Source organism: Physcomitrium patens, chromosome 19 (genome assembly GCF_059467195.1).
Source record: "Physcomitrium patens ecotype Gransden chromosome 19, ASM5946719v1, whole genome shotgun sequence".
Taxonomy (NCBI): Eukaryota; Viridiplantae; Streptophyta; class Bryopsida; order Funariales; family Funariaceae; genus Physcomitrium; species Physcomitrium patens.
Window position 1 is genome coordinate 6,880,959 of NC_143428.1, and position 72,089 is coordinate 6,953,047.

At 33.2% G+C, this 72,089-nt stretch overlaps 1 protein-coding gene and 1 long non-coding RNA gene across 8 annotated transcripts; one reads left to right on the forward strand and one right to left on the reverse strand.

Moving 5' to 3' along the window:
* Positions 1-38,025: 38,025 nt before the first annotated feature.
* Positions 38,026-40,886, reverse strand: LOC112295802 (aspartic proteinase nepenthesin-1). 4 transcript variants are annotated; one of them, XM_024547758.3, is made up of 6 exons: positions 40,830-40,886; positions 40,523-40,635; positions 40,146-40,313; positions 39,538-39,912; positions 38,904-39,428; positions 38,026-38,753 (listed from the first exon to the last, which is right to left on the reverse strand). In XM_024547758.3, exons 3-6 carry the CDS (start codon positions 40,251-40,253, stop codon positions 38,442-38,444), a joined length of 1,320 nt encoding a protein of 439 aa, XP_024403526.1. In that variant the 5' UTR covers positions 40,254-40,313; positions 40,523-40,635; positions 40,830-40,886; the 3' UTR covers positions 38,026-38,441. The 4 variants fall into 4 exon arrangements, with proteins under 4 accessions (XP_024403526.1, XP_024403524.1, XP_073384922.1 ...); XM_024547756.3 differs by lacking the exons at positions 40,523-40,635; positions 40,830-40,886 and having other exon boundaries at positions 40,146-40,502; XM_073528821.2 differs by lacking the exons at positions 40,146-40,313; positions 40,523-40,635; positions 40,830-40,886 and adding an exon at positions 40,425-40,457.
* A 2,462-nt stretch (positions 40,887-43,348) lies between these two features.
* Positions 43,349-45,383, forward strand: LOC112295935 (uncharacterized). Of its 4 annotated transcripts, none has more exons than XR_016498714.1 (3): positions 43,349-43,380; positions 43,792-44,150; positions 44,283-45,383. It is a non-coding gene; the product is annotated as an uncharacterized LOC112295935 (long non-coding RNA). The 4 variants fall into 4 exon arrangements; XR_012216059.2 differs by lacking the exon at positions 43,349-43,380 and having other exon boundaries at positions 43,387-44,150; positions 44,283-44,661; positions 44,934-45,383; XR_016498715.1 differs by lacking the exon at positions 43,349-43,380 and having other exon boundaries at positions 43,387-44,150; positions 44,283-44,638; positions 44,934-45,383.
* The last annotated feature ends 26,706 nt before the right edge of the window (positions 45,384-72,089 follow it).

A 72,089-nucleotide genomic window follows, 5' to 3' on the forward strand; every position in this document is an offset into this window, starting at 1 on the left:
TATTCCTCCCATCAAATTGATCAAATTTATTGACCACTGCTTGCAATGCTTTGGTTGCCAAAGCTTCCTTTCGATCATTGCTTTGTTGTTGCTGCATTGACAATGAGAAGGCTTGAAACAAACTAGCAATAGATGGATCCATGTGCATACCTTGTCCTTTAGAAGACTCCCCACCAGAAATTTCTCCCAAAAATCCTTCAAAATTTTTATTTTCGTTTTCCATAAAAAATAAAGATAAAATCAACCAAAATCCAATACCTTCTACCTCAAGCTTTCACGTCGGGTTCACCACTTATGTCGTATTACGTGCTTTCCTGCTCGAGAACGCGTCGGCGTCTGGCTGTAGAAGGTAGTATGGAGATTCGCCGATAGTCAAGCAGTCTATCAGTTTTTGACTGCTGGAATATAAACGACTGCAACAATGTACCGTAAATCTATACGGGTGCTCTTCGACTGCTTGTCGGAGTCCTTTTTGCCCCAGCCGGTGTCGTATTACGTGCTTTCCTGCTCGAGAACGCGCCGGGCGTCTGGTTGTAGAAGGTAGTATGGAGATTCGCCGATAGTCAAGCAGTCTATCAGTTTTTGACTGCTGGAATATAAACGACTGCAACAATGTACCGTAAATCTATACGGGTGCTCTTCGACTGCTTGTCGGAGTCCTTTTTGCCCCAGCCGGTAGGTCTCTAGACGTTACAGAAAACCCCGTACAACCCAAACTGTTAACCTTCAATACTCCTTTGTACTTACGATCTTGTATCCACTGACTGTCTTGTTAGATTAACCCAATAAATTTCATTCACTCCGCATACTCAATCCTATAGATACCCTTTTAATCCTTCAATCACAGACGTAACTCTATTTCACAAAACAGTCAAGAGTATTCAAACCCACTTCATTTAAAAATCCCGATTCACTAGTACAACACTGACTTCAGCAGCGATAGCCTCAGTCTTCCCCAAAACTCTACGAAGAAGAAAAATCCAAATCCTATGTCTTTCCTTCCCCGACCCGAAGCATGAAGCTCGTCTCTCTAATTCCCCTTGATCTTTAAAAACCTCCCATTCCCCCCAACCTTATCCTCTGAATTTCTTCAATCTTCCGTCTTAGATCCGGAATTGGCTCCCACCTCAAGCTTTCTCCTCCGTTTTTACCTTTAAGAAATCCATTTACCGAAAACAACGTTCCCTGAGACGGCACAGAGAATAGGACAGCCTGAAACAGAATCGAACCCCGTAATCGGGACTTCATTGAGTCGCCCGACCAATTCAGGTCCTATATTGGGAAAGATGCCCGTAATAACCTGGATGTTCCCGTAATTGGGTCAAATTGGTCCTCGCGTCAGATTGGCTAAGATCCGTAGTAAGACCTCGATTTCCCGTAACTAGACTGCATTGGGTTGCCCCACCAATACAGGTCTCATATTGGGTAAGAGGACCCGGATTGGATTATCGAAATTGGATCCAATTGGCTCCTCGAACCCGTCGTGTGAATTGGTCCTTCTCTTCCTACTGACTCCCGTTATTCGAATCGAACGGGGCATTCCAGTATGCCCCGGCTGACTGTAACGGAGTCACTGAACCTGACCACTCAGTACTTGTACTGGAGTTGGTCGATGCTCCCAATATTCGAGATAACTGAATATTAATAAAATCCCCCTTTCTTTTTATTTTCACTGTATACTCGTGTTACAACACGACACCGGTAGGTCTCTAGACGTTACAGAGAACCCCGTACAACCCAAACTGTTAACCTTCAATACTCCTTTGTACTTACGATCTTGTATCCACTGACTGTCTTGTTAGATTAACCCAATAAATTTCATTCACTCCGCATACTCAATCCTATAGACACCCTTTTAATCCTTCAATCACAGACATAACTCTATTTCACAAAACAGTCAAGAGTATTCAAACCCACTTCATTTAAAAATCCCGATTCACTAGTACAACACTGACTTCAGCAGCGATAGCCTCAGTCTTCCCCAAAACTCTACGAAGAAGAAAAATCCAAATCCTATGTCTTTCCTTCCCCGACCCGAAGCATGAAGCTCCCCTCTCTAATTCCCTTCTTGATCTCCAAAAACCTCCCATTCCCCCTAACCTTATCCTCTGAATTTCTTCAATCTTCCGTCTTAGATCCGGAATTGGCTCCCACCTCAAGCTTTCTCCTCCGTTTTTACCTTTAAGAAATCCATTTACCGAAAACAATGTTCCCTGAGACGGCACAGAGAACAGGACAGCCTGAAACAGAATCGAACCCCGTAATCGGGACTTCATTGAGTCGCCCGACCAATTCAGGTCCTATATTGGGAAAGATGCCCGTAATAACATGGATGTTCCCGTAATTGGGTCAAATTGGTCCTCGCGTCAGATTGGCTAAGATACGTAGTAAGACCTCGATTTCCCGTAACTAGACTGCATTGGGTTGCTCCACCAATACAGGTCTCATATTGGGTAAGAGGACCCGGATTGGATTATCGAAATTGGATCCAATTGGCTCCTCGAACCCGTCGTGTGAATTGGTCCTTCTCTTCCTACTGACTCCCGTTATTCGAATCGAACGGGGCATTCTAGTATGCCCCGGCTGACTGTAACGGAGTCACTGAACCTGACCACTCAGTATTTGTACTGGAGTTGGTCGATGCTCCCAATATTCGAGATAACTGAATATTAATAAAATCCCCCTTTCTTTTTATTTTCACTGTATACTTGTGTTACAACACGACACCGGTAGATGTAACCGATATGCAACTGGGTTGATCTGTTCAGAAACAGAAAAGGGGCCAAGCCTACGATAGTCCAATTTGTCACAAGGTCGAGTGGTCTTGATATTGCGACGAAGTAGCCATACCTTATCACCCACGTTGAGTTGTGGTTGCTCTTTACGATATACATCTGCATTTATCTTTTGTCGTTCTTGAGCTTTCTTCAACTGCGCCTTCATTATTGCATGTAACTCTGACAACCGATTTGCCATATCTTCTGCTGCAAGATTATCAACTTTTGAAAAATCAAAAGTATCAAGTCGTGGATGATAGCCATAATTGGCAAAGAAAGGTGTTTGTTGCGTGGAAGAATGTATTGTATTATTATAAGCAAACTCTGCCAATGGCAGAAGGATTGTCCAATCATCTTGTTGGTAGTTGATGGTACACCTTAAATACTGTTCCAAGACTTGGTTTACGCGCTCTGTTTGTCCATCAGTTTGAGGATGGAAAGCTGAAGATAGCTTTATGTCCACTTTTAAAATCTTGAAAAGAGTCCTCCAGAATCTCGACACAAATTGAGTTCCCCTATCCGATATGATATCTTTAGGTAATCCATGATAGCGATAGATATTATCAATGAAAAGCTTAGCTGTTTCTTCACCTGTGATAGATTTTGTACATGGCATAAAATGTGCCATCTTGGTGAAACGATCTACTATCACAAATATAGAATCATAAGATCTTGAGCTTGGAAGATCTGTGATGAAATCCATAGAAACAGAAGACCATGGTTGTTCTGGTATAGGTAATGGCTGAAGAAGTCCGTAAGGTCGATGTCGAGGAATTTTTGATCTTGAACAAATATCACATGATTGTACAAAGTCTTTGACTGACTTCCACATTTGTGGCCACCAAAAATCTCTTGATATGAGTTCCAGAGTCTTATTATATCCAAAGTGACCTGCTGCTGGAAAGTCATGACGTGCTTGAAGAACACGCAAACGTGCTTTTCCTTCTGGAACATATAGGCGTCCTTCAAAATATAATAGATTATTCTTGAACTCGAACTTAGAAGAATCATGAGAATTGGAAGAATTATTCTCGATATCATGAACAAGAGGGTCTGAGGACATACTGGACTGGATTTGCTTGAGAAAAGTTGAATCAACAGTCAGTGTTGATTTCACTGCTTTGAGATGAAATTGCTCCGGTTTCAAGAGGACCGTTCTTTGTTGCTCAAAAGCTGCATCTCCTTCTTTTGGTGCAAAATAAGAACGTCTAGACAGGGCATCAGACAAACCTTGTTGTTTTCCTGGCCGATAAGTGATAATGAAGTCGAATCTTGACAAAGACATACTCCAACGAGCTTGACGACGATTCAACACGCGTGCTGACATGAAATACTCGAGGTTCTTGTGATCTGTATACACAGTGACTGGACTAGAAGCACCTTCTAGATAATGATGCCATTCTTGAAAAGAATCCACGATTGCAAGAAGTTCTTTATCGTGGATCTCATAATTGATCTCGGCTGCTGAGAATTTTCTTGAATGAAAAGCTATCGGATGAAGTTTGTCATTTGTTCCCATTTGTGATAAAACTGCACCCAAGGCAAAATCCGATGCGTCTGTTTCCATAAAAAATACCTTGGAAAAGTCAACATGATATAAGACTGGTGCAGAGACAAACGATGTCTTCAAGGCTTCAAATGCTACTTCCGCTTCTTGATTCCATTGGAATTTATCTTTACTAGTCAAGCGTGTAAGTGGAGCTGCAACTCGTGAGAAGTCTTTGATGAAGATCCGATAGTAATTGGCAAATCCCAAGAAACATTGGACATCTCTTACAGTTTTTGGAATCTTCCAATCCATGATTCTTTGGACTTTCTTAGAATCCATCATAAGACCATCATTTGAAATGATGTATCCTAAAAAGTCAACTTGAGTAGTGTGAAATACACACTTTTCTATCTTGGCATACAATCCTGCATCTCTAAGTTTTTGTAATACTTGACGAACATGTATTTCATGTTCTTCAACATTCTTAGAATAAATCAGGATATTGTCTAGGTAGCAGACGACAAAATTGTCTAAGAATTCACGAAATACATCATTCATGAGATGTTGAAAAGCAGCTGGTGCATTCGTGAGTCCAAAAGGCATGACATTGTATTCAAAGTGTCCGTACTTGGTTCGAAACGCAGTCTTCCATTCATCTCTTTCTTTGATCCGTATTAGATTATATGCTCCTCTTAGATCTATTTTTGTATAGATCTTAGCTTGATTTAACTGGTCAAGGAGTCCTGATATCAAAGGTAATGGATACCTGTTCTTGATTGTGATCTTGTTGAGTCCTCGATAGTCAACACACATTCGTAAAGATCCATCTTTTTTCTTTACGAATAAAATTGGAGCTCCTGCTGGAGATTTTGAATGGCGTATGAAATTCTTCGCTAAATTCTCGTCAATATATGTCTTGAGTTCAGCCAACTCATCTTGCGATAAACTGTAAATTGGTCCAAATGGTGGCTGAGTTCCTTCCTTGAGATCGATTGAACAATCGTATGGGCGATGCTTAGGAAGAATATCTGCATTCTTTTTCTCAAAAACGTCTTGATAATCCTGATATTGACTTGGAATGCCACTTGAAGTCTTTACGCTTTCAGAAATAGGTGCAGCATAAATAGCAAAAGTTGATCCTTCTTTTGCTGCGTGTATAAATGCTTTTGCACCTATAAGTGCGGGTTTTACTATACTAGACTCATGGTTTTTTACTTGATTAATAGAACTGTTACTAATGCTCCGAGGAAAATCAAGTTTACGAGAAATCCAATCTATTCGAGGATTATAATTTTCTAACCATGATAAGCCTAAAATTACTGGATTAGAGGGAGATCTAATTATATTAAAAATTACACAACTACTATGACCATTTATTACTACATCTACAGGAAGTGTTTTGTGAGTTACATCTCCAGAAGACAACGGACGACCATCTATGACTTCTACGTGTACAGGTTTAGTTTTTTGTATTAATGATATTCTATGACATCTAGCAAATTCTTCATCTAAAAAACAAGCTGAGGCTCCTGAATCTATCAAGGCAGAGGCTTTGTAATTATTAGGTCCTAAACACACATCTATTATAAAACAAGGAGATGGTTCTGAGGAGAGGATAGGACCTTCATTAGAAGTTGTACAAGATTCCAGCCGCACGGTCCCTATTGTAGCTGGACGTACTCGTTTTCCGACATACTGTCTTCTTTGACAACCGTACTCCTCATTTTGTAGTTACGTCGCTTCTTTGGACAATGTTGAGCAGTGTGCTTAGGTTCTCCACAATATAAGCACAATCCTTCTTGTCGACGACGAGACTTTTCTTGCTCAGTAAGAGGTTTGAAACGTACCGCATCAATTTGCATATCCTCTACTTCTGAAGGTATGTGTTGAGGAGACGTCGGTGTTGCCATTGAATTGTAGTAACGTTGAGGCCTACTTGTGCGACTCTCGGATCGAAATTCAAAAAGTCGATTATCGCACTTCACAGCAAAGTCAATTGCTTGACTCAATGTTTGAGGATCAGGTAAATTAAGCATCAATTTCTTTACCTCATATTATAATCCGTAGAGAAATTGACTCACAAGTGCGGCATCATCCCACTTGATATCAGTTGCAAGTTGTCGAAATTGCGAAGCATATAATGTTACTGATCGATTGCCTTGTCGCAAAATACGGATCTTGTTGGTTGCAACACGAATTGCATCATGTTCTCCAAACATGGATCGAAACTCCACCAAAAAAGCCTCCAGATTATCCAATATTGGATCTCGTCGTTCAAGAAAAGATGAAAACCATGACAATGCTGAACCTGAAAGAAGTGTACCAATGAATCTAACTTGTGACCCTGGAGTTGGATAGCTCTGGGGTTGAAGTTCAATCACTAATTGGACCTGATTGATGAATCCTCGAAACTTGGATCTGGTACCATCAAACTTCTCGGGTAAGGCCACTCTCGGTTCTCTAACATTCGAAGGGTGTTCCATTTTGGGAGAAGGGACATGGTTTGGTGCAGATGTTGAAGGAGCCCCAATCATCTCTATATCTTCACTTCCTACCATTCTTGTTGCTCCTTGTGGTGGTAAATTGAGTTGATGCATCGCAAGCATTAACTCCCTCAATTGTTCTTGCATCTGTGCCATTGCACTCTTCATTTCAACAAGCTCTGCCATAGTAGCACTTAGAAAAGAGAAGATGTCTAATAACGCTCAAAACAAATAGAAGAGAGGAATTGATAACAAAGAAAATACTAAGAACAATATCAGTTTAAAAGAGGGTAATCCGCAACTTCTAATGCGCTTATGTCTTATCAAGAAAAAGGGGTAATCCACTCTTAATCAAGAAAAGACAAAGCTCTCATATTGTAAGTGGACTCTTGTCAATCTGTCAAGGACAAGAACTCGATGAAAGCTAAAGAGTAAGTGAGACTTTTCTCAAAGAAATAGGACAAAATAGAAATATGTATATTAAGAAAGAAATTAGAATGGCTATTGCCAAAATACAAGAAAACTAGAGACCCTTGAAACTAGACTAGAAGCAAGAAAGGAGTTGACAAGAGTGAAGAGGGCTTCACTCTTGCCTCTATATATACTATCTAACTAGAAGCCACGTGGCGATGTTCTATAAGACCTCCAATATATGTTGACTTTCTAGGCCACATGCCTTTGCTTGCAAGGCAAGTTTTCTATGGATGGACCACGTAGTTAGCTTGTTCTTTAAGCTTCCAACATGTGTGGTACTTGGCTAACTTGTTGACCAAGTTTCTAACCTAAAAGTCAACTATAGACTCCTATAAAGTCAAAGCAGCGTCTATGAAGCTTCTAAGAAGCTTCTCTAGAAGATATTACACAATTAACCTACTTTTATCTACTTTTACATACTTTTATCTATTCATGTAGGTAATTATATGTATGTCCGTGACAAAGGCTTGTCAATAACAGCAAGTTGGTTTGCAAGTGCTTTTACCTTATTCACATGAGCCATGAGATCTTCACCTTCTTCCATCTTCACGGTAAAGAATTTTTGCCTTGACCATAGTACATTGGAGAGATTTCTACTCTCATAGACGTTGCAAAGAGTCTTCCATGCCTCTGCTGCCCCTTTGCAAGAAATGACATGAGCAAAGTTGCTCTCATCTAAATTGGTGGCAATTATGCCAAAAGCCTTCTTTTCTCGTCTTTTGAACTCCTTATGCTCCTTGATGCTTGCCTCTACCCCAGGTGCCTCTTCCTCCTCACATACAATCTCCCAAAGATCCAATGACGCCAAAAGTAGCTCCATTTTGGCCTTCCAGTGGTGAAAGTTGTCACCTTTGAACTTTTCAACCATTCTCAAGCTATCACCCTCAAAAGATGCCATCTCAAGCTACACGTAGGTCCAAACAACTCTTGATTTGGAGTTGTAATGGAGAAGATATCACTACTCAAAGATCGCTAAACCACAAACCCAGAATTCGATGTTTTGCAACTTTTTGTAAATTATGAGTCCAAATCACGTCTAAATGGTGGGGAATGAATTGTAAAGTAATTCTATGGCTCTCATAAGTCTCCCTTACGTCACTTTACTCAAAATGACTCACTATCTCATGAAACTTTCAAACACTAGTGTTACTTCAGCAAAGACACTATCAAGGTCTTCCACAAAACTCATATACTCACAAATCCAGGAGCAATGACTTCAACAACACACTAGCAACACTCTACCATAAGATCCCAACCACCGAAGTAAGCAACAAAGAAAATAATGCAAGAACAACTTACTTGGTAAGAGAGTGTGGGCCCATAACCTATTGAAACATAAAAAGCAAACTCCACACAAGCAAGTTAGGACCAGCAAGGTTGCACTTCACAAATAGAATGTGGTATGAGATAATTCTTCCCATGCCAACCCTTTTCTTATATACTAGTACCAAGGTACCATGTGTTACAACCCATATGGGATATCTCTTAGGACCAGCCCTCTCCTTGTATTCTAAGGCACTATAGACCAGCAACTAATCTTGTAGGATATCCCTCATTACTCATATACTCTATTGACCATTAGCAACAACTAAATGAGTTCTTTCCTTCAACATAAACTACTTTAGGATTTAGTCTAAGGTTAAAGAGTTGATTAGGATTTAATTTTGGATTTAAGATTTGATTAGGATTTAATTTTGGATTTAAGATTTGATTAGGATTTAAGATTTGGTTAGGATTTGATTTAAAATTTAAGATTTTTTTAGGGCTTGATTTAGGATTTAGAGTTTGTATAGGATTTAATTTAGAATTTAGATTTTGATTAAGATTTAGTTTAGGATTTAGGATTTGATTAGGATTTGATTAAGAATTTAAGATTTGATTAAGATTTGATTTAGAATTTGGTTTAGAATTTAGGATTTATGAAGGATTTAATTTAGAGTTAAAGATTTAGTTAGGATTTGGTTAGGATTTGGAATTTGTGTAGAATTTTGTTAGGATTTGGTTTAGGGTTTAGAATTTATCTAGGATTTGATTTAAGATTTAGGATTTGATTAGGATTAGATTTAGAATTTAAGATTCGTCTAGGATTTAATTTAGGGTTTAAAATTTGTTTAAGATTTGATTTATGATTTAAAATTTGTCTAAGATTTGATTGAAGTCCATTAAGGTTTCAATTAGGATTAAATTAGAATTAAATTAAAATTTATTTAATATATATTGTGATTATTTTATTATTTTTTAGGACTTCTTAAGTATTTTTTTAAGGTTTATTGTGGATTATTTTTCAACTCTTTTAAGATTTCTTATTGTTTCTTTTGTAATTTCTTTAAGGTTTCTTTTGAATTTGATTAAATCTTATTTAGTATTTTTAAGATTTAATTAGAATTTATATAGCATTTTGTTAGAATTAAGATTTTTTTTATTACAATTTCTATTTTACCTTCCATAGTAAGGTACTTAATGTATTCTCAAGCAACACTTTTATAATACGACACCGCTTGGGTGTTGGCTAGGCTCCTACTCCAATCTAAATATTGAACTTGCAGTACCAATATTTCCTTTTTAAATTATTTAATTATTTTCAAATTTCACATGTATGTAGCAAATTAAGTATTTTATCTTCATACATAAATTTTACTCCAATCCAACTAACGGATTGCTAAAGATCTTAGAAACCCTAATAACCTCTCAAAGTCTAGTTTCCACAACCTCAAGCTACTTAAAATTCAATAATCTTTAATTCAAATGTTTGATTAAGCTCAAACTTAAAGCATACACTTCAAATAACTATTCTTATAAGTTTACAAAATTTAAACCATAGATCTACAACCAAATTTATGAAATTCTCTAAAATATAATATCCTTTTTATTTCACAAATTCTAAAGTCTTTTAAAAAAACTATGACTTTTCAAAGCTTTTGTAAAGTTATTATATATTCAAATAATTAAAAATTAATACTTAAAAAAATATTTTCAAGTCTGCTCTCTAATTCCATTCTTTGATCTATAAAAGAACCTCCAAGTTGTGGTAGATGCCTTATTTTGTACCTTGGGATTTGATTTTGACCTAGGTTGATAACCGATCCTCTCTAAGTATCAAATTTTATCCCTTTGAGTTAATTTTTACTAAAATCAACTCCTAACTTTCTTTTACATATGCTTATATCCTTTGTTTTTCTAATCTACTTTATTTTGCCTTATTTATGGCCTTATAAAATAAGTAGAAGCCTACTTTGTAAAATAGTAGCATTTATACCTTTAGTTTTACTTTCTTTTGGATTATTGTCTATTTTCTAAGATGAATTATTATAATATTTGAAGTAAAATCTTCTATAATATAATAATTTCTTCACCTTTTTCACCTATTAGTTGTATTATATCACAAGAGTGGATTTTAGGATTTTTCTTCTACTTGATAAGTGCGATTATCTTCAAATTTTTTGCACTATTTTTTAACTAAGAGATTGAAAAGTGTGTAAATTATTAAGTAAGACCAGCAATTTAATTAATAGATATTAGGATTCTTATTTGTCTTAGGATTTGCTTTAGGTTTAGGATTTAGGATTTAGTTAGGTTTTGGTTTAAGGTTAAAGATTTGTCTAAGGTTTAATTTAGGATTTAGGATTTTTTTAGGTTTTGATTTAGAATTTAAAATACGTCTAGGATTTGATTTAGAATCTATAATATTTTTAGGATTTGGTTTAAGATTTAGGATTTTTTTAGGATTTGATTTAGAATTTAAAATTTTTTTAGGATTTGATTTAGGATTTAAGATTTATTTAGAATTTGATTTAAGATTAAAGATTTATTTAGGATTTAAAATTTGGCTTAAAGTTTGATTGAAGTCTCTTAGATTTTAATTAGGATTAAATTAGGAATTAATTTAGATTTATTTAAGATATATTTTTAACAATTTTAATATTGTATTAAAATTTTTATGTATTCTTTTAAGATTTATTATAGATTTCTTTGAATTCTTTTAAGATTTTTTAATATTTCTTTTGTAATTTCTTTAATATTTCTTTTGAATTTGATTAGATCTTGTTTAGCATTATTAAAGATTTAATTAGGATAATATATATTCTATCGGAATTAGGATTTTGTTGTTGTAATTTCCATTCTATCTTGTACAATCAAGTATCCAATGCATTCTCAAGCAAGACTTTACGTTATACAATAACAGTACTCCTCATTTTGTACTTGTATCACTTCTTTGGATGATGTTGAATAATATATTTAGATTTTTCACAATATAAGTGCAATCCTTTCTCACAACAACAAGTCTTTTCTTATTTAGTAAGAGATTTGAAACGTACTGCATCAATTTGCATATCCTCTACTTTCAAATGTAAGTATTGACAAAAAATTGGCATTATCATTGAATTATAGTAACATTAAAGTGTACTTGTGCAACTCTTAAATCTAAATTCAAAAAGTCAATTGTCATACCTCATAGCAAAGTAAATTGCTAAACTCAATGTTTGAAGATCAAGTAAGTTGAGCATCAATGTTTTTACCTCATATTGTATTTTTTTGTTATATTTTAATATAATTATATAGTGATAATATAATAAAAATTGAATTTCTAATTAAATATCTAAATATTTTAATTTAATAATAATTCAAGATATTTAAACAAAGCTTTTATAAGAGCCTCTTAGTTTATTTTCTTATCTTAACAGTAGTAGATTAAAGGTTAATTAGTAATTTTGCCTTTTAGGATTAAGACTCTTTTATTACTTTAGAAAGACCATAAATTGATAAAATCAGATTAAAAGACGTAAATAATTAGCATAATTGATACAAAGGTTAAATTGAGGGTAGGATTGAGCTAAAAATACCTAAGATAGATTACATTGATATCCAAGGATTGACTATATGTGAGACAAGGTCAAAAATCAGACCTCCAATCACTAAAATAATAACCTAGGACAAAGTAGGGTTTCATTTGAAGATCAAAGATTAGAATTCAAAAGTTAGCTTGAAGCTTATTCCAAAGATGTAAGTGTTGCTTTTGTAGGATTTGATTGGAATTGGCAATTATTGTTCAAAATTAGGATTTGTATTGATAACTTAGGATTTATGCAATACAATAAGAGCTAGCACTCTCAACTAGTTCGTCAAATTGGTATCACATCTACAACTTAGATTTTGATAGTCCTTGGTTAATTGGGTGTGCTAACTGTATGTAAAATTTTGTGATAATTCAACTATGTAATTGAGAGAATATCTAGGTTTTGGTACAAAAAGATACTAGAAGTTGGCAGTTTGGAGTTGGATAGGATTTCTATGATATCTAAAGATCTACTAATTAGATCAAGGTAAAATTTGGCATGGTATTAGAAGACTTAAAGATCAAGCTATATACCAATTTTGAGTTGAAGTTAATATTTGGAGAATGAGAAATCACTATTGGAACATTTGTATCAACTTTTAAGTTGGTAGCTAAGTGACATTAGTATGGTTTTTGGATATTTTCTCAGGATTTGTATATTAGATTGGAGTGAATTCTTTTCAAGCACATAAAAGACTTCTAGTGGAATTTATATCTAATATTTTATTCTAAATGGATGATTAAATTAGTAGCTATAATTCTCTAAAGCTTACTAATTAGAATTAAGGTTTGCAAAGAAAATTTAAATTCCCTAATTATGAAAGTAATAGGTAAATAGAATTTATGTATAGTTGAGATTATTAAAAATAGTTTTTTTAAGCACTTTGTATTAGATTCAAGTACTTTTGAATGAAAGTTCAAATTTCATTTTTCTTATAAGAGTCATACATATTAAGATTCTTGGATACTTATAAAACACAATTCCACCTTCTACAAGTAGATGCTTGGTGCATTTCCAAACAAAACAACACATAATACAGTACCATAGAAAAATTGGCTAAGAAGTGCAACATCATCTCAATCGATATCAATTCTAAATTGTCAAAACTATGAAGCATATTACATTATCAATTAATTGTCTTGTTACAAAATATGAATCTTATTGGTTGTAATACAAATTGCATCATGTTCTTCATGTATGGATTAAAACTTTACCAAAAAATTCTCTAAATTATTGAATATTGGACCTCATTGTTCAAAAAAAGATAAATTTTTTGATAATACTAAACTTAAAAGGAATGTATCAATGAATCTAACTTACAATCCTAAAAATGAATAGCTTTGGAATTAAAGTTCAATCAAAAGTTATATTTAATTGATAAATCTTCAAAATTTGAATCTTGTACTATCAAACTTCTTGGATACTGCAATCCTTAGTTCTCTACTACAAGAAGAGTGTTCCACTATAGAAGAAAGGACATGATTTGGTGCAGATATTGAAGTAGCTCTAATCATCTTTATATCTTTGCTCCATATTATTCTTGTTGCTTCTTGTCGTAGTAAACTGAGTTCATACATTGCAAGTATTAACTCTCTTAATTATTTTTATATTTGTGCCATTACTTTCTTCATTTCAAGAAACTCTGCGATGATAACACTTTAAAAAAGAAAGATATCTAATATTATTGAAGAAAAATAGAAGTTAAGACTAAAAACAAAGAAAAAAATACTAAAACCAATATTAATTTAGAAGATGATAATTTGTAACTTCTAATATACTTAAGTCTTATTAATAGAAAGGGATAAAATATTCTTAATTAAAAAAAAATAAATATAACATGGCATGGATAAGATATTGGTATTATTCATACATAGAGATATATAATTGAAGTTGTTTTTGAGAAGTTTCTAAAATTGAGGTTAAGGTAGTGGTTTATATGGGATCTATCATAAAACCTTCTAGAAAAGCTTAAGATAGTTATTATGGTAGGATCTATTTCTAGAGTCTTTTAGAAAGGTGGTTATCTTGATGGGATCTACCATCAAAGACATTCTATAAAATTTTAGAGATAATTAAACAAAGTATAATTAAAATTGGCTAAGGCCATTTGGAGTATTTTATCAAGAATTTTTTTAGATTCTTTTTTTAATAAAATTTGGATTTCTTATTCTGTTCTATTTGATTTTATTTGATTCTATTTTCTTTTACTTAATCCTATCTTTCAGGTTTTATTCTATTTAATTAATTTTATTTTTAATCTTTTGTATTTGGTCTTATATTCTATTGAAATCTTTATTATTATGGATTTAGTTAGATTTTAGACCTTAGAGTATCTGATCATGTTTCATTGGTATTAGAAAAAATATTAGTTTATTCTTTGGTTATATATTAATAGCCAATATTTAATTAGAAGTCGATTGTAGAAATTATATTAGATACTATTTTGATGCTACAATGATTTATTTTAAGAAATCAACTTGAAGAGGAGAAGGCATTATAATAGCAAAGATTAGCAAAGAAATTTTAACATGGAAGATATTGCAAAGCAATCTCTGATAGAGACTAAGATACAACACCTTTTAGGCCACATAGCTACTTTGCAAGGCCAAATAAAAGCTTCTCATATAAGATACTTGATATCTATTAGGTTAAAATTGAGTAAGGCTATGTCACAGACATATATATTTACTTCAATAATTACTTATATGATTAGGTAGAAGTAGGTAAATTTAGATTAATTTCATAAAATCTATTAGTGAAGCTTCTTAGAAGCTTTATAGATATAGCTTTGACTTTAGATGTGTTTGTAGGTCATAAACTTGGCCAATAAGTTAATCACGTATTGGTAGCTTTTGGGACAAGTTAACACCATATATTAGCTTGTAGAATAAGCTAACCATGTGGCGCATACATAGATAACTTGCCTTGCAAGTTAAGACATGTGGCTAACAAAGTCAATATATTTTGGAGGTCCTATAGGACATTGACACATAGCTCCTAGTTAAAAGTATATATGGAGGCAAGAGTAAAGCCTTCTTCACTCTTGTCAATGCCGTTCTAGTCCTTAGTCTTGTTTCAAGTCTTTCTAGTGTTCTTGTTTTTGGCAATAGCCATTTTAGTTAATATTACATTATCTTTTGGATGACTTTCTAATTCTCTTTAGTAACACAAGAATATATTGAGGATTCTCTTTTTTTGAGATTCATATCTTTGATAGTTTGATAAGAGTACTAACATACTATTTTTGTCTCGTTTAAGAAGTGAATAGATTACTCCAAATCTATTGTTGTGTTTTGAAGGTTGCAAACTATTCACCTTTTAAACAAATAAATCTTATTTTATAATATTGATCTTTCCTTAAAGAGAGTGGATTATCCTTCTTTGTGGAAATTTTTATTGGAAGTTAGGGATTACTTTCTTCTAATTTAACTTTTTGGATTTGTTTGAGTTGCCTATAGAAGAAAAGATTATAGATGCTACATCTAATAGAAGTGAGAATAGATTTGCAACTATTGTAGATCTTTATGATCTTGTGAATACTCTTAGAATAAAAATTTTATATATTTCTAATGTGAATTATGGAGGTACTATGCCTACATCTATGGAAGAAGTTTAGAGTCTATGGCAAGAAATTGTGCAATTGAAGGAAGCAAGTAGATTGACCTCAGAACCAAATCAATGGAGTTTTGCTTCTATAAGTATGATGGGAACAAGAATTAGTATGCCTGAGAAGTTTGATGGAAGAAGATCAAAATTTTAAGGATTTTTGCAACAAGTCAAGCTCTATCTAAGGTTGCACCTTTTCAATATCCTGATGGATTTATTCAAGTTAAATTCATATATGCACTTCTATCAAGAAGTGATCTTTTTTTATTTGTACCTTTAATAGAAAAAGATTCGTGACTCTTTTATGATTTGAATTCATTTTTAAAAATATTTATGATAACATTTAGAGAAAGTGATTGAGAACGAGTAACAAAGATCAAACTCTTATCTTTACGTCAAGAGTCACAATGAGCCACCACATATGCTGCTGAATTCTAAAACCTTACTCACAATGTAGATTGAAATGACAAAGCACTAATCAATCAATTTCAATATAGATTAAAGAATAGTGTCAAAGATTTGTTATTAAGAATGCTAAAAATAAAATCTTTAGAAAAATTTATTACTCAAGCCATTACATGCAATAATTGATTATTTGAAAGATGTCAAGAATAAAGACTTGGCTGAAAAGAAACAAGTCAAGTAATGGTGGCAGCTTCTATGTTTTTTGAAACATATTCATTAAGACTGGAACCAATGTAAAGTGAAATGATATATTTTAAAACTCTCATAGAGCATAAAAAGACTCAACATTGTGAAGAAGGTTTGTATTTATATTATGGAGAAGCTAAGGACACTACTCAATATTGTCCAAAGAAAAAAAAAATTATAAAATGAGGAGCACAATTACCAAAGAAGATAATGTGTCAAAAAACGAGTTTCTTTAGCTACAATAGGGACCATTTTTATATTGTAATTACTTATAGTATGTAAAAATTAGTTAGAACATGTAATATGTTCATAAGTCTTGGTGTATGTTAGAATGGTTAATAAATTAATTTAAAGACAATGGATTTAAGAAAATTTATTTTGAATTTTATCTTTTTTAATTATAACATTTCAAAAAAATTATAGGACCTAAATGTTTAGTATAAAGCCTTGAGAGGAGATTAGAGCATAAAGAAAAAATTCTTAACTAGTAAGAGGCTTATTGGAAGGGATGAAATCAAGGCATGGTTGGATGAAGGCAAGGAATGGGGATCTTCATTCTTATTGGTCGAAGGCCATGTCCAATGTGCTTCAAGGAGGCTGCCCGAGGTCTTATTAGGAATTAGGGTTTTTTTTTCAAAGTAATTTAAGCTTTCAAGGCTAGAATCATCAAGTTTAGATTTTTGGATATGCATTGGATGTAAATTTTGTGTAATTTGGAGTTCTTATGAAGAAGTTATTGGTGCTCAAAGTTAAGGTGTCAATTTTGAACCTATTCTTTTTCTTTGGGGCATAACATGCATTTATATAGAGCAAAAAAGGATTGGAAATTGGAGTTGGAGTGAACACTTCTTTGACTATATTTTTCATATATTGTTTGATGAATGTAGAATTCAGAGGAAGAAGTTATAGAGGGTTGAAGTTAGCACATCCAAATCAAAGGCCATAAGTAAGTTATTTTATTCATAGTAATGGTTTGAGCCATATCTTAAGTTTTTGGATAAATTTTTAGTTAAAACCTTTTAGAGAAGGTAGATTATTATGTTAAAAAGTCATATATATAAATTTTGTGGCATTTAAGTACTTAGTTTGTGAGATATGAAGAAATTTGCATGTAGATGTATAAATACTAGGATTTGAAGCTACTATTAGGATTTTGGTGATATCTTAAGTTCTGCAACAAATTTGTAATTAAAATTTGTTGTAGTAGTTGTTAAAAGTACATCAATACTTCATCTAAAATTTGAGTGTGTTTGAATAGTCCAATTGAAAGATGTAAATTTTTGAAGTTCAAGAATAATACCCTATAAGGATATATAAGGATTTAGAAGTTTTATCATATTTTGGATGTTCTTGGCGACTTAAGACTTATATATTTGGTGTAATAGCACCTAAAAGTATTATATACATATATAAAAACTTGATCTTTCTTATCTCAAGACTTAATTGAGCAATTAGTCACAGCCAAGAGCTCAGTACTTTCTTGAGGCAAACTCTCTCTACTTTGAAACCTTGTGGCTAGAATCATGTGCAACATCTAATAAAGGTCCTATTTTCTTCTTAGATCTCTCACCTTATTTTATAATAGATGTCCATTTAGGACCTAAAAATTACAAAGTCCTTATCTTATTAGATTTAAGAGCGTTAACTTGTTTTATAAATAAAAATTTTGTCAAAAATAAAAAAATACCTTTAGTTAAAAAAACTAAATCCGTACATGTAGAAGTCATAGGTGGTCATTTGTTGTCTTTTAGAAATATTATCTATGAAACTATTCCTTTAGATGTAATAATTAAAGATCATAAAAGCGTAGTAGTATTTAATGTAATAATATCTCTCTCAAATTCAATTATTTTAGAATTATTATAGCTAGAAAAATATAACAGTCAAATAGATTCGAGTTCTCGTAACCTTAACTTTTTTGGTAGTATAATCTAAGATGAAGTTAGCAAAGTAGAAGTACAAAAGCCTAGTACTTCCAAAGCTTTACTAATAGGTGTGAGAACTTTCATGCATGCTACAAAAGAAGGATCATCTTTTAATATATATGTTATGCCCATTTCTAATGGTGAAAAAATGTCAAGTGATATTCCTAGCCAATATGAAAAATTCCAAGATGTTTTTGAAAAGAAAAATGTAGATATTCTTCCAAAGCATCAACCTTATGATTGTTCAATTGATTTTTTAAGAAAAAACCCAACCACCATTCAAACTAATCTATAGCTTATCGCAGAATGAGTTGGCTGCATTAAAGGAGTATATTGATGAGAACTTCGCAAAGAACTTCATATGCCATTCTGAATCTCTGGAGCTCCTTCTTATTTGTGAAGAAGAAAGATAGATCTCTATAGATGTGTGTGGATTATCGAGGACTCAATAAGATTACCATCAAGAATAGGTATCCTTTATCTTTGATTTCAAGACTTCTTGACTAATTCAATCAAGCAAAGATCTATATCAAAATAGATATACAAAGAGTATATAACTTAGTTTGCATGAAAAAAGGAGATGAATAGAAGACTGATTTTCAAACTAGCTATGGATATTTTGAATATAGTGTCATGCTTTTTGGACTCACAAATATACTGGCTATTTTTCAACATCTTATGAATGATATTTTTTTTATGAGTTTGTAGATGATTTTTTCATTTACTATTTAGACGACATTCTAATCTATTCCAAGAACACAAAAGAACATGAAATTCATGTTCGTCATATGTTATAGAAACTTAGAGATGCAGGATTATATGCCAAGTTGAAAAAGCGTGTATTCCACATTACTCAAGTTGATTTTTTAGGATACATTATTTCCAATGAAGGCTTTATGATAGATCCCAAGAAGGTCCAAACTATCATAGATTGAAAGATTTCAAAAATAATATAAGATATACAATACTTTTTAGGCTTTGCTAATTACTACTGAATCTTTATCAAGAATCTTTTTCAAGTTGCAGCTCCACTTACTTTTTGACTTGTAAAGACAAATTTGAGTGGAATAAAGAAAAAAAAGCATCATTTGATGCTTAAAGAAGGAATTTTCTTCTGCACCAATCTTGTATCGCTTTGACTTTTCTAAGGCATTTTTTATGAAAACATACATGTAAGACTTTGTTATAAGTGTCGTGTTGTCGCAAATGGGAATAAATGATAAATTCCACCCAATAGCTTTTCATTCTAAGAAATTTTTAGCAACCAAAATTAATTATGAGATCCATGACAAAGAGCTCTTTGCAATCATAGATTCATTTCAAGAATGGCATCATTATCTAAAAGGCACTTCAAATCTAGTTACCATGTATACGGATCATAAGAACCTCGAGTACTTTATGTTAGCACATGTTTTGAATTGTCGTCAAGTTTGTTGGAGCATATCTTTACCCAGATTCAATTTTAAGATCACTTATCAAACCAAAAAATAACAAAGTTTATCAAATGCCTTTTTTAGATGTTCTCATCTTACACCAAAAGAAAGAGTTGTATCTTTTGATCAACAAAGAATGATTTTCTTGAAGCTCGAGTATTTTCAACTTCAAGCAATAAAATCAACATTGACTATTGATTCAACCTTTATCAAGTAAATCCAATTAAATATGTTCTCTGATCCTCTTGTTCATGATATTAAGAATCTTTCTTCTAAGTCTCATGATATTTCAAAGTTTGAATTTAAGAACAACATTCTCTATTTCAAATGATGCCTATATATTTCAGAAGGAGAAACACGTTTATGTGTTCTTCAAGTATATTATGACTTTTTAGCAGCAGAATATTTTAGATACAACAAAACTTTAGAGCTTATATTTAGAGATTTTTGGTCACTGTAAATGTGAAAGGCGATAAAAGACTTTGTACAATCATATAATATTTGTTCAAGATCCAAAACTCTTCGCCATAGACCTTATGGACTACTTCAGCTGTTACCTATTCCAAAACAACTATAGTCTTTTGTTTCTATGGATTTTATCACAGATCTTTCAATCTTAAATTGACATGATTCCATATTTTTAATTATAGATCGCTTCACCAAAATGATATATTTTATACCATGTACAAAATTTATTTCAGGTGAAGAAATAGTTAAGTTTTTTATTGACAATATCTATCTCTATTATGGATTGCCAAAGGATATTATATCAAATAAGAAGAATCAATTTGTATTAAGATTTTGAAGAATCCTATTCAAGATTTTAAAAGTAGATATAAAGCTTTATTCGGCTTTTCATCTTCAAATTGATGGGCAAACGAAAAGGATGAATCAAATTTTGGAATAGTATTTGAGGTATATTATCAACTATCATCAAGATGATTGGACAACTCTTTTGTCATTAGCAGAGTTTGCATACAATAATTCAGTACATTCTTCTACTCAACAAACACCTTGCTTTGCTAATTATGATTATTATCCATGACTTGATACTTTTGACTTTTTAAAAGTTGATAATCCTACGACGAATAATTTAGCAAATCATTTGTCAGAGCTATATGCAACAATGAAGATACAATTAAAAGAAGCTTAAGAATGGCAAAAGACCAACACGGATGCCTATCACAAGGAAGAATCACAATTCAATATAGATGATAAGGTATGGTTACTTGATTGCAATATCATGACTACTTGTCCTTGTTATAAGTTGGACTATTAAAAGCTGGGACTTTTATCAATTTGTAAACAAATCGATCTTGTTGCTTATCGATTACATCTACTGGAGTCTATGAAGATCCAACTTATATTCCATGTATCCTTTTTTGAGCTGTATAAGACAGTAAATATTTTAAAAAGAAGACAAATTTTACATCCTCCTATAAAAATAGATAGTAATCAAGAGTTTGAGGTGGAGGAAGTCTTAGACTTAAGGTGGCACCAAAATAAGTTGGAATATCTTGTTCATTTGCATGGATATGATATTAATAAATGCACATAGAAGCCATCAAAGAATCTTACAAATACATCAAAGAAAGTTGAAGCTTTTCATCAACGAAATCTATCACAATCAAGATGAAGAATAGAAAATCTTTGCTATAAAAGAAACAAAATCAAAGAAAGATAACATTCTATCTTCTATCTTTCTTTGTAGCTTGTGTATATTTGTGATGCTAAGGAGATGGAAAACCAACAACTAGCAAATTGAACTCAAGAGCTTTCATTTGTGAATTTATCAAATGAGACATTGCGATTGCCACAACTTTCAAGATGATGGAATAGAGATGAAGATCCTCAAGAATAACATGACCTTCCTCGAATAGATGGTGAGATATAACATGTTTGATATTACAACCTTGGAAGAGACTCTCGTTGTTTGATGATTATATTAGAAGTAAGAACAATTCTTAATGGTGTTCCAAATATTTTATTTGAAAGAAGTTACAAAGGCCTCAACAATGACCAAATAACAAGGTGGTCTTCTTACGTTGGTATGGAACACTATCAATGGCTGAGAGGACCTATCAACCATCTTCTAAGAGAGCAAAGATCGGAGTATGTGGCAAATACAATTTGTCGCATCTTGGACTTCTTCAATATATAAAGATTGCTCTTTGTTGTTGTGTTGTAATATGACTATATGGTGAAAGATGATAATATGGATCTTATTATAGAAGAGCCAAGTCAAAAGATAAAGTAAAAAAATATGAATAAAAGATAGGAAGGCAGTAAAATTTTTAGTAGTAGTACTACCTTTTTACAAAAGTGACTTCTATTTATTTTATAGGGCCATAAATAAGATAAAATAAGATAGATTAAAAAAATAAATAATATAAGTATCTCTAGGAAGAAGTTAAAAATAAATTCTAGTAAAAATTACTTAGAAAAACTAGATATTAATACTCGAGTAGGGCTAGTTAGCAACCTGGGTTGAAATCAGACCTTGAGGTACAAAATCGAGCACCTATAGCAACTCGGAGGTTCTTTTGCAGTTCAGAGAGTGGGATTTCATAGCAAACTAGATAGAGTTTCTATAAGCATTAGTTTTGGATGATTTGAATTTGCTATGATCTTGTAAGAGCTTTACAAAATCAAGATTGTTTTCAAATGACTTAGGTTTTGTGAAATAAAATAGGGTTGACGTTTCTAGTGATTTCAAGAGTTTTGTAATAGATCTATGAGTGAAATTTTTTGGATTTATGATCATAGTTGTGCTTAATACGTGTTTTAAATCTTAGCTCAATCTAATGGTTGAATTAAGGATTATTAAGGTTTAAGAAGGTCAAGATCTCAGAAAGTAGAATTTTAGGTTTAGTGAGGATTTTAAAGATTTCTTACAATCTAATAATTGAATTAGAGTGAAATTTGTATGTAAGGATATGAAACTTGTTTTTCAATGTGTATAAAAATTTTGAAATCAATCAAATGGTAAAAAGAAGAGATATTGGCTATAGAAGATTGGCATCTAGGTCAGAGAAGGAGGTCGGCCAATATCCAAGCACATTTTTGAGGCTATCGTATATTTGATAATTCTAATCTTTTTTAAAAATATTTTTATTTGTTTTCAACTTAATTGTTAAAAAGTATGCAAATTTTGAATTAAGATCAACGGTTCAATCATTAGTAATTGAGGTTTAAATCTATTGTAGGATTAGGATTTGGTTAGAGTTTGATTTAGGATTAGGGTTGGTTTATGATTCAATTTAGAGTTAGGATTTGGTTAGGATTTGACTTAGGATTAAAATTTGATTAGGATTTTATTTGGAGTTGATTAGGATTTGATTTAAATTTTAGAATTTTATTTGAGTTTGTTTAAGATTTAAGATTTAATTAGTTTTTGGCCTAAAGTTTGAATGAAGTTTAATAGGATTTCAACTAGGATTAAATTAAGATTGAATTGAGATGTATTTGAGATATGTTTGTAATTATTTTAATATTTCTTTAAGATTTCTTATTATTTCTTTGTAATTCTTTTGAGGTTTTTGTAAATTTGATAAGAGCTTGTTTAGCATTGTCAGTGTTCTATTAGAATTAGTATTTTATTATAGTAATTTCCATTCTACCTTCCACAGCTAGGTATAGAGAGTATTCTTAAGCAAGACTTCATGTATTATGACATATTTGGTGAATCCAACGTGAAAAGCTTGAGGTAGAAGGTATTTGAATATCTTGGATTATTTGAACTATAGAAAAAAAAGTTAAAAAAGTAGAAAGAAGAACTTTGGATGATGCATGAATTGGAGCTTTTGAATTCTTAGAGCTTTAGAGACTATCTTAAAATACAATGGCAATATTTTAATTATCATGGAGTAGTATAAGGCTTTATAGATATATTGGAGAATTTTGAAGTATCATAAGGTCTTTATTAGAGTATTTTAAGGAATATTTTTTATTATTGTAGAATAAAATGGAAGATGTATCATCAAGGTCTTTGGATAGGTCGAATATTTTAGATGGGTCAAATATAAGTGATCTTTTTAAGGCTTTCTGTATATTCATGGAGGAGCAACAAAGAATGCAAGCAATTGAAAAAGATATCACAAGGGCATTGTAAGGAGTCATCAAAAAATTTAAGAGATTTGAAGGATGCAACATCACTAAGTTTTTACAAGTTTATACATGTGAAATGGAGACATGCCAAATCCTTGAGGCATAGATGATCTGAAGCTTACATTTGACTATTGAACCTAGATTTCATAAAATAATAAAGAGATTGCATGGAGGGGCTATAGAAACATGGTCAAAATTTGAAGAACTTTTGAAGGAAGAATTTATTGATAGAGATGAGGATAAGATTATTTAGCAAAAGTTTCTAGATTAGATAGAGTTGCAACCAAGCAAGCATATGGATCTTTATGAATTCTTGGAAGAATTTGATAGGAGATTTTATCAACTCTCATCCTCAGAGAAACGATCATTGGGTGCTTTAAAGGTAGAGTTTTTTTTTAAATGGTCTTGATGATGCCTTAGGAGACAAGTTTTCATGCTTCTTATAGATGAGTCTATGGAGAGTGATTGCACCAATAATTGGAAGAAGTTGAAGGAAGTAGTGGTTGTTTTAGCAAGGCAAGAAGAAGTAGAAGCTAAAGGAGTTGCAATATGGCCTAAAAAATCTTCTACTTTGGCTTCTATATCATCTTTATCAATGCAAGGAGCTAATCTTTAAAAAAGAGAAATAAAAGAGCAAGTAAAAAACTTCAATAGAGGAGCTAATTCTTTACAAATTAAAGAAATTGGATCTTATACCGAAGGTGGTGAAAGAAAGAATAAAGACTCTTTTCAAACTATTACTATAAAAAGTCAAGGTACCTAAAAATTTGAAGATAATATGAAGATTAAGGATTTGGAAATTAATGATAATGTGGTTGGAAGCTATAGCTACTCTATATTGACTAAGTTTATGGAAGTTAGTAATGGCAATTTGGATGGAATATCTCTTGGTAATTAAAGAGTATTTTCTATATTTAAAGGAGGTGAAGATTTTTTATTCAATACTTTGGATTATATTGAAGAGTTTAAAATTGAGCCTTCAAAAGAGATGGATTATAAATCTACTCAAGGTTATAATTATAGAGATTATATAAATTCACAATATTATGATGTAAGAAGTGGTGGAATTATATATAGGAATGATAATGAAAGTCAAATTGCATACGGTTATGAAACCACATACGGGTTGGATTAAAGAAGTTATGAGTTTTCACATGATCATTATAGAGAGGGTTATGAGATTTCATGAGGTTATGATGCTAAATGAGGTTTTGAAACCACAAAAGATTATTGTGAAAGTGATGAGACTTTTTAAGAGCATGATATTTTAAAAGGGCATGAGATTTTTCAATATTTTGAGATCATACAATGCTTTGAAACAACAAAAGGTTAAAATGTTTCACAAGGATGCATTCAAGAAGATATGAAGGATTTTATATAAGATTATATAGCAAATAAAGATTATGGAATAAAAGATATGGGTGCCAAGTCATTGGCTATGATTAAGTTAATTGTGATCACCTCTCTTTTAGACCAAGGTCAAGGTTACATAGGTAATGTACATGTAATGGAGACACAATTAGATTTTGACAAAGATAAGGTCATCATCAAGTATAAAATTCAAGGATTGAAAATCTAAAAATCTTCAAATATAAAGATATAAACAATGGATTTAAAGTTTACATGGATATCTTAAATGGGACTTAGAATCAAAGAAATAAGAAAAAAGATACAAACAAGATATATATGGCTATGTAGAAGAGGTTTTGATTCAGTCTTTTTATTTCAAATTTTGTACCTCACCAATGGTTTGGTCATGTATAGAAGAGAATATTTTCAAACTACTTGCACATGTAGAGTAAATAGAAACATTGGCATTGAAAAAAAAAAAAAAAAAAAAAAAAAAAAATTGAAAAGTATCATTATAAAGCAAGACCAAGGAGGTATAAAAAGAGAGGTATTCTTATAAGATATAGGTGCCTTTGATTCTAATTTTAGTGGCATTCAAAAAAAATAAAAAATAAAAAATAAAAAATTAATTGAGAAAGAATTATGTGAGTTAGGAATATTAGAAGATGATGAAAGATTTTTGGTATTTGTCAAGAAAATAGATTGGAAGATTTTTGAAAAAAATTGCATCTATTGAGTTAAAGGATAATGGTAAGGTTATGTAAATTCATTCAAAGAAAATTACTTTATGCTTGAAATTATTTTCAAGCATCAAAGGTCATTATGAAGACAAATTATAAAATAATAGATAATAAAAGAACTTATAGCTATTCAAAATTAAAAATTAAAGCAAAGATCATAAAAAAAAAAAAAAAAAAAATGATTACAAAATAAGATTCAATTTGATAAATAACATCAATTAAGTTTAAGGTAATTGATGAGGGTTTTGGTCTATGATAGTAGCTTGAACAATCAACATAGAACTTTGAAAAAGTATTTTAAACAATGGTTTGGATTATTTTTGATAACAACTATTTATGATAATGTGACCTATTCATTACAAAAGCTAAATGGGACAAGATTAAAAATACGGATTGTAGGAAAACAAGTAAAGATATTCAAATAAAAAAAAATATAAATAAATATAGAAGACTTTGTCAAAGACATAAATCTTTGAAGATAAGAAGATGATTTAGATTTGAATAGAAAACATGAAGAAAAATTAGATGAAGTCATTGGAAATATAATATGAATCAAATAAAGTTGGATTATGGTGCATACCAAAAGATGCACACGTTTAGAGGAGGTAGATGTCATATTGTAATATGACTATATGGTGAGAGATAATAATGTGGATCTTATTATAGAAGAGCCAAGTTAAAAGATAAAGTAGAAAAATATAGATAAAAGATAGGAAGGTTGTAAAACTTTTAGTAGTACCTTTTTATAAAAGTGACTTTTATTTACTTTGTAGGACCATAAATAAAGAAAAATAAGGTAGATTAAAAAAATAAAAAATATAAGCATATGTAGGAAGAAGTTAGGAGTTGATTTTAGCAAAAATTATCTAAAAAAACTAGATATTGATATCCAGAGAGGGCCAGTTATGAACTTGGATTGAAAACAAATTTTGAGACATAAAATCAAGTCTCGACAATGATTTGGGAGTTCTTTGATTGATTGAAGAATGAGATTGGAAATCAAACTTCATAGAATTTCTATAGACATTGATTTTGAATGTTTTGGATACATAATATCTTTATAAGAGCTTTGCAAAGTTGATGTTGTTTTTAGTGACTCTAATTTTTAGAAAATAAAATAACGTTGACTTTTTGAACAATTGTAAGAGTTTGATAATAGATCTATGGCTGAAATTTTTTAGGTTTGTGGATGTAGTTGTGCATAATGTGTGCTATGAATTTGGATTTGATCAAATAGTTAGATTAAAAAGAATAAAGGTTTTTGTGGGTTATGGTCTTAGAATTCAGGGTTTTAAAGACTAGTAAGGTTTTCTTAGATATCTTTCAATTTGCTCGTTAGATTGGAGCAATTTTTTTGACAAAGATAGTCAGCTTGATTTCTAACAAGTATGTAAAGTTTGGAAGCAAAGTAAGGATTCAATTAAGAGTAATTGATTCTAGGAGATTGGCATCAAGGTCAAAAAAAGAGACCAGGCAATATCCCAACATATTTTTAAGATTATCGTTTATTTGATAATTTCAAACCTTTTCAAAAAAAAATTATACTTATTTTTAACTTAATTACTGAAGAATGTGTAAAATTTGAGTTGAAATCAATGGTTTATACATTAGTTATTGAATTTCAAAATCTTTTATAAGGTTGTTAGAAATTTGTTTGAGATTTAAAAAATTGATTAGGATTTGATTAAGATTAGGATTTGGTTAGAATTTAGGTTTTGATTAGGATTAGGATTTAACTAGAATTAAGATTTGGTTTGGATTTCTTTAGGATTTTTTTAGGATTCTTTAGGATTCTTTTAAGATTTTTTGAAGGTTCTTTTGAATTTCTTGAGGATTTCTTTAGGACTCTTTAAATTTCTTTAGTATTTTCTTATGTTTATTTATGATTTATTTCAAAAATAAAAAATAAAATATAATATAATAATAATAATTGGACTTAATTTATACTTGATTATATTTATTAAGCTTCTATAGTAATTTATACACGATTTTATTAGAATTCTTAGGACTTGTTGTTCTAAATTCTTTTTATCTTCCACAATCAAGTGTTCAGTGTATTTTCAAGCAAGACTTTATGTAATACTATATCTTATTGTTAGCTTTTTAATAAGCCTTAGTATACAAAGAAATGAGTTGTGACAAGGAAGATCCAAGCTAATTTGTAGTCAAGGATTTTGAGGACAGTGTCAAAGACATAAATTAAAAAAAGATATATAAATCTAAGAAATATGTATCAAAAAAAAAGTAAAAAAATAAAATTAAAGTAATATGTATATTAGAAAGAAATTAGAATGGCTATTACTAAAGACAAAGAAATTAGAGACTCTTGAATCTAGACTAGAAGCAAGAAAGAAATTGACAAGAAAGAAGAGGGTTTTACTCTTACTTCTATATATACTATCTAATTAAGAGCTACGTGGCAATGTTCTATAGGACCTCTAATATATGTTGACTTTGCAAAATATATGCTTTAGCTTAGAAGACAAGTTTTCTATATTTTTATTGCATAGTTAGCTTATCTTTCAAGCTACCAATATGTGTGGCAAATAGTTAACTTATTGACGACGTTTTTAACCTAAAAAGTCAATTATAGACACCTATAAAATTAAAGCAGTATCTATGAAGCTTCTATAAAAGATATCATGGAATTAATCTACTTTTACTTACTTCCATCTAATCATATAGGTAATTATTGGTTTACATATATATGTCCATGACATTACCTCCCTTTCTAAGGATAATTTCCATGAGGAGCGGTCATTATATGTTGAAAAAATCTAAGATGCGACAAATTTTATTTGCCACATACTCTAAACTTTGTTCTCTTTGAAAATGGTTGATAGAGCATTTCAACCATCCATAGTGTTCCATACTAAAGTGGAAAGACTATCCAATTATTTGATTTTTGTTGAGGCCTTCATAACTTCCTTTAAATAAAATATTTGGAACACTATCAAGAGTTGTTCTTACTCTAGTAAAATTACCAATTATGAAGAATTCTTTCTAAGGTTGTGATATCAAATGTATTGTATCTTGCTATCTATTCAAGGAAGAATATGTCATTCTTGAGGATCTTCATCTTGATTACATCATCTTGAAAGTTGTGACAATTAGAATATTTCATCCGATAAGTCAGTAAAAGAAGGTTCTTAATTGGAATCCATTCATTGTTGGTTTTTTATTTTCTTAATATCACAAATATATAGAAACTACAAATAAAGATAGAAAGTAGAATGTAATTTTTTTTGGACCTTGTTTCTTTTATAACAAAGATTTATTATATTTTATCTTCATCTTGATAGATGTTGTCAATGAAAAGCATCCACCACCTTTGTTGCATTTATAAGATTCTTTATTGGTTCCTATGTATATTCACTATTGTCATATCTATGCCAATAGATAAGAAATTTTAACTTATTTTGGCGCCGCCTTGAGTTTAAAATTTCTTCCATTTTAAATTCTTCATAATTTTCCACTTTTATAGGAAGAGGTGAGATTTATCTTCTTTTTGATATATTCACAATCTTATATGGTTCAAAAAGAGACATGTGGAATATGGGATGGATCTTCATTGATTTTGGTAGATATAATTGATAAGCAACTAGATTGATTTGTGCACAAATAGGAAAAGGTCCAAGTTTGTGATAGTCCAACTTATCACAAGGACAAGCAATTATGATATTACAAAAAATAACCATATCATGTCATCTACATTGAATTATGGGTGTTCCTTTTGATAGGGATCTACATTGATTTTTTTTTGTTCTTAAGCTTCTTTTAATTTCACCTTTATTATTGCATATAGCTCTGACAAATAATTTGCCAAATCTTCTACCACAGGATTATCAACTTTTGAAAAGTCAAAAGTATCAAATTATAGATATTAATTATAATTGGCAAAAAAGATATTTATTGTATAGTAGAATATATCATATTACTATAAATAAACTCTACTACTAATAAGAAGGTTGTCCAAATATCTTGTTAATAATTGATGGTACACCTTAAGTATTGCTCTAAATCTTAGTTTATGTGTAGTGTCTGTCCATCAATTTGAAGATAAAAGGCCAAAGAAAGTTTTATGTCCACCTTTAGAATCTTAAAAAGGCTTCTCCAAAATCTTGATATAAATTGAATTCTTCTATTTAATATAATATCTTTCGGCAATCCATCATATTGATAAATATTATCAAAGAAAAGCTTGACAGTTTCTTTACTTGTGATAGATTTTGTATATGATACAAAATGTGCCATTTTCATAAAAAAAAAAAATCTACTATCACAAATACACAATTGAATAAATTTAAAATTAGAATATCTATAAAAAAATCCATAAAAATAAAAGACTATGATTGTTCTGAAATAGGTAATGATTGGAGAAGTCCATAAGAACAATGATAAAGAGTTTTTGACCTTGAATAAATGTTACATGATTGAACAAAGTCTTTTACAACCTTCCATATTTTTAGCCACTAAAAATCTTTGGATATTTATTCCAAAATCTTGTTGTATTCAAAATGTCATGCTGCTAGAAAATTGTGACATGCTTGAAGAATACATAAACATGCTTCTCCTTCTAGAACATATAAATATTTTTCAAAATAAAGTAGGTTGTTCTTAAACTCAAACTTGAAAGTATCATGAGACTTAGAAGAAGTGTTTTTAGTATCATGAATAAGAGGATTAGAGGACATAATTAATTAAATTTGCTTGAGAAAAAATTGAATCAATAGTCAATTTTGATTTCATTTCTTGAAGATGAAATTATTTTAGCTTCAATAAAATTATTCTTTGTTAATTAAAAGCTGCATCTTCTTATTTAAGTATAAGTTAAGAATTATTAGAAAAGGCATCAGATAAACATTGTTGTTTTTCTAGCCAATAAGTGATATTGAACTCAAATCTTGATAAAGACATGCTCCAACAAGCCTATCAACAATTCAAAACACATGTTGATATAAAATATTCAAGATTCTTATGATCTATATATATTGTGATTGGACTAGAAGCTCCTTCTGATAATGATACTATTCTTGAAAAGAATCCATGATTGCAAGAAGTTCTTTGTTGTCGATCTTATAGTTAATTTTGGCTATTGAAAATTTCTAAGAATAAAAAGCTACTAGGTGAAGTTTATTATTTGTTCTCATTTGTCATAATACATCACCAAAAATAAAGTCTCATGCATCTGTTTCTATAAATAATGCCTTGGAAAAGTAAACGTAATATAAGATTGGTGCAGAAACAAAAGTTGTCTCTAAAGCTTCAAATACTACTTCTTTTTTTTGATTCCACTCAAGTTTGTCTTTACAAGTTAAATATGTAAGTAGATTTGTAACTTGAGAGAAGTCCTTAATGAAGATTTGATAGTAGTTGGCAAATTCTAAAAAACATTTAATATCTTATATCATTTTTGAGATCTTTCAATCTATAATAATTTAAATATTTTTAAAATCTATTATAAGTCCATCATTTGAAATGATGTAATCTAAGAAGTCAACTTAAATAGTATAGAATACGTACTTTTTTATCTTGGCATAGAGTCCTATATCTCTTATTTTTTTTAACAGACAACAAACATGAAGTTTATGTTTTTTTGTATTCTTAGAATAGATTAAAATGTTATTTAGATAATGGACAACAAAATTGTCTAAAAACTCTTGAAAAATATTTTTCATAAGATGTTGAAAAGATGCTCGTGCATTTATAAATCCAAAAGCTTTGACATTATATTCAAAATATCCATACTTGGTTTGAAATATTGTCTTTCATTCATCTCCTTCTTTGATATGTACTAGATTCTATACTCCTAGTAGATCTATTTTTGTATAGAACTTAGCTTGATTCAACTAATCAAGAAGTCTAGATATTAAAGATAATAGATATCTATTCTTGATAGTGATCTTATTGAGTCCTTGATAATCAACATACATCCGCAATGATCCATCTTTTTTCTTCACAAGTAGAATTGGAGCTCTTGCTAGAAATTTGGAATGGCATATAAAGTTCTTAGCTAGATTTTCTTTAATATTTTCCTTAAGTTCAACCAATTTATTTTGTGATAAATTGTAGATTGGTCCAAATGGCAATTGTATTCGTTCTTGAAGGTCAATTGAGCAATCATAGGGATGATGTTTTGAAAGAGTATCTAAATTCTTTTTTTCAAATATATCTTGAAATTCTTGATATTGGCTTCAAATGCTACTTGAAGTCTTTGCACTATTAGAAATGGATGTGGCATAAATGACACAAGTTGATCCTTCTTTTGCAACATGCAAGAAAGCTCTTGCACCTACAAATATAGGTTTAATTATATTAGATTTGTGATTTACTACTTAATTAATTATACTCTTAGTTATACTTTTAGAAAAATTAAGAGTATAAAAAATTCAATCTATTCAAGGGTTATATTTTTTAACCACACTAAGCTTAAACTAATTAGATTAAAAAAGAGTTTTAATGATATTTAATATCACAAAGCTACTATGACCATTGATTATTACTTCTATAGGAAAGATTTTGTGACTAACATCTCTTGACGATAATAGACAACCATTTATGACTTTTACATAAACTGGTTTAGTTTATTTACTAAAGATATGCTAAGTTTTTTAGAAAATTCTTTATCTAAAAAACATGCTGAGGCTCATGAATCTAACAAGGCAAAGGCTTTGTAATGTTTAGGTCCTAAAATAATATTTAATATAAAACATAGAGAGGATTTTGAGGAGAGAATAGGACCTTCATTAGATATTGTACAAGGTTCCAACTACGCAATCCCTATTATAGCTAGACAAACTTATTTTCTAATATATTATCTTCTTTGATGTTTGTACTACTCGTTTTATAATTGTGTCATTTCTTTGGATAGTGTTGAGCACTGTACTTAAGTTCTCTATAATATAAGCACAATCTTTCTTAACAGCAACAAATCTTTTTTTATTTAGTAAGAGGTTTGAAATGTATTACATCAATTAGCATATCTTTTACTTTTGAATGTATGTATTGAAGAGACATTGGTCTTGCCATTGAATTATAGTAACATTGAGGCCCACTTATCTAACTCTTAGATCAAAATTCAAAAAGTCAATTGTTATACTTCACAGCACAGTCAATCGCTTGATTCAATGTTTGAGGATCAGATAAGTTGAGCATCAATTTCTTTACATCATATTGTAATCCATACAAAAATTAGTTAATAAGTACACCATCATTCTAGTTGATATTAATTGCAAGTTGTTAAAATTGTAAAGCATATAATATTACAAATCAATTATTTTGTTGTAAAATATGGATCTTGTTGGTTGCAATATAGATTGTATCATGTTCTCTATACATAGATCAAAAATTTGCCAAAAAGGCCTCCAAATTATCTAGTATATTGGATCTTGTTGTTTAAGAAAACATAAAAACTACAATTATGCTGAACTTCAAAGAAGTGTATCAATGAATCTAATTTGTGATCTTGGAATTAGATAGCTTTGAGATTGAAGTTCAATGACAAGTTATACTTGATTGATAAATTCTTAAAACTTCGAACTTAAGCCATCAAACTTCTCAAGTATGGCAATTCTTACTTCTCTAGTACCAAAAGGATATTCCATCATAGAAAAAGGGATGTAATTTGGTGTAGATATTGAAGTATCTATATCTTCACTTCTTCCTATTTTTATTGCTCTAGATGGCAATAAACTAAGTTAATACATCACAAGCATCAACTCCGTCAATTGCTCTTACATTTGTGTCATTGCACTTTTAATTTCAAAAAGCTCTGCCATAATAATACTTAGAGAAAAAAAATCTAATATCGCACAAGACAAGCAAAAGGGAGGACTTGAAAATAAAGAAGATACTAAGAACAATATTAGTTTACAAGAGGGTAATCTGCAACTTCTAATAGGCTTATGTCTTATTAAAAGAAATGGATAATCCACTCTTAATCAAGAAAAGACAAAGCTCTAATATTGTAAGTGCATTCTTATCAATCTATCAAAGACATGAAATGAAAAAAGATGCATAAATTTAGGAAATCTATGTCAAAAGAAAAGTAAAAAAATAAAAATAAAGTAATATGTATATTAAAAAGGAACTAGAATAGCTATTGCTAAAAGACAAGGAAATTAGAGACTCTTGAATCTAGACTAGAAACAAGAAAGGAGTTGGCAAGAAAATCTTGTTGAAAATTTAAAATAAAAATTTAAATATGGTTTGTTTAATAAGATATTTAAATAAGTCAACCATAAACAAAACTAAACTATCAAAGAATGGATCTACTTTCAATTATCTAAAAAGAAAATCCAACTATTTTCAATAATAAACTCTTATGTTATATAAAAATGAATCTAGATTTTTATATTTTCTTATTCCATTAAATTCATGTTTTTTTTTTAAAAAATCTCGTATTATATTCTTTAATTAATAAATCAAAGTAGATGTGAAATTAAATAATTAACATTAATTTGATATAATATTTCAAATTATTGTTTAAACAAATCCTTATTTTTTGTTGACAACTTTGGTCGCCAGAATCGTGTCGCCTTAGCTAGAGTTATTGTACTTCGTATTATTTTTATGGCAGTTTTTTTCTTTTTGTTTTTTTTTCCTTCCCTTTGAAGAGTATTGGGCTGCTTGTTTTCTGCTAACCCCTGCCTCTGCTCGTTGCCATCTCTTCTTCATCAAGACCACAAACAGTCTTCGTCCCAGCCTCTTCAATTATCATGTCTGTTGCCAAATCTAGGGTGAATTTGCACGAGGTTGCATCCAGCATTTCCTTCACCTCTTAACGTTCTGTGGAACATCTTTGATGTAGATTGTACCCTTGAAAGTAAATTTACTTTGGTCTTCAGCACGAGCCTTTGTATGGAACACGCTCTAAAAGCGCACAGATACGCCAACATTGATCACACCATTTAGTTTCGGTCGAATGAGTAAAATATCCGATCTGCGAACGAACTCTTCCTGTTATTGTCCCCGAACAACGCCAATTTGAACTCCTCCTTGTGTGTAATGCCATCGTCGATAACAGAGTTGCTGAAGAGCTCACAAGGCGCTTCCACCTCGCTGACACTTTAGGCCGATTCCTTGATGAGAATTGAGCGATATTCATGGTCAGGATGGGGAGGGCTCTTCCAGCCACTTATTGCTGGTGGCCAAGTAAACACTCCACTTATGTCATCCCCATGCTCCGCCTCGGAATTCTCTTCCTCGTGAATTGTATACGTGAATTCGGCACTAGTACAATATCGTGAATATCGTGAATTGCTACGTGAGCTTGCTGCCTTCTGAGTCCTAGATGTGAACGCCGGTAGTTGTTCTCCAGAGCTTCGACAAGATTTTGCACTGGTGCTCAATATAGTCAGAATACAGCATCGATTGTGAGTAGGTTCATTGCTGGAGGACCTCCGATCTCCTTCAATCAGTCCCTAAGATTGGTGAAATTTTGATGAGAAATTCCTTGCACAACTTGCATCAGGATGTTGGTTTTTCGACAAGCCTAGAATCATTGAAATAGGAGACGAGACGAGTTTTGGAAAATTCAAGTAAACTGGTCTACTGTTGCATTTGCAGTTAGGGTCACCTAAGTTTCGTGGAGCAATTTTCAGATCTGAACCATTGGATTGGCATAAACTTTGGCCTTTGCTTAAGCATTTTGGATTTTTGGTTCTTACAAGCTAGACATCATTGAGATTGGAGTATTGAGGAAATTAGAGTTACTATTGGAATCCAAGGAAGTCCTCAAGTTACAGATTCTAGTATGTAGATTTAAGGTGGAATATTAAGTATATGGTTAAATGTAACAAAAAAAAAAAGAAGAAGAGAAATAATAAAATTTTAAATCTTTTGTATGTGAGTTGGTAAAATAATGTAGCTTGTAATTTTAATTATTTTTGTTTGTTTGTTTGTTTGTTTGTTTGTTTGTTTTTTTTTTTCTTCTTTATTTAATTAATTAAATTTATTCTAAGGAATTTATTAGGATTATAATTAGAATTTTGGATGCTCTAAATTTTAAGGTTTTCTTAAATTTTAGAATTTAGAGTTGTTGCTTTTAGGATTTTTATAATTTTAATGTTTCAATTTTTTTGCATTAAAGGTGTTAGAATTTTTTTAAAATTAAGATTTAGAAATTGTTGGCCTAAGGATTGGTAAGATGGTCTATATACTTATAAGACATGGTGCTAGTCCATAACTTTTAAATCTTTTGATTAATTGAAATTGAGAAGCATCACTTAGTTGATTTTATACATTAAAAAATCTATTTAAAAAACTTTTAAAAAATTAAGATAGAATGCCTAATTTTTCTATATAGCATAAATAATGTTATTTTATTAAAACAAATTGGATCTTTTTCAAGATGTGGTTTTTAAAAGACATTTTGTATATACTATACTACAATGGCAATTAAAAATTTAAGAGATGCATTGCTAAGCCAAAGACTTATATAATTCTATTCAATTTGCATTTCAAGTTAGTCTTCAATTTACTAGATGTACAATCAAACACTTTATTTTCTTCTATTTAACAATGACATAAAGTACAACCCCATATCAACATCAAAATTTAGTAGCCTCCTATTGTATTAGAATTAAATGCTTATCTAATATACTCAAAAGAATTGGATATTCTACTATGAAGTCTTTGCCAACATATCAAATGCACTCTTTTAGATCATCTATAAATGCTTTTTCAGCCCCTAATCTAACTTTTATATAAAAGACTTTTTAAATTGACCTATTCATTATTTATTTTTTTTCTTTTATTTTCTTTTTTTTTCTCATGCACCCTCTTTTCACTTTTGTAAAAAACTTTGGACATCAATTCATATGCCATGTTTTATTTAAATCTATACACTAAAAAACTTCTAAGAAAGACTTTAAATTGACAACCTCAAGTCATTGAATTACATTTCTTTCTTAACTCTACCACTATTATGTGTTGCAAATTCTTTGTTTTATAGCCACCATAGCATTTTTGCCAAAATAGAATACATTGTAACCCTTTTATATTATATTCCAACAAATTGAGCTAATATAACTAATTGAAGCTATCATTGTATCTAAGCCCATGGAAGATACATTGTACATGTACAATGGAATCAACCATATTCACCAATGATTATAATTTTAAGCTTGTATTTGCACACTGATACAATATGGTTTTCTAACTCAACAATCCATAATTTTTGAGTTAGGGTTTAAAAGTACATTGAATTTTACTCAACATCAAAATTAAGTAGAAATTTATAAAACTATTTATTGTACTAAAATAAAATTAAGATTTGTGAAATTTGAGTTTAAGTTTGAATTAGATAAAAAAAATTTAATGCCAAAATTTATATTTTATTAAAAAGATTCAATTTTTTTATAATCTAAAAAAAATATTTGTATCAATTACAAGTTAAAACTTTTGATATTGTAAAGATTATAAAATCTATAATTACTTAAGACGTCTAGGAGTTTCTAAAAGTTATCAAATATAATTAAAAACTACCTCTTATTTATTTCTTATTGTAATATAGAACTAAAGTTTTTTTAATATTTATTTTAATAGTATAAAAAATAGGTAAAATATTTTTGAATTATTTTATAATTTAAAAAACTATTAAGTTAAAAAAATGATAAGTTTTCTTATGTTTGAATTAGTTTTACTTTAAACTAAATATATTATTTATTTTCAAAGTTAATATTTTAAATCTATTAAAATATTTATAAATAAATAATTTTTTTACATATTAAAAATACAAATAAAACCTTAAATCTAATATTATTTGTTTAAAAAAATCTAATTATAATTTTATATATTATATATATTTATTTAGTAAAATTAATATTTACTTAAAAGCATGGCATTTTAAAAATATATTAACTAAATGAGTGAGGAATTTGTTTGAGAATTTATTTTAAATTCATTAAAAGCATAATTTATTTTATTAGATATTTCATTTGTATTTTTAATTTTCAATAAAAATTATGATAATATTTCAATAAATTAAAATGATGTATTATAATACATATAGGAAAATGATAAAGCAACCCAAATTTTTAGTAAATTGACCTACATGTTTAAACCATCATTGTATTCTTGCCTCCATCTTTAGCAATGGTTGGGAATAAGGAACAACTATGAATAAGGATGGGGTTGCAAGGGAGCAATGATGGTGAAGATAGAGTGGGTTGCTTTAATAAAAATTTGGGTCAATTTAGTTAATTCTAGAGATGCACATTAAATACTACTTCATAGTAATTGAAGTCATTCTGTTGGTTAAGTATGCAGGCTATGTACACAATCGGAGTCCATGTAAAGAGAATCCTGTTCAACATCTGCCATGCTACTTCTAGGGGTTTTTTTTTTCTTTTTGATCCTTTGGTAGTGAAGGATGTAGAAGCAGCTGCACCTACTTCTTCGTCTCCTTGCAGCAGGATACGCTTGGATGCATGATTTGTTGATGATTTCTACAAAGATTGTGCAAGGTATTCTACTAATGTTGCACAACGTCGACGAGGTTGAAGAATTTGATCAAGTTGCGGGAGTGAAATCTGTGGCAGCACTTGTCCTTCACCGAACGTTTGCAATATCAAATCGTCTCGCAGTTTGCTTCTTTGAAGCCGACACGTTGGTTCACTAGGTCGTGCACAATTAAGTGATTTTGCTGCTGGATGTTGCCCATAATACTGAAGCCCGTGCTTGCTGCCATGGCCAAGCAAATGCTGCCCCCCGTGTCCAAAGCAACGAAGACATTCTCTGGAGGAAGTTCGTAATCTGCACCCTTGAAATGAAACGTCATGGTAGGGTAGGTTGGATTGGCCACTCCTGCTGTGGAGAAGCAATAATCCAATCCGTAGAGGGACCCATCAGCTTCTGGAAATGGAACTTCTGCCTTCAAAGCCTGGTGACACAAGTCCCATGCAAATTAGAATAGAATGCATTTTGACGGGTTCCGTGTGAATTTGGTTTGCAAGAGTGGGTACAAACATTCGACAAGCAGCCTGACGAGCGATTTGAATCACGAAGGAGGTTTAGATGGTTTGGGGTTTACCGCAACGAGAGCATTAAACGCGCCAGTCTCGAGGTAAGTAAGAGTCGTTCCCGAATCTAGAATGAACCCTCCCTGTCCGGAAGCATCGATACTGAAGGTTCCTACAGGATAAGTCACGGCTTTTCCTGAGACAGAAATCCCTGTGAGATCAGCATAATAAAAGGTAGGATTAGCGGTGTTGGTTAGCAAGGCCGTGTATGCGACACCTCCCGCAGCAGCCGAATCACCGATGAGCATGGGACTAGTTTTGGTGCTCCCCAACGGCACCAAACAGTAGGAGAATTTTTTGCTGGTGATGGAGCTTGCTTGGGATATGAGAGACAATGGCCCTTGACCGAGCCCCACTATTCCTGCTGCCCCGGCAAAGGATCCCAAATTGGTGTGGCCGCAGCCGAAAGCGACATTTGGGATGGTGCCTGTGCCGACGGTTACCGTTTCAGTGGACAAAGCACCGCTGGTTGAGGAGCCGTCTCCATACATGTAATCGTACTTGCAACTTGTGGTGCATGATTGGAACGGCAAACTCTGGAACAAGACAGAGCATCAGTTATTGCAAGTGAAGCCACAATCGCTAGTGAAATTCTTCATTTCTAGAAACAAAAACTGTGAAGGGTATCGGAGGATTGTAAATTACCGAGCAGAAGTTGCTGGCGCAGCTCACGGTATCATAGGTAGATGATTTGACAGGGTCGAAGATCACGCTGGCCGCGGCGTTACAGGTTTCGCAAGGCAAGCACTGGGTCCATATCAAGTCGCTTCCAGTGTCCACTATGACAGAGGCTTTTTGTGGAGGGCTACCGAATGATATATCAATCAAATATTCTCCATTACCAGAAGCAACTGGAGTTGAGAAGAGTCTCCCCTCGGCGAGAATATGTTTGGAGAGCTGCGCCCTGCGTTCGGCACCCCTCTTCACTGCGGCGAGGAAGATTTCGGTCGTGGTTTTCGAAGTGTTTGATCTTAACGGCGAAGATGGATGCTCTCTGTGAATCAACTCCGTTCTAAGGACCTGAAACGAAAAATCATAGAATGAATTAATTGCTTGGAATTGGTTCATGCTGCAAAATCGTACAAGCTTCAGCGTTCTGAAGTATGCAAGAAGATCCTCCCGTATCGCTTTGATGTTGACGGATGCCTTAAATGGGGGAGGGAACGACAAGACACCGTGAGGACGTTTCTGCATCACGACAAATCAAGAATTGCATGCAAAAAATAAGTAAGGGACTGCAGAGATGGAATTGCCTTATCATTGATTGTAGAATCTCGAGCAGCCAGAGTCTGCGTGATAGGAACGGCAATCAAGAAGACAATCGCCGTCAGAACCAAGGCTTGGCACCCCATGAATGCCATTTTCAGTACCCTAATCCCCCCCCCCCCCTCCCCCTCTCGAACTGTTGCTCTCTGTGGCTCCTGTACAAGGAAGGCAACCTAGAAGTATTATTGGAAAGTCCACACAATTCATCAACAACTTATGACACCCACGAGTTCACCAATGCGGTGACGCACTGGAGGCAGACGGACCAGAGCAGAACACAACATTGGCAGAAGCAACCAGCGCGTTAAGGTGGAAGGGGTGCAGACCAACTGAATTATCTAGACAAGGGGAAGGAATTTTGTACCACTCGATCTGGGTACTTTGTAACTTTGCATGGCGACGAGTGCTCGTTTCGTCAATCATCCGCCACAAGGTTTCCTACCCGCAGATTCCCCGATTTCAGCTGTTGGTCCGATTCTGAAAAAATAATATTAATATTATTATGTGAAAAGAATCATGCTCACTACGCCACCGCGTCTGAACCCATCATGAAATCGATTTTTGTTCAGGAGACAAAAATTGATGGATTACGCTAAAATCCTGGCGAGGGTTTTCATTAGTGCACTTAAATCCAACTCTCTTTCTCGCTTCTAGGAGTTGCCGAAACTTACCCTGCTCTCTGTCGCAAAACTTACCGGGTGATCTATGGAGACTTACTTTCGTGGAAAAACTTGTCGTGATGTAACTACCAGTTTTTCTCTACATACTCTGTGTTGCTAGACAGCCAGGCACTTCGAATGATCGACCAGCTAGAGCTTCCCAACCCTCCTGTAGGTTTCTGTGTCTTTGTACTACAACATTCTCTTATTGGCCTGTCGGTTTGCAAAGTATGTGTGACGACTTTTTCATGATTCACTAGGTTTCGCCAAATAATTTCATGGCCCACAGACCATAATGTACAAATCATTTCTGTAATAACTGGTTCAAGGTCCAGAGCCATCGGTCAACTACTGCGTCGCCATCAGCTTCTGCTCAACAGTCGAGTTCTATGTACTTCTGGGTGATAGCTTACATGCATGACTGACGATCAATAGCCAGTACCCGCGTAGTGTCCACCCAATCAAGCTTATCAATGCATATCGAAGCTTTAGCCTCTCATTAATTGTATTACGCTCCTGTCGATCCGGTGAAATCAGTCTCAGGTGGATAGAATTCTTCTTAAAAAGAGCCCTTTCTGCGATCGATTCTGCCCCGAGCAATCATCGGCTTGACTCTCAATCACACGGGTGAATGGATGGTACGTCAGAAGGGGGCTTGGGCTTGGAAAGATACTGTACGCAGAGAGATGCTCGTCACCACCCGCCAATGATCTGGAAGGAAGCCTAGCAATCACACTCGGCGTCAGAGAAGGAGCCCCCTTCCAGCCTCGTCTGAACCCTGAATCAAATCCTCGTCTCCATCATGAACATTTAGCGCTCCCACTTCAACCACCTGACAGCACATACGCCAACCCGGCTGGCACATGATTCTGGTGCCTTGCGGAAGCCAACTGACATTCACAGTTGAAACGAAGCATGTTTCAAAGTAATCTAAGCGTAAAGGATCCTTCGCGGATGAGTCAAATGTCAAGATCCTCGTAACGTACGGAGACAACCTAGACGAGAGTCTAAGTTGTCTTGGTTCCTGATTCGGTTCATGCCCTTGGCGCGTTCAACTCTTGGGAAGCAACCATTACAAGTTGGTCAGCTTCCGGAACCACTAATCGAAATATTGGTGCACCGCATAGCCGATGTGTCAGAGGAATCTGTTTACGACAGCCCTGTACATTGTGTGCACGATAATCAACTTATATGTTGCAGCAAGTTACTCTTGGTTTTTGAAAAAAACTTGATGACCACGCAGTGGACCCAAAATTGGCACAATCTGACACAGAGAGTGGCTCCAGTCAGCGCCATTTCTCATGATTCTTCGGGCGATGTGGTTTGTCATGAAGTGGCTCCCTCGGGGTAGGGGAGACCTACCGCGATCTCACTTTTCATGAAAGTATGGAAGAGGACAAATAACACCTACACACTTGAGTGACTGAACAGTGGGATTGAATTTCATCGGTTTCTGAGGCCTTGTGGAAGTTTAGTACATGTGCTGGATTATGATTTTTTAGATCCTCTCTTCCAAGCCCGTTCGTTAATGTAACAGATCACAGATCTGTTACAGACGAGTCTTTTCAAAGCTCCAGGCACAACAATCGCATCCGTCATCCCATTATGAAGCCCTGAATTCCAATTTCTGAATTGTTGGAGAAATCTAGTACAAGTATACGGAATTAATAATCTCATAATTTTTCCAGACAATATATGTACCCTATCGCTTGCTGTGGTTTTTTTCACTCTGACTAAGCTTAGGATGATTCAGAGGAAAACTCAATCTGCTGGTTATTTTCTTTGAGGAGAAAGTGAAACTGAAGTGATAGGTGCAGGCAGAAAGCAGGTATGGACACAAACAGTCTGTAAATCCTATCTGATTCATTTTTTGATTGTTCAAGTCTATCTTAACTTTATATATTGCAAAAGTTGAAATGAAGACCTCCGTATGGCGTACTCTTTCTTGCGTCAGGCATCAAAACAAGTTGGAAGATTCGGGGTTCATTCTTATACGACAATGACAAAAGTCGAAACCACTCCTTATTCAGAATGCGATGGGCAGTCGTCCCTACCGTTGCAAAAACAAAGCTATTCTTTGTCACATGAAAGTTTCGCCGGATGAGATCTCTTGTCTCTAGTCTCGTCCGCTTGTGGGCCACTCGATAATCTGTCATCCTTTCTGAAGATAATAACATTATTACTGCGTCATGGCTGCCGTAAGACACCTCTAGTGAAGTTTAAGATGGTGTAGTGCTCTTCCAACCTGTTGCGTCAAATTGGATACGGAAGGAAGAATTGACCTGCTCCAATAATCTGTGGCGACGTTCTTTTCCGTCTGGTGTGGAACTGATGCATGGAGGCAGCTCCAATGATTTCACCAACATCGCACTCCATCTCTAACAACTGAATAAGACAATTCAACTCATTAGGACATTATAAATGGGTTAGATCTTATCAACCTGCAAAAGAATAAAATTGGTGAGGGATTGATGCTGATACCCATCACAAAAATATCCAATAAATAATGACGCCCCGGTTGAAATGATACTGTGTTCACAACTGATCGCAGGTTCTCTGCTGGGTATGATTCCTCGTTCTAGTCACAACTACGACGAGCTCAAAGAACGGCTGTATTACGATGCCCATGCATCTAATAAATTTAGTATATCAAAAATCTAATGCATGTAGATTTTTCGAATGTTTGTGAAGGATAAACAGGTTCAGGTCGATGGGAACTTGAAGGCATCAATTTGTGTGGGCAATTAATAGATACTTTAGTGGGCTCATGAGCTGTGGTATAAAACTTTCGCATGTGCTGCACAACTCTCGTCTTTCTCAAATTACCCACCACCGTATCGAGCTTCCTTTCAAAGCCGAGTCTTTTCGGCCTTGAATTATCCCTTGATGAGCTCTGAAAATGATTAGTCTCCCAGTCCCTCACTTGGATTTGAGATTAGTGCTTTCAAGATCAAGGCTGTTGTTTGTTTGACAGGATCTTACAACATGACGGAGTTTCATTTGGCTTCACAGATCAGTTTTCACTAACGATGAGGCTGCTAGGATAAGGGTAAGGCTCCTCCATCTTGGGTTTTCGTTTCCAGATTGCTGTGGCTTCGGCAGCCTGGGTGGAGGCGGTGGCGGTTTCAGCTGAAGTGAAGGAAAATTCGGAAGAGGTGTTGAAAGTCGATCCTAGGGTACCATACATTGTGCTTCTGAAGGGCTTGGTTGAAACCATGAAGTGGCGATCGAGAGTGAGATTTCACTGGGTTGCCTTGCTGCTGTTGCGGCCATCTGGCTGCAGAGAGATGAATTCGTAACTATTGCAGCGAATACCTATTGCAGATGGACAAGGTAATCAAACCCATCCCGATTCATCGCAGTGGGGGAATTGCAAGAGTGTTGGAATTAGGTTACGCATTATCACTTTTGGTTTCAAAATGAGATCGAGACAGTAGTTAATATCAACGGTTACACATCATGCAGATTAATGTCCGGGGAGAATTCAAATCCAGTTACGGACGAACTCATTGCAAACAAACTTCAAGTTCCAGGGAGAAATGGTCAGTCTCAGAGCAAATTTACGCCGAAGCAAAATCCGAGATAGGGCAGCAGGCAATCGGTTAAGTTTAAAATTTGGAATCCCAACCAGCTCTTCTCAAATTTCGCCTCAAACACATGCAGGTTGCTCTGGAGGGCAAGGGAGAAATGTAGCAGCGCAATCTAGTTCACATACTGGAGACTGCGGGGGTGACACACAAATTACAAATAGAGCAACCAGAGGACCACTCCAGTTGGATGGCAATGAAACCCTACCTTTGGAATGAGCTCTCTGATTTCATGTAATCAAGCTTAAGCTCTCCCGGTAATGGTCATATAGTTCCAGCTTTTGAAGTCTTCAGGTCTTCAAGGGTTGGCTTTGCTACTTTTTGCAAAACAAGTGCATCTTCATGTTGAGTGCCTCTCCTGTTCATGCTCGAACCCCAACAATCAGAAACACAATTCTCTTCTGCACATTTAACTACTATTGAAGTTGCCATCGTAATGTCATCATATTGGCAATTTCATGCTTTGTCGATCGGCGTTATCTTTTCTCCATTTCTGGTGTTAACCCTGTGCTTTGAGAAGTTTTAGCAGGGATACTGGAGTTCACAAATACTCTACCTGCAGCTCGCTTGTTCAAAGCTCAATGGCAGCCAGCACTCTGCACATCAACACGTGCTCAATCAGGTGCGTACACCTGATTCTCGCCTTCCTTAACTGAACCGTGACCATTACTTGTCGACAGTGTTTTGTGTTTTTTTTAATTAGTTTGCACGATTCTTGGCATGATTCTTATCGGCTAGATGACAATGTCTAGATCAGAAGCTCCCCACAACCCGAGAGCCTCTACAGGTGGGTCATTCTGAACCTCAATACGGACGCCGTTGTTGATGCGAGACACAACGTTGTGACTGCAGTGACGGTGTGTTCTTGAATCTTTTGGAACTTCTTTGAAGCTGATTTAGTTTCTTATTAAACATGTTGTGTATGTTTTTGGAAGATGGACTTCCACCAAAATTTAAAAGGTTTCCAATCATATCAAGACATGCGAAAAGAAAATTAATCATGTGGTGAATGTGGATATGTTTGAGTTTTAATAACATAAGTTTATACATGTTTCTACATATTTTTGGCAAGAATTAAATTTTGATTTCTACAGGTAATTAGTTACATTAATGTTCAGAATGGTCTAGCAGATGCTTTAAACCCTAATTTACAAGCATTCAAGCACTGATTTCTTAATATGTCAAGAATCCAATATTTAAATGTCATCAAACTTATGTACAAAGTTTACTAGCATGAATATATACATTCCTTGAAATTTTGAACCAAAATTTTGTCAAATTGCTCAAGATATAGCTCAAGACACAACCACTAATAAATCAGGTCACTTACTACCTTTAGATTGCATGCACTAACTTCAAAATTCAATAATTCTTTTACTTCAACTTGGAATCTAGCAAGTAGTATGCAAAAAGTGTAATTGCAAAAGTATTCTCTCTAGTTGTAATCGTTGATCTTCAATTGCCATCCGTACGTGTGCGTTATATCAAAAACAGTGTCAATAGCTCCCAAATCAACACCTTAACTTTGAGTGCTTATATCTCCTTCATATAAATTCCAAATCATAAAAGATTTGCACCAAAATCATAGCCAAAAATCTAAACTTGTTGACCCTAGCCTTTAAAGCTCAAATGGCTCCGAAAAACAAACCCTAATCTCTAATATGGCCTCGAGTAGCCTCCTCAAAGCCCATTGGTCATGATTTTTGTCCAATAAGTATGGAGATTTTCATCATTCATCTCCATTCATTTATATGGATGCCCTAAATTCTCTTTTTACTACCAAAATCCCTCTCTAACTCTTTTCTTTACAAGATTTACTCAATATATGTTTTAGACACCAAATTAAAGAATCAAAATAAGACTTCAAAGATCACCAATGTCTAATAAAGGTGATTCTAAATATTTAAAATTACTACCAACAAAATCAATCTCAAAAGCTACTATCAAAAGAAAATAAAGTTATACAAATTCTAATAGTAATCTTTTTAAACAACCTCTTTTTAAAGTAGTAATTTAACCACATTCTACAACCAACTAAGATCCAGTAATATGGCTCTCACCATGTTGTTAAGTAAATTGTACATTAAATACATAATCACATTATTTTTACATGGTAGCCGAACTATAACATGACAACGATAATTTGCCACATTCATTTTTAAATTTTAAAGAAGATGTGGATTTATATCATCAAATATAAGAGTGAGTACTTTTCTAGATTCAAGGAGTTTAAGGCACTTGTAAAAAAGTAATGTGATTGCAAGATCAAGATGTTGTACATAGACAATTGAAGTGAGTACATATCAAAGCATTTTGATGAGGACTTTTGGATGCATTGTCCATGTAAAGATATCAGATTGTATGAAATTCAAATTTAATGCAAAAGGTACAAAATGTGTGTTTATTGGATATTGTGAAGGTACCAAGGCATATAAGCAAATGGTTTTGAATACCAAAAAGATCATCAAAAGTCATGATGTAGAATTTTTCGAATGTAAAAATAATTGTGAGCACTTGGAGATGTATCCAAATGAGAATAATAGTGAGTTTGTGGAAAAATCTTCAATTTTAGCAAAGAAAAAAGAAGATGATGATGACAATAAAGATGGTATGAATGAAGATGAAAAGATGAAGAAGGAGGCCTCTACAATTCCTAAGACCAGTAATGAAGATATTGAAGATGTTGAAGATGATGATGATGATGAGGAGTATCAGCCTTTGAGTGAAAAAAGACAAGGTTTAAGAAAGAAGAAGCATGGAAGCAAGTGTTAGGGACATAATCCTTAGACCTTTCTAGAGACAAGTTTCTAAAACCTTCTAGAAAGAAGTCTCTAGAAACTTCCAGAAGATTCCTTGAATATTCTCTTAGAATATTCTTTAAAGATTTTCTAAAGATTCTTTGAAGATTCCCTTAGAAGGCTCTAGAAGATTCTTAGAATATTCTAGTAGATTCTAGGAAGTTACTTGAGAAGCTTCCTAGCTCTTGGATAGTTGCTCGAGAAGCTTCATAGTTCTTGGGAAGCTTCTTGATGCGCTTCCTTAGAACCATAGGCCAGTAGTATATATAGGAGTCGAGGCTGAAGAGTTCTTCAGTCTCGACAACACATCTCTTGAAGCTTTAGCTCAATTCTCTTGGCGTTGCTCTTGTACTCATCTGATAATCTAGTTATTGTCATTTCTTCTTGAACTTCTTGTTTAGATTTCTTGTTTGTATTTTTGGTCCGTGACAGTTTGTCGAGACTACCTTTATCTTAATATCAAAGTTGAATCCTTCTTGTTTGAGAGCGGATTACCCCTCTTCTTGAAGGTATTCTAGCGCTTTAGGGGTTGCGGATTACCTTCCTCTAAATTGATATTTTCTCAATCACAATATCAGAGCTTAGTTCTTTGAGGCAGAGAGTGGACTACCCCTTTCCTTGGAGATACTTGAGCGTTCTAAGGGTTGCGGATTACCCTCTTTTGGACTGATATTAATTCCTTCTTTTTGTTTAGCATAGCTAGTAAAAAAGACTGTTAACATCGATTTCAGAGCTTTGCCTTCTTGATAGAGTGCGGATTACCCCTCTTCTCGAAAGCATTGAGGCATTTTTAGAGGTTGCGGATTACCCTCTTCTAAAACTGAAATCGTTTAGTATTTTTTTTCTTTTCTCCGAGTAGGTTTTAGTGACAGGTAGTGCTACAATTTTCTCCAAGAGACTTAGCAATTTCTTCTTCTCTCAAAATTTTAATCCATCTATTCTCTAAATATGGAAGTAGACCAAGCCATAGACAATGCATCTCCACAAGTAGACAATAGAGTGGCAACTCTTGCAGATCTTCAAGCTTTTATGAATAGTGTACGAAAGGAGATTGCATTTCTTCGCAATCCAAGTAAAGAACCTCAAATTGATCTAGTGACCGAAGAAGCTAGACGCGAAATTCATAGCCTACAACAAGAGATTATTCGACTGAGAGAAGCAAGACATGTGTCACATACGACCCCTATGGATACTTCAAGGATTAGTACGAAAGAACCAAAAGCGAGTATGCCAGACAAGTTTGATGGAACAAGAGCCAACTTCTGAGGTTTTGTGCAACAAGTACGGCTTTACCTACGCCTATATCCTTCTCGTTATCCGAATGGATTTACCCAGGTTGCTTTCATAGGTACTCTTCTATCAAGAAATGCTCGCTCTTGGTTTGCTCCACTATTGGAGAAGGATTCTCCAATATTGTACGACCTAGAGGCTTTCATAGAGAGACTTACTGCTGCGTTTGGAGATAGCGATAGAAAAAGAGTGGCTGAAAGAAAAATACAAAATCTGCGACAAGGATCACGTTTTGCTGCAATCTATGCTGCAGAATTTCAACAGCTTACATGTGATCTTGATTGGAATGATAAGGCGTTCATGACACGATTTCAATATGGACTGAGAGATGATGTCAAGAACTTATTGATCACCATGCCTAAGGCAGATACTTTAGAAGAACTTATATCTCAGGCAATTATTTGTGACAACCGCCTCTTTGAATTACGACAAGAAAGACGATCAGGCTGGAGAAATGATGGAGCATTTGCTACATTTTCAAAAGGTCCAGAGAATCACTCTACAGATCCTGAACCCATGCAAATTGATGCGGTACGTTTCAAATCCCTCACAGCTGAGGAAAGAAATCGACGGTTTGAACAAAACTTGTGTTTATATTGCGGAGAAGCGGGCCATAAAGTTGTAGATTGTCGGAAGAAACAGAAGCCTCAAACAACAAGACTCAGGAGTACAAGCATGCAAGAAAACAAGGACGCCCAGCCACAATAGGGACCGTGCGGCTGGACATCTCAACATCCAAAATTAATCAAGGTCCCTTTCTCTCAGCTCAACCTTCAGATTGTTTTATGGTACCTTTACATCTGGGTATTCAAGAACTACAAGTCGATGCTTTATTAGACTCGGGTGCATCCGCTTGCTTTATAGATGAAGAGTTTGCCAAGCTTCACAATATTTCTCTTGTAAAGAAACTTAAGCCTGTCTATATAGAAGTCATAGATGGATGACCATTGTCTTCGGGCAATGTTATCCATGAAACTAAACCATTGAAGGTACGTCTTGAAAACCATGAGAGCAATATTGTGTTTAATGTTATCAAGACCCCTTCATGTCCTATCATTTTGGGACTATCTTGGCTTGATAGATATAATCCATTGATAGATTGGAAGTTGCGGAAAGTGACATTTCCAACAAACTCCTTGAAGGTGGAATCTGCCAAGACAATGTCTAGAAACAAATCCTTGTTTATAGGTGCAAGGGCTTTCATGAAGGAAGCCAAGCAAAATACACCTCTTGTCATCTTCGCAACTCTGACTCGAGAAGATGCAACTCCGACTTTGGTTATTCCAAAGCAGTATGAAGAATTCAAAGATGTCTTTGAAAAGAAGAATGCTGATATGCTGCCAGAGCATCGACCCTATGACTGTGCCATTGAATTGCAAGAAGGAGCACAACCACCTTTTGGACCAATCTACAATTTGTTGTAGACGGAGTTGACTGAGTTGCGGAAGTACATTGATGAGAATCTAGCCAAGAACTTCATCCGTCATTCGAAGTCGCCAGCTGGGGCACCAATCTTATTTGTGAAGAAGAAGGATGGCTCACTACGGATGTGCGTGGACTATCGAGGTCTCAACAAGGTGACAAAAAAGAATCGCTACCCACTGCCTTTGATCTCTGGTCTTCTTGAACAATTTGGGCGTGCAAGGATCTTTACAAAGATTGATCTAAGGGGAGCTTACAACCTTGTGCGAATTAAGGAAGGAGATGAATGGAAGACAGCATTCCGAACAAGGTATTGCCATTTTGAATACAATGTCATGCCATTTGGTCTTACTAATGCTCCAGCGGTCTTTCAACACATGATGAATGACATCTTTCAAGAGCATCTAGACGATTTTGTTGTCATCTATCTAGATGATATTTTGATATTTTCTAAGAACGAGGAAGAACATGAGAAGCACGTTCGTCTGGTACTCAAAAAACTATGGGAGCGAGGACTCTATGCCAAATTAGAGAAGTGCTTATTTCACCAAACTGAGATGGAGTTTTTGGGATTCATCGCGACTACGGAAGGCTTGAAGATGGATCCAAAAAGGTGGAAGCAATCATGTCTTGGGAAGTTCCGAAGACGGTTAGGGACGTACAATGTTTTCTTGGATTTGCTAACTACTATCGGATCTTCATCAAGAATTATTCTCAAGTTGCTGCCCCCCTCACTCGGTTAACGTATAAGGACAAGCTCGAATGGGGACCTATCGCAGAAAAAGCATTTCAAGATTTGAAGATGGTATTTACTACAGCTCCAATCTTGGTACATCCGGACTTTACAAAGGCCTTTTATTTGGAGACATATGCTTCGGATTTTGCTTTGAGAGCTGTACTTTCAAAGATGGGCGTAGATGAGAAGCTCCATCCAGTTGCGTTCTATTCTCGAAAATTCTCTGCTGCTGAGAGCAACTATGAGATCCACGATAAGGAACTCCTTGCTATAGTAGATTCTTTCCAAGAGTGGTGCCACTTTCTCGAAGGAACTGCACATCCAGTGACCGTATATACGGATCACAAGAATTTGGAATATTTTATGTCGGCTCGGGTTTTGAATCGGCGTCAAGCTCGGTGGAGTATGTCGCTATCCAGGTTCGACTTTGTTATTACTTATCGGCTTGGGAAGCAACAAGGGTTGTCCGATGCATTATCAAGGAGATCATATCTCGCGCCAAAGGCTGGAGATGCAGCATTTGATCAACAGTGCACGACATTGTTGAAGCCAGAGAAATTTTGGCTCAACGCAGCTATTGTACCAATTGATGCTGACTTCCTCGACCAGGTACGGGCCGCAACCGTTGAAGATTCTGTAGCCCTTGATATCAAGCAACATACTAGTGATGATAAATTCAAGATGAAAGGAGATCTAGTATATTTCAAAGAGCGGTTGTATATCCCAAAAGGGCCAACACTACTCCGAGTTCTTCAATCTCGTCATGACTTTCCAGCTGCGGGACATTTTGGATTCAATAAGACCTTGGAACTTATTTCCTGCGATTTCTGGTGGCCTCAAATGAGGAAGGATGTGAAAGATTTTGTTGTATCTTGTGACATTTGTTCAAGATCCAAAAACCCTCGACATCGGCCTTATGGACTTCTACAGCCATTGCCTATTCCGCGCCGACCATGGTCTTCGGTTTCCATGGACTTTATTACGGATCTACCACCATCGAATTCATTTGACAGCATTTTTGTTGTCGTAGACCGGCTTACAAAGATGGCACATTTTGTCTCTTGCAAGAAGACATCGTTAAGCGAAGACACAGCAAGACTCTTTCTTGATAATGTGTATCGATATCATGGTCTACCAGATGATATCGCATCGGATCGAGGAACCCAGTTTGTGTCAAAGTTTTGGAAATCTCTTTTTGAAATATTGAAGGTGGATATCAAGCTTTCTTCGGCATTTCATCCTCAAACGGACGGCCAAACAGAACGGATGAATCAAGTTTTAGAGCAATATTTACGTTGCACCATCAACTATCAACAAGATGATTGGATCGCATATCTACCGCTAGCCGAGTTCGCATATAACAACATCCTTCATGCGTCAACTCAACAAACACCATTCTTTTCTAATTATGGATACCATCCGAAGCTTGACTTATGGAGTTCGTCAACGATTAACAATCCGACAGCTGAAGGATTGGTGAAGGAGCTTTCGCAGCTTCAAACTACATTGAAGCTTCAATTGCAAACTGCCCAAGAATCTTACAAGGCGTCCGCGGACAAATTTCGGAATCAGGCACCTAAATTCGCGATTGGAGACAAAGTTTGGCTGCTTCGACGAAATATTAAGACCAAGCGGCCATGTGACAAATTGGACTATCGGAGATTGGGACCATTTTTTATCCAGAAGCACATCAATCCTGTAGCGTATCGTCTGGAGTTACCAGCTACTATGAAGGTACATCCTGTCTTTCATGTTTCTTTGTTGGAGCCTTATCGAGAATCGTCTTTTCTGGGAAGAGTACAATGTCCACCACCTAGCATAGAAATAGAGAACCACGAAGAATACGAGGTGGAAAAGGTCCTGGATTCACGGCAAAGACGGGGTAAATTAGAATACTTTGTGCATTGGAGCGGTTACGATATTAATGAACGAACATGGGAGCCGGCCAAAAATCTCGCGAATGCGCCGCAAAAGGTATAGGAGTTTCATCGACGATATCCTGAGAAACCCAAGCCGGTTCGACGATAGCTTCTTACTAAAGCTTGCTCATCCAGAAAACAGAAAAGATGAGAGAGCACCACCAAAATCCATAGTTGATGTAGTCATTCTCTCCAAGATAGCGTAGAACTTTGTTAGTAGCCCAAGTTTGTTCTTATTGTTTTAGCCTTTGAATATGGATAGCCAAGATACTACACTTGTCATGTCATCTCAAGCAACTAGCTCACGAAGACGACCGCGAGATGAAAAACGGCTTGCACCACGACGACGTCAAAGGATTCCGAGCAACAGATCGCTGGTGATTGTATTTGAGGTCGAGCCTGCCTACAATGGTCAGCCAGAAGGAGTGTTTGCAAGACAATTTCACAATGAAGACACGGAGGTTCATGCTTGGTCAGAAGTTGAAGGCGTGGGCTACTACCGTTGGCTTCAAGGACCATTGAATCACTTGCCTCGTGAACAACAATTGGAGTTCATAGCAGAGGTTATGCGACAAATCTTTATTTTCTTGCGTTGGTATTGACTGACGATAACATTGCTTCTCGGAGACTTCGAAGCTAAAGGAGGAGGTGATGTTAGGGACATAGTCCTTAGACCTTTCTAGAGACAAGTTTCTAGAACCTTCTAGAAAGAAGTCTCTAGAAACTTCCAGAAGATTCCTTAAATATTCTCTTAGAATATTCTTTAAAGATTCTCTAAAGATTCTTTGAAGATTCCTTAACGATTCCCTTAGAAGGCTCTAGAAGATTCTTAGAATATTCTAGTAGATTCTAGGAAGTTACTTGAGAAGCTTCCTAGCTCTTGGATAGTTGCTCGAGAAGCTTCATAGTTCTTGGGAAGCTTCTTGATGCGCTTCCTTAGAACAATAGGCCAGTAGTATATATAGGAGTTGAGGCTGAAGAGTTCTTCAGTCTCGACAACACATCTCTTGAAGCTCTAGCTCAATTCTCTTGGCATTGTTCTTGTACTCATCTGATAATCTAGTTCTTGTCATTTCTTCTTGAACTTCTTGTTTAGATTTCTTGTTTGTATTTTTGGTCCGTGACAGCAAGAATGGAGTGCAACAAGATGAATCTTCTTCAAATGAAAGGAGATATCTTTTGAGAGATAGAAACAACTTGGTAAATGGTGGAAGAACCATATCTTTCCTCAAATAATTGAAGAACATGCCAATGTTGCATTTTTTGCTGATCCATTGAATTTGTGTGATGCAATGAAGTCCATAGATGAAATGAAGTAGAGAAAAGCTATGGAAGATGAATACAAATTACTCAAGGAAAATAGAACATGGAAATTGACTCAACTTCCTCCAAATCAATTTTCAATTAGTTGTAAGTGGATATTTAGAACCAAAAAGAATACAATTGATAATATTGTAAGATACAAGGCAAGATTAATTGCAAAACACTACTCACAAGTTGTTGGTGTTGATTTCAATGAAACATTTGCTCCTATGGCCAAATTCACTACCATTAAAACTATTGTGGCAATTGGGACAGCAGTGGACTTGAAAATATATCAAATGGATATAAAGACGGCTTTTTTAAATAGAAATTTGGAAGAAGACATCTATATGAATCAACTTCAAGGATTTTTTGAAGATGGCAAATAATACCTTATTTGTAAGTTGAAGAAATGCTTATATAGATTAAAATAATTACCAAAGATATGGTACCAATGTATTGGCACATTTTTTTTGAATGATGGATTTGTAAAGAGCAAGGCTGACTATTCTTTGTATGTGATACAATCAAATAAATTCATATTGATTTTCATCCTCTATGTTGATGATTTAATCATATTAAGTAACACTATGAAGAAGATGGATTGATTGGAGGCAAAGTTAGAAGAAGAACATGAGATGAGTAACTTGGAAGAACTCCACTATTGTTCAGTAATAGAATTTATAAGAAATCGTGGTAATAAGACCATTACAATGAGCCAAAGCAAGTACATTGAAGAAGTGTTGAAACGATTCAATGTAAAGGATTGCAAGTCCATTGGAACACCTTTGAAAGTCAACTTAAAGTTGAAGAAGATCACAAATGAAGAATTTGCTGAGGTTGAAGATGAAATAAAAAGTGTTCTATAGAAGGCAGTAATAAGCTCACTCATATATGCAGTGGTTGATACAAGGATGGATCTTATATATGCGGTGAGTATTGTGAGTCAACACATGTCTAAGGCTGGACCAATCTATTGGATAACCATCAAAAGGATCATAAGGTACTTAAAAGGTACTTTAAACTTCAAATTATGTCTTGAAAGGAGTAATGTTGCATTACATGGTTATTGTGATGCGGATTGGGTTGGAGATGCAAATGATAGAAGATCAATAATGGGATAAATGTTCTTTATTGGAGTGAAAGAAATCTCATGGAATTACAAAAAACAACCAACAATTGCAAGGTCCATAATGGCAGTAGAATATATGGCAGCTAGTTATGGTACAATGGACATAATTTGGCTAAGACAACTTTTAAAAGACATTGGACTTGTGCAAATGGAAGCAAGTCTAATGAAGTGTGATAATTAAAGATATCTTTCTTTTATAAAGAATCTAAAGCATCACTTAAGAATCAAATATATTGACATTCAACATCTCTTCATAAGAAAGAAGATTAAAATGGGAGTGATTGACATGAAGTATTGTGCAACAGAAGACATGCTTATTGGTTTGCTGACAAAAATACTAGTGAAGGATAGACATCAAAAGTTATAAAAGGTACTAAGATTAATAGCCTTTGACTAATAGCAAAGTAGGAGTATTAAAGTAAATAATTATTACCATAAGTATAATAGAGTAAATAAGTATTATCTAAGATAAGTTGCTAATAGTCAAAGGATAGCAAATGGATGAAGAAAAGTAATTAAGGTGGCAGTTAGGATTTAAGTGGCGACTAGGTTAAGAAAGAAACTAGGGTTTAGTTGGATGAAGTAAAAATGGATGTAACATCATAAGGATAGAAGTTATCTAGTTAATTAGCAACTACTACTTATAAGTATAGGATGTTGAAAGTGAGAGGTATCTCATTCTACACTTTTCTTGTGTGCAACCTAGCTGATTTCTACTTCTATCTTGCTTGTTGTATTTCTTCAATACTTTCTTGAGGAAAATTCTCTCTACTCTAACAATGGATTTTATTGGTTTATGCATCATCTTTTAGTTCATATCCTTAACACAAATTTAACTCAAAATCTATTACTTGTTGATTTATCAAACAAGATATTGTAATTGTCACTACTTGTCAAGGACATGAATCTTAAAGAAAAAGAATCTTCAATACACTCTTGTATCAGAGAAGGAAATTAGAAAGTCACTCAAAAGGTGATGTCATATTAAACTAGAATGGCTATTTCCAAAAACAAGAAAACTAAAAAGTCTTGAAACAAAACTAAAGACTAGAAAGGTATTAACAAGCGTGAAGAAGGCTTCAAATATACTTTCTAACTAAAAGCTACATGGCAATATTCTATAGGACTTCCAACATGTGTTGATTTTGTTAGCTACAAGTCTTAACTTGCAAGACAAGTTATCTATGTATGTGCTACATAGTTAACTTGTTTTATAAGCTACTATATGGATTTAACTTATTTTATAAGCTACCAACCCATGGTTAACTTGTTGGCTAAGTTTCTAACCTACAAACACATCTAAAATCAAAACCACGTCTATAAAGCTTCTAATAAGCTTCTCTAAAAGACTTTATGAAATTAATCCATATTTACCTACTTCTACCTAATGATATGAATAATTATTGGAATAAATGTATATGTCCATGACACAACCTTTAAAATGACATAATCAAAATAAAGATCTTGAAGAATAACATGTCTTTTTTTCAAATAGATGGTAAGATACAACATGTTTGGTATCACAACATTAGAAGGGACTCCTAATGTTTGGTGATTTTATTAGATATAGAATTAATTCTTAATGATGTTTTAAATATTTTATTTTAAGAGAATTATGAAGGCTCCAACAAAAATCAAATAATAAGGTGGTCTTTCTACCTTGATTTGAGACACTATTAATGCTTGAGAGGACCAAATAACCATCTTCAAAGAGAATAAAGATCAGATTATATAACAAATACAAATTTCTACATGTTAGATTTTCTCAGCATATGATGACCGCTCCTCCTAGAATTCATTCTTAAGAGGGAGGATAATATCATAGACATACATATTTATTCTAATATTTATCTATATATTTAAGTAGAAATAAATAAAAATAAATAAAAATAAATTTATTTTATAATAGTTTTTAGAAAAGCTTCTTAAAAGCTTTATAGACATTATTTTGACTTCATTTATATTTGTAGTTGATTGATAGGTTAGAATCTTTGTCCACAAGTTAACCATGTATTAATAATTTGCAGAATAAGCTAATTATATGGCATACATATAAAAAACTTGCCTTGCAAATTAAGATATGTGTCTTGCAAAGTCAACACATTTTGGAGGTCTTGTAGAATATTGCTACATTGCTCTTGATTAGATAGTATAAATGGAAGCAAAAATGAATCTCTCTTTAATCTTGTCAATGCTTTTTTAGTCTTTGGTCTTATTTCAAGACTTTTTAGTTTTTTTATCTTTGACAATAGCTATTTTTGTTTAATAATTTATCACCTTTGAATAATTTTTTAGTTCTTGTAAGTGACACAAGAGTGTGTTGAGAGTTTCTTTCTTTGAGATTCATATCTTTGACAATACTATGTTGTTTTATAAATAATGAAAAATATTGCAAGTGATGAAGCCACATATAAAAAATTGATCAGCTAATTTATAAGCAAGAAATTTTAATTAAAATCATTCAAATATTGGAAGAAAAAAGTGGATATTACATATTTATAAATACAAATAACCAAAAGAAAAGTTGAACCATTTTAAATGTGACAAAATTTCTTTTAATAATAACAAAAAATATTTCTTTAAATTCTAACTTACTTAATTTTTTTATTAATCTTTTCGTTTTATAAATCTTATAAGTTGTTAGATTATGTCATGTCTTGTATTATTCTATTTATCTACTTGAGCTACTAAAATTCTAAATTATATAAAAAAATAAAGATTTGGTTTGAAATAAAAATATATTATTATAATTATAATTATTGAAATAAATAGAATTAATAAATAAATAAAACTTCATCATAAAAAAGAATAATAAAAAAATAAGTAAAAATATATATATTTAAAATTTTAAAATTAATAGAATATTCTAAATATAATATTAAATTAATATATTCTAAAAGTATATATGTGTATTAAATTAAAAATTAAAAATATATATATTTATAATGTTAAATTAAAAACCAACTAAATTAAATCTTAAATATTAATCAATCTTGAAAATTTAAAAATAATTAAATTATACAAATATATCTTAAATTATAATTATATAAATGAAGTTTGAATTCTAATAAAAAAATAATTTTAAAATTCAAAAGATAATAGATTTAATACTTATAATTAATATTTTATTATAAAATTAATTTAATAATTTAAATTTTATAGTGTTTAAACTTATAAGTCTTATAATTTATTGAATATATTTATAAAGATAAAATTTATCCTTTAATCCAAAGTATAAAATGGCATCAATTAAAAATTATTTATAATTTGTGATATGAATTAAGAAAAGAAGATAATAAAAAAAAGAAAAAAATACAAAATAAGTAAAAGAAATGTGACTAAGCACATATATACCATGAAACTAATCATAATATTTTTATTGAAGATTTAAGAAATAAAAAAATTTAAGATAAACTTTTAGATACGTAATTTTTATCTTTCTTATGACATAAAAAATTTTATAATTCAAATTACATTGAATAAATTATGATAATTTAAAGATAAAAATTTAACAATAGAAAATAAATAAATATATATTTTACTTCAAAGATAGTATATTTAAAAAATCAAGGGTATGAACGTCACAAAGACTTAAAAATAACATATGTGAATATTTTGAAGAAGCTACAAGATCTTAGTCTTATCTTTCTACCTAAATCCAAGGTCCTACAAGCCATATAAAACATGTGCACCTCTCTTCTTATAACTATTCCACTAGCTGCTGAATTTTATATTTTTTTTATTAATAAAATGGTTTTTTATATTTTTAGCTTTATTAATATTTTTAGATATATCTTATTAGTTAAATTAACCCATTGGGATTTCAAATTTTAGAAATCTTCTTCATGATGGCACTCTAAGGTGGTATAAATCATTTTTAACAAAAAATTTGAAAAATTATTCTAAATTTTTTGAAAATATTTAAAATAAATTCTAAATTAATTCTTAAAATTCTTAAAATTATTTTTTTAAGTCTAAAATTAATTCAAGACTAATTTATCTTAATTTTTAATTATTTAAAGTAATAATATTAATTTAAATCAATTAAAAATCTTATTTTTGAATAATAAATTAATAAATTATAAGGTTCTTGCTCACACTTCTTCTAACTACTAACTAATATTTAGAGATATTTTTATAAATAATGAAAAGGTTATAAGAATAATTTAAATATTTATTTCAATAATCAAGTGTTAATTTTTGCAATTAAAAAAAATATCAACCAACTAAGATAATTACTTTTAATACTCTAATTTTATTATTTTTTAATAAAAAATTTATAATTAATAAATCCTACTAAATTACTATCATATCTTAAATAATAAAATTGAATCTCTAATCTTTATATTTCTAAATTTAAATAAAATTTAAATAAAGTTTAAAAAATTATTTTTAATAATTCTATAAATTAAGATATATTGATAGAACTTATATATAGAAAATATATAGGACTATTTGTAAGAATAAAGTAAATTTTATCTTTTTTTAATATAATCTGAAAAAAAATAAAATAAAATAAAAAATAGAATAAATTAATAAGTTGATACTATAATTTATTAAAAGAAGTAAAATATAAGAAGAAGAATACTAAGACTTTGATCTAGAACACCAAAAAAATAACTATTTGTATTTGATTCAACATGTCTCTACATGTGATAACTTTTAGTAAAGAAAGACCATATTGGAAGTAGCTAAGGGCCTCCTTCTATGCTCAATAAATGGACAATGTTATTCTTTGATTTTTTTTTACATTCAATGACATTTCAAGGTAAAATCCATCCAGCCTCAAAACTTGTACTTCTATATATGAGAGAGTGAAGCACTTTATGACCTTTCATAGAAAGTCATAAAAGACCTTTTTAGTAAATAAACAAGTGATCTTTCCTAAAAGGTTATATAAAGACTGAATGACTTCTTATTGTAAGTTAAAAGTTGTAAGTCATGAAATTGACTCACTTATTATTTAAGGATAAAAATATGTATTTAAAATGCTTTAAATCATAATATATATTGAATAAAGTAGAAATCCTTAAAGAAATAGAAAATTAGAATATTAGTGGTGGAAATAAAGTCTTAGTAAGTCTTAGAGGCAATTATCTTTGTTGATTTAGTATTTTTATTCATTGTTGAATATTAAGGATTATTTATTAAGACCATATTTATATTGGTCTTCTATCTATATTTACTACTTATAAAAACTATAAATATTAGTAGTTAGAAGAAGCATGAGAAAGAACCTCATGTCATTTTATTTATTGATAGAAAAAATAGGATTTACAGTAGATTTAAATTATTTTTTATTATTATCAAAAATCAAAAAGATAGGAAAATATAGCCTTAAATGGATATTAGAATTATAAAGACGTTATAGGATTTTTCATAATTTATTTAAAATTTATATAGTATTTTTTAGGAATTTTTAGAGTAATTTTTAAGATCTTGATAAAAATGAGTTTTACCACTTTGGGAGCCTTTTATGAAGAAAAAGAGTAAGGTTTGAAGGCCAAGCAAGGTTTCAAGGCTAGTTGGATGTTTTTGACCACCATGGTGAGGTCAAAAATGAAAAAATATTAGTCATTTTAGTAAAAAATAGGAGGACTAATAGCTAATGTAGTCCTTGTAAGAAAGGAGGTGTACAAGTCCCGTATGGGTTATAGCACCTTGAAGGTAGTTAGGAAGATAAGACTAAGGCCTCGTGGCCTCTCTTAGACATCCTTATATACTACATGTGAGCCTTGGTGAGGCTCGAACCCTTGATCTATAAGAAAGTTATCCTTGATGTAAAATATTTTTATTCCACTTTTTAATTATTTACTTCTTATCTTTAAAATTGCTTAACTTAGTTATAGTAATTCGGATTTATATGTTTTTTATGTAATTAGAAAGATAATAAAATTAAATATTTAAAAGTATATTTTTAATTTTTATTTTTACTTTTTATTGAGTAAAAATATAATAAACAAATAATGAATTAGTTTTGGATGTTGTAATTATTTGATTTCATTTCTTCCACTTATATTGTAGTTGTTCTTCTTTGGTTTTTTTGCCAATTGCATACTTTACTTTAGACCACCAATTACAAGAAATTCTTAATTAAAGTCATCTTGTAATTAGAGTTGAAGAATAAAATTTATACTCACAAATATCTACTAATTTATTGGCAGATTGTTCCACCTATTTTTTCCGCTCCTTAAAACTAGTAAAGGATAAGCTATCAAGTCCATTACCAAAACTAATAATATATCAAAAAATCAAGAAACGATTTTATATTTTAGCTTGATTCGTGCCCACTAAGCAAAGATGAAAAGAAGCCCTAAAAAAAGACTTGTATTAAAAAAATCTCCAATGGTAGTCAAACTTATCAAAATCAGAACTTAAATAGAAAGAAACCATTGGGACAAAGTTTTGGTTAATAAGAGACATATTTTCTTATTTTTTAAGACTTTGGAGATAAAAAAATATCTATAGGAGATATTTTATAAGCATTCTCATATAGAGAGTGTTTACTTGCTATTTTTTTGTGCTGGAATTAAGGACTTGTCTTGGAAATACTCAAATAAGCCAGTTATTACATATATAAATATGTAGAAGTAAGTAAAAGTACATAAAAATAAGTTAATTCTATAGTATTTGATATGAAAGCTTCCTCGAAGCTTCATAGTCAATGCTTTGACTTTGTAGGTGTCTTTAATTGACTTTTTGGGATTAGAAAAGTGATCAACAAGTTGGCCATGTGCGACACATGTTGTTAGCTTGAAGACCAAGCTAACTATGTGGCCTACACGTAAAAAAACTTGCCTTGTAAATCAAGGCATGTATCCTACAAAGTCAACACATATTGGAGGTCCTATAGAACATCGCCACATAGCCCCTAATAAGATAGTATATATAGAGACAAGAGTGAAGCCTTCTTCACTCTTGTCAACTCCTTTCTTGCTTCGAGTCTAGTTTCAAAGGTCTCTAGTTTTCTTGGCTTTTTGGCAATATCCATTCTAGTTTCTTTCTTTATATATATATATATATCACGTTATTTCTATTTTTTTATCTTTCTTTGAGAGAAGTCTCACTTATTTATTTATCTTTATCTTGTTCTTGTCCTTGACAGATTGACAAGAGTACACTTACAATATCAGAGCTTTATCTAATCTTGATTAAGAGTGGATTATCCTTTTTTTTTAATAAGACATAAGCATATTAGAAGTTGCGGATTACCCTCTTCTAAACTGATATTGTCTTTAGTATTTTCTTTGTTCTCAAGTCCTCTCTTCTTTTTGACTTGAGCGATATTAGACATCTTCTCTTTTCTAAGTGTTATCATGGTAGAACTTGCTGAAATGAAGAATGCAATGGCACAAACGGAAGAGAAATTGAGGAAGTTAATGCTTACGATGCATCAACTCAAATTACTACCACAAGGAGCAACAAAATTAGCAGGAAGTGAAGATATAGAAATGATTGGAGCTGCTTCAACATCTGCACCAAATCATATCCCTTCTCCTATGGTGGAATGCCCTTCCAGTGTTAGAAAACCAAGAATTCCCTTCTTTGAGAAGTTTGATGGTACCAGATCATAGTTTAGAGGATTTATCAATTAAGTGCAACTTGTGATTGAACTTCAATCCCAAAGCTATCCAACTTGAAGATCGCAAGTTAGATTCATTTATACGCTTCTTTGAGGTTTAGCATTATCATGGTTTTCATCTTTTCTTGAACGATGAGATCCAATATTGGATAATCTAGAGGCTTTTTTGGCGGAGTTTCGATCCATGTATGGAGAACATGATGCAATTCGTGTTGCAACCAATAAGATCCATATTTTACGACAAGGCAATCGATCAGTAATGTTGTATGCTTCACAATTTTGACAACTTACAACTGATATTAAGTGGGATGATGCTGCACTCATTAGCCAATTTCTCTATGGATTATAATATGAGGTAAAAAAATTAATGCTCAACTTATCTAATCCTCAAACATTGAGTCAAGCAATTGACTTTGTTGTAAAGTGCGTCAATCACCTTTTTGAATTCTGATCTAAGAACCATATAAGTAGACTTCAACATAACTACAATTCAATAGCAACACCAACATCTCTTCAACACATACATTTGGAAGTAGAAGATATGCTAATTGATGCAGTACATTTCAAACCTCTTACTGAGTAAGAATAGACTCGTAATCGTCAAGAAGGTTTGTGCTTATATTATGGAGAACCTAAGTACATTGCTCAAAATTATCCAAAGAAAGGATGCAACCATAAAATGAGGAGTACAGCAATCAAAGGAGATAGCATATTGAAAAACGAATTTGTCCTGCTACAATAGGGACCGTGCGGCTAGAACCTTGTACAATGCCTAGTGAAGGTCCTACCCTCTCCTCAGAACCTTCTCCATATTTTACAATAAATATTATTCTATGACCTAAACATCTCAAAGCCTCTACCTAGCTAGATTCAGGAGCCTCAATATGTTTCTTAGATGAAAATTTTACTAAAAGACATTGCATATTTTTAGTAAAGAAAACTAAATCTGTTCATGTAGAAGTCATAGATGGTCGTCCGTTGTCTTCAAGAGATATTACTCATGAAATCCTTCCTATAGAAATAACAACTTATGGTCATAGTAGCTTTGTAATATTTAATATCATTAGATCTCCTTCTAATCCAGTCATTTTAGATTTATCATGGCTAAAAAGAATATAATCCTAAAATAGATTGAACTTCTCATAGTCTTGAATTTTTTGAAAGTATAACTAAGAGTATAGTTAATCAAGTAGAAAGTCATAAGTCTAGTATAATTAAACCTATATTTGAAGATGCAAGTGCTTTCTTGCATGCTGCAAAAGAAGGATCACCTTATGTCATTTATGCCACACCTGTTTCTACTAGTGGAAAGACTTCAAGTAGTATTTCAAGCCAATATCAAGATTTTCAAGATGTATTTGAGAAAAAGAATGTGGATACTATTCCAAAACATCATTCCTATGAGTGCTCAATTGACCTTCAAGAAGGAGCGCAAGTGCCATTAGGACCAATCTACAATTTATCTCAAAATGAATTGGCTGAATTCAAAGAGTATATTGAAGAAAATTTTCCCAAGAACTTTATACGTCATTCCAAATCTCCAGCAAGAGCTCCAATTTTATTTGTGAAGAAAAAAGATGGATCATTGTAGATGTGTATTGATTATCGAGGATTCAATAAAATTACTATCAAAAATAGGTATCCGCTATCATATTACATACTTTCTTGCTCGAAAATACGTCGCGCGTTTGGTTGTAGAAGGTAGTATGGAGATTTGCTAATATTCAAGTAGTCTATCGGGTTTTGACTGTTGGAATATAATTGACTGTAACAATATACCATAAATCTATACGGATGTCCTTCCACTGCTTGCCAAAGTCCTTTTTGTCCCAGCCGATAGGTCTCTAGATGTTACTGAGAATCCCGAACAACCTAAACTTCTAATCTTCGATATCACTTTATACTCACGATCTTGTATCCATTGACTGTCTCGTTAGATTAACCCCAATAAATTTCATTCATTCCGCATACTCAATCTTATAGATACCCTTTTAATTTTTCATCATAGACGTAAGTCAATTTCACAAAACAATCAAGAGTAATCACACCCACTTCATTAAAATCCAGATTCACTAGTACAGCACTGACTTCAGCAACGATTGCCTCCGTCTTCCCAAAACCCTATGAAAAAAAAATCCAATTCTCTGTCTTTTTTCCCCACTCCGAAGCATAAAGCTAGCTCTTTCACCCTTCTAATAAAAACTTATTGTCCTCCCCCCAAACCTTATTCTCCCCCCCCCCCAAAAACCTTATTCTCTCTCTTTTAACCCTAATTCTCCCGTCTTTCAAACCCTAGCCTCTGAATCTCTTCAATCTTCTGTTTTGGATCCGAAATGGGCTCCGTCGTCAAAGCTTTCTCCTCCGTTTTTACCTTTAAGAGATCCTTTTACCGAAAGGACATTCCCGAAACGGCACAAAGGACGGAACAGCCTGAAACGGAATCAGAACCCCTGTAATCGGGACCACATTGAGTCGCCCGACCAATTCATGTCTCATATTGGATAAGAGGCCCGTAGTGAGACCTGGATTGGATGTCTTGAAATTGGATCCAATTGGCTCTTCAAACAAGATTCACCCGTCGTTGAATTGGTCCTTTCTCTTTCTGGTGACTCCCGTTATTGGAATCGAACGGAGCATTTCAGTATGCCCCGGCTGACTGTAACGGGGTGACTGACCCTGGCCTCTCAATATTTGCACTGAAATTGGTTGTTGCTCACAATAATCGAGATAACTGAACATTAATAAAAGTCCCCTTTATATTTTCACGGTATACTCGTGTTACAACACGACATCCACCCCCTCTGAACCTATGCATCCTCTGGTATGCACCAATTTATCCAATTGCTCTTTGATTTTGAATATATTCTCTACGTCTTTATCTAGTTCGTCTTTGTCACCTTCATTATCTAAATCACTTTCATCTTCTTGCAGCGGAATCTCTATACCTTCATTAAGGTCTTTCATATTTATCTCCGCATGTCTTCGTTTAAATATTTTTACTCGCTTCCCTGCAATTGGTATTTTCAATTTTGTACCATCTAACTCCCGTAATGAGTAAGTTGCATTATCATAAACAGTTGTTACTACATATGGTCCAAACCAACGTTTTGAAAATTTCCACAAAGTACTATTTTGATTATTCACACTATTGTCATAAACAAGTACCCAATCACCTTTCTCGATTGCTTTAAGTCTCAATCGATGTTGCTTATCGAATTGAACCTTGTTTTGTAACCTTGCTCTTTTAACCTTTCCAATGCTATTTGCACATCTTCCGATCTTTGCTCCAATTGTCGAATCCTAATAGCCAGAAGTTCTTCTCTTGTCAATCCATCTTTCCATGGTAGCATACTCCAAGCAAGTACCCTTTCTTCAATCGGCATAATTGGTTTTTGACCTGTCATAAGTTCTACTGGCATATATCTTGTCACTGAACTATGTGTTGATCGATCAGCCCATAATGCAAATGACAAAAATCGTGGCCACTCTCTAACTTTCCCATTACAAGCTTTAACTAATACTTTCACAATCGGTGGGTGACCACGTTCGCTTTTTGCATTCCCTTCCGGATTATAAGTAGTAGTCAGTGATAGTTTAACTCCACATCTTTCAAAGAACTTACGAGCTTCTTGTGCATTTAATTCTCCATGATCTACAGTGATTTTTCCTACGCATCCGTAGCGGTTAATGACATCTTCAAGTAAAAACCTACAAATCCCTTCTGTAGATTTTGTCCTCAATGCTCTTCCTTCTACTTGATTTGATAAATCTTCACGAGCTAAAATCAAATATCTCATCTGCCATAATCCAACTAGCCTAATAACCAAATCCACAACCCATTTAAAATGAATAGTCAGAGGATACATAGGATGAAGACCATCTCGATGTCGGATATTAGAATACGATTGACAGATTTCACATGACTCTACAAATAAGAGCACATCTCAATACATATTTTTCCACCAATATCGTTCCTTGAGTTTAGCAAAAGTAGCCCAGATTTCTCTATGCCCTGCCCATAAACTATCATGGAACTCCTTTAATAATTTTAGTTTTTCTTGCTTTTTGCCTATCACCTATTGTGGCATCCCAATTCCTTTCTTCGGTCTCTTCCATAAGAATCCATCTTGAAGCAAAAATCCATATGTTTTTTTCTTATTTGTTTTAATTTTTCTATAGACCAATTCCCCTACTTAGTCAAGGTATTCAAGTAATGACTAATATCCGATAATTCTCCTTCATAAGATTCTTCAAAAAATAGCTTGTCTTCTTTGTTGAGATTTGATATTGAATAGAATTTCAATCCGACGTCATCAATGTCTTCAACCATTTCGTCCTTCCTCTCATATCTTACTCGAGATAGCATGTCTGCTACTAAATTGTCCTTCCCAATAACATACTTAAATTCTAGATTTAGTGACTTAATATAAGCAATCCATCTCAACATTGCAATATCTGGCGTTGAACAGTTAGTAATCATTCCAAGCAATGGCAAGCAATCTGTTTCAATTACTACTACTGCCCCAATCAAATAGTCCTTTTCAGCTTTCATAGCTGAAACAACTCTCCAAAGTTCTCTTTTGTCTTGCGAGTATGCACACTGACGAATACTTAAAACTTTAGCTCCAAATCAAACTGCAAATCTATTCCCACTTGAATCATCTTGACCCACAGCCCATCCAATGGCAATTGGACTAGCGTCCACAGTAAGAATCACTGGTCTATTGCACTTATAATCAACCTTCTTCAATATTGTACGTGACATCAATAATTTCTTCAATCTTTGCATTGCCTGAATATGCCCTTCTTCCCATTTAAATCGGTAGTCCTTGCGTAACAATTCATACAATGGATCCGCTATGTGAGTATAATGAGGGATCCAGATTTGATAAAATACACATGCACCTAAAAACCTGCGAATCTTTGTTAAAGAATTACAATCCTCTTTCATCCTTCCAATTGCATCAACTTTAGTCGGATCTGGTTTTCTTCCGTAAAATCCACATAAATGTCCAACAATCACAACCTCTTGTACTCCAAATACGGACTTCATATCCGATAATGTAAGATGAACTTCTCCAAGCCGAGTTAAAATCTTTTCACAATCTTGTATATGATCAACAACATATTTGCAACATCCCCTCTTATTTAAAGTTTCATCCTTGTCTCCTTCTCTGCACTCTTTTATAGGAACATCATCCAGAAAAGGCATAGTCTTCTCCGGAATAAAATCTCTCAATACCTTATTCATCCCATTCATCATATGCGCAACTAAGTTGGTCGCACCTTGAGAAAGAGTGCACATTCTAACCAATCCAAGTGGTGTCCTCATCGTCATCATATCTCTACTTCCTTCGGCAAGTTGAAATTGATGATAACCTAAATACAAGTCACCCATTGAATAGATCGCCCTTCCTGAAAACGCCTCAGCAAATTCATCCACAATAGGTCCAATTCTTGCATTCTTGACAGTTACTTCATTCATCGGTTGCATATCTTGAATAAACTGTAGTGACACATTCTTCTTAGGTACCGTAAACCATCGACTAGAATACGGCGCAAATGAGGGTTCCAATATTTTTATCTTTATCTTTTCTTTTAATAGTTCCACCAATTTAGGTAAATGTACCCTCGATACTGGAATCGGTCTTAGATTCCAAGGTACATGCAATACAGTGAAGATAACCATAGGTGTTATAATATTCGGATCCGCACACCCAATTTCATGAGATTCGAAGGCAAACGATCTACCTTGTTAAGCCAACATCTTTTTGAAGCAAGTAATTTCCTCCGGCAATAAAGAACCATCAGAACCAATCTTCAATTCTTCAAAAGTCTCTTCAGTAAACTGATGTCCAATATTCATTGGATCTCTTAAACTTGCTTCTTTTGATGCTTCTCCTATTTGTTCCTTAAAATCTTCTGGTAATGGTCCGGCAACGGGCTTTATCTTTCTATCTGTCGTTTTATATCTCGTCTCTACAGTGACTTCTCGTGCTTGAAAAGATTCAAGTATGGTATAAACCTCTCTTGAATGAATCTCAACAATCTTATCATTATTCCCTAATCCAATAGATGTAATCAATTCCAATGAATCTTCCAGTCCATTTTCTTCATAAACACCTAAAATCCTCTCATCACCTTGCAATGTACCTAACTTGCATAATTGTCCTTCAATATCATATAATCTTTTTCTTTCTTTTCTTTTAAAATCATCAACTTTCTTATACATAATATTTCCATTCTCCAATATACCAATAAAACTCGTATCAAAGACACCTTCATCTTGTGAGAGTACCTCCTCTTTTGTTTCTCCATAATCTCGCTTTATAGTCGTACCTCCCCAAAATCCTTAAATCCTTTAACAATCTTTGGCAATGGTTTCTCACTCAACCTATCTCGATTCCGTTCATGGTTAGGAGGTACTATTAGAAATTATACAACTTCCCTCTTATCTTCGCTACATATCCTTGCATAAGCAGAACCATTATCAAGCTTTTTTGTTTCCACCCATGTTGCCGTAATATAAGGTTGTCCTAAAATCAACGGATAAGACATTGTATCTTGAATATAAGAATGTTGCTCCATCACAACATTCCTAATCCGAATCTTGACATCTAGACAAGCTCCATATAATTCGCCCCGTGTGTTATTAGCTGCTCGTATTGCCCATCTATGTTCCATATCAATTGACCATTTTTGCTTCTTATAAAGATCTTTAGACATGAGATTTATTTCAGAACTATGGTCGACTAAAGCAACAATTGGTTCTTTTATATCTCCTACTTTCACCAATACCTCAGTAGTTGCCCTTGCCCAATGCTTTCGAGTATAATGGCTCAAAGTTTCCATTTTCTTATCATTATAATCTTTGAAACATATTCGTTGATTATACCCATTCTTTTCATTTGTTGGTTGCTTGTAACCAATATCAACCTCTTCTTCATCTTTATATATTCTTGCATCAATAGCATGACTCATTCCAATTTCGCCCATTAATTGCCTCTTTCGCTTAATGCTGTCAATGATAACATCATGAAAATCCTTCTTTGTAATTCCCAAAACTTCTCTCAATGTGAATTCCACCTTAGCGTTTAATATACGTTCTTCCAACACCCCTTTCAAATTTGTTGCCGCTTCAATGTCAGAAAGTAGCTTATAAGCAATTGATTTGCCCTTATGTTTTGTCTCCTTTTTTTTTTCTTCCAATGATGCTGAGGTAACCTTTCCAGGCAATTCTTGTGAAGCTGCCTCCCGAGCCTTGTCTCCTCAAGTTTGCCTCTTAGAAAAATTTCCTTCTCTCGTATCATCAAAATTTCTTCGTCTCTTTTCTTCCATCAAAGCTTCATGTTGGCTCTTAGCAACATATGCATGAACTAAAAGAGACTCAACAGGATCCTCCCAACCTGTTCTACCTCGTATTGTAGCTGCAGTCTTCAATAACGCTTCTCGAGGTAATTTCCCTTCTTGCATTGTAGAAACGGTAGAAGCCCAAAACTCACTAGTTTCCATACTTCGACCAAGGTCATCATCTACTCTAGCACCATAACTTGCACTTTCTCGTACTACTGTTTCATGCTCTTTTAAGTAATCTTGAATCAATGCTCTCATTCCTCCCTTGCCAAAATTGGTTTGAAGGAGATCCTCTCTATCTTTTAATGCTATCTTTCGATCTTTCCAGCAAATAATTCCTTGCCGTATCATATTATTAAATTCATTGCAATCTTTCCTAGTGTGTGAAGCATCATCACACCAAATGCATCTTTGTACATATCCTTGTTTTGAAACATTCTTCAAATTCTTTGTAGAAGTATTCTCTTCAAGTCTTGCTAATTTGATTTGAAGATCTTATATTCCTTGTATAATTTCTTCCATCTCCATATCTGCTTTCTTTGATAAGGATGTCGAAGGTTGAACTGTAGGCATTGTCGGTGGTGTTGTACGTACTGGAGCTTTGGGTGCTTGTATTGTTTCCAGAATATTACTGCTATCCTTCCTCGTTTCTCTTTTTACAAACAACCCCACTGCATCTTCAACGTTCTTCCACTTTGTTGTCAATCCTTAATCTTCTTCTTTGTTTTCAAGAAGGAGTTGTAATTTCTCTTGTAATTTCCCATCAGCAGCTTGAAGAAATAGATCAACTTTATTCGGCTCCAATGTCAATTTTTCTACCTTTGATAATTGAGAGTACTACCTCTCAAATTCCCTTAGTAGCTCTGTTGCTTGTAAATTCTTATTAAGTTGTTCAATCCATTCCAGAAACAACTTCTTAGTAACGCAATTAGCATCTTCCAAAAAAATTCGTCTTTCAATGCATGTAAAAAAACCTCCCATGAATTCCCATAACGATCTGTAATCGATGTAATATGATCTCTTATCTCCGGTATCGTGGCAAGTCCAAATAATTTAACCATTTTCTTCTCAGAAATCTGATTTAATTCCATTTCACGAACATAACATCTTAAATACCTTGAAATATTCCTTCCATCAAATTGATCAATTTTATTGACCACTGCTTCCAATACTTTGGTTGCCAAAGCTTCCTTTCGATCATTGCTTTACTGTTGCTGCATTGATAATGAGAAGGCTTGAAACATACTAGCAACAGACGGATCCATGTGCATACCTTGTCCTTTAGAAGAACCTCTTCCACAAACTCCTCCCAAAAATCCTTCAAAATTTTTATTTTTATTTTTCATAAAATAAAAATAAAATCAAACGAAATCCAATACCTTCCACCTCAAGCTTTCATGTCGGGTTCACCACTTTTGTCGTATTACGTGCTTTCCTGCTCGAGAACGCGTCGAGCATCTGGTTGTAGAAGGTAGTATGGAGATTTGCTACTATTCAAGCAGTCTATCGAGTTTTAACTATTGGAATATAAATGACTGCAAGAATATACCATAAATCTATATGGATGTCATTCGATTTCTCGCCGAAGTCCTTTTTGCCCCAGCTGGTAGGTCTCTAGATGTTACAGAGAACCCCGAACAACCCAAATTGCTAATCTTCGATACCGCTGTCATGTTGTAACACGAGTATACAGTGAAAATAAAAAGAAAGTGGAATTTTATTAATATTCAGTTACCTCGAATATTGGGAGCATCGACCAACTCCAGTACAAATACTGAGTGGTCACGTTCAGTGACTCCGTTACAATCAGCCGGGGCATACTGAAATGCCCCATTCGATTCCAATAACGGGAGTCAGCAGGAAGAGAAGGACCAATTCACACGACAGGTTCGAGGAGCCAATTGGATCCAATTTCGATAATCCAATCCGGGTCCTCTTACCCAATATGAGACTTGTATTGGTGAGGCAACCCAATGCAGTCTAGTTACGGGAAATCCAGGTCTTACTACGGGTCTTAGCCAATCTGACGTGAGGACCAATTTGACCCAATTACGTGAAATCCGGGTCTTACTACGGGTCTTAGCCAATCTGGCGCGAGGACCAATTTGATCCAATAACGGGAGCATCTTTTCCAATATAGGACCTGAATTG

What these genes read in the sequence shown, in the direction of transcription:
- LOC112295802 (XM_024547754.3), bottom strand. Translation starts at nt 40,086, where the DNA reads ATGCAGAAACGTCCTCACGGTGTCTTGTCGTTCCCTCCCCCATTTAAG. An exon ending in GCGCCAGCAACTTCTGCTCG is followed by an intron (nt 39,429 to 39,537) that starts GTAATTTACAAT and finishes GTCTTGTTCCAG; the next exon opens with AGTTTGCCGTTCCAATCATG. An exon ending in CGTTTAATGCTCTCGTTGCG is followed by an intron (nt 38,754 to 38,903) that starts GTAAACCCCAAA and finishes TTGTGTCACCAG; the next exon opens with GCTTTGAAGGCAGAAGTTCC.